We start from the raw sequence: 72,089 nt of genomic DNA, 5'->3' as shown, positions 1-72,089 counted from the left end.
TAATTCATCCTTGATATTGAGATTTCAGCTTGGTGTTGTAGAGTGATATAGAAAAGCAAGCTAAAACCAAAACTAGACTTAAACAAAGGAGATGAAGATAAAACAAACTTACTAGTAGCAAAGTACACACGGATTTAGAAGCTAAAATCACAAAACTTGCATTAAATGTAAAGATAGGTAGTGAGACATAAACCTTTACCAAATATAGTAACAAAGGTGTGTATCAAACACCAAAACCCTCTAAAATACACAGAGGCAAAAGGGACAAAAGGGACTCGAAGCACCCCAAAGTACCAATGTTTCCAAGCCGATTATCAACTCAAGTGAATCCACACTCAAGCTAACCCTAGTTGCAATGACTTTTCCAAGTCGTACAGTACAATGGCTTTTCCAAGCCCTACACTAAAGCACTCTTTCTTAAGAGAAGAAAGTGTTCTTCAAAATCATTCAACAACTAATGAAAAATATAAGCCTAAATGTCTATTGATAGATATTACATAAATACAGAACTACCCTTAATGAAAGGGTTCTCCTTTGGAATGTAAAAGAGAAGCATCAAAATACCACAATGCCCTTAAGTTGATGCGCCTTTGGTGTATTCAAGGCTTCTTTGGATTGTATTCAATGTCCCTCTTTACACTTTAGCATGTACGTTCGTTTTGGTGAGTATACAATACACTCACAAGCCTCCATGATCATAAACATAGCTTGTAAACTTTGTAGCTCTCGGGCTTGACTACTTGTGAATGGCCTTGATCTCTTGATACCCATATCACTTTTTTACACTTCATTTATACACTCCAAGTCTCGGGTCAACACACTCTCTCACGCATCCATTTATATGGTGGTGCCTGTATCATCCTTCCCTTCTTAAAAAGGATTTGACCTCGAATCCTTACCTTGACAAAATCAAGAGAGACAAATAAGAAAACAACCTAATGGCATGAGGGTTAGATTTATCAAAATACATAACATCAATATGCCAAGGTGATTCATACTTGACATATAAACAAGAGTTCTTCGTGTTACACATTATTAGGAAGCCATTGACGAATGCACCAAGGACATGGTTATGACAAACATCAAGAGGGAATGCACCTAAGGCGAGAGTAACTCTTCCCCACACTAAGATGGCCCCAGGATTAAATGGGAAGAGTGGCCATAGACAATAGTCAAGACAACACTCCCCTTTCCCTTAGTCTTCACCCGAACTAAGAGAAATACTCCCTACAATAGCAAATATATCATCAAAAGAACATAGAGAATAAATAAAGGTATCACTCAAGTCCACCTCATCTAAGGTGTCGTCATGTATGTACTCACTACTAGTTTCAGCATCATCATCACGAGTACTCTCAACAATAAGGTTATACACAGTAGAAGAAGAAGTAATTTTTGAACAATGGACACTTTCTCCTTTTATGGATCACGGGTTCACTCCTATCATTTCTACCAACATTTTCAAATTCTTCACTCACCTAAGGTCTATTAATTACAACGCACATAACCTTAAGTGATTGACTAGTTTTGTACATAAGTTGATTAACATAACTCCCAAAAGATGACATTATCATTCAACTCAATAGTTTCAACACTAGGTGGACATAAATTTTTCTTACAAGTAGAGGCTATTTGGTCATCATTAGGATCAACTAGTGTATCCACACTCACAACTTGCACATCATCAACAATAGGCAAAGAATCATTAGACGATGTATTTTCATTCAACATATTGGCTTCAACACTAGGTGGACTTAAATTGATCTTACAAGAAGAGTCAATTTGGACATCAATAGGATCAACTAGTTTATCCATTCTCACAACATGTACATCATCATCAAAAGTCAAGGAAATAATAGACTCATAAATTGATAAGCTACTACTCACACTGAATGCACTACTAGCCACACAATCATCGTTCACATGCACAAAAGTGTAAGAGTTAGATATTTTACCTTGAAGTTCTTGAGTACATTCTTCTTTACCTTGGTTTGGGTTGGGGAAGCCCACTTCTTCCTTCGGGAAGCTCTCATCACAAGGTGTTTAGACAAGAGGAATTGTATTTTGTGGGAAACGTTTAGGTAGAAATTGGCGTATGTTTTCAATGTGTTGTTTTATATCATTACAATTGGCATTGAAGCTATCACAATGGTCATTGAGGAGATCAAAAATGGAATTAAAATTATTGGCAGCCACGGTTCCTAAAAGAAAGAAACAAACCTACAAAATGAACAAACAAGTTAGTTCAAATAACCTCACCACACTCACTCTCAGTTTTTACCTCACACTTGGTTTCACAAGTGTTGACAATCAGCTTATACTTTGTGAGTGACTGAGGGATGAGTCTACTTTTGTTCGGAATAGATTTTCTTTTGAGTTGAATCACAGAAAATTTTCTTTCGGACTTGAACCAACAAAACAAAATGAATCACAAAATGAGAAAAGCACACAAAAAACAATAACACGAAAGAAAAGGGACTCTAAGCTAATTCACAACCTAGTAGATAGTTACTAGTTTACCAACTAATGATAGAATCAACAAAATCTAACTAAGAATAAACAAATTGAAACTAGGAAACAAAAATTTGAACTCAAATTTGGTTGTCCCAAAAGTGGTGATGTGGCATCTTGTGATTGGACGTTAATTTTGCAATTTTTTTGGTATTCAATTTGTAGTTTCGGCCAATTTTTCAACCAAGAGAGTGTATGAACGATCTAGGGGGTAAAATTCAAGGTTTGGAGCCCTTTTCAAGTTTAAATGAGTTTGAATTGAATTGGTTCCCTCTTTGTACTTCTAATTGTACTTGCACTTTTATTTGATTATTCCTTCATTTTTGTTGTTTTCTTTCCTTTAGATGACTAGGAAGGATCTTGGAAATTTCCTTGAACAATTACTACACTATCTTTCCTCCCCTATTAAGATGAAACACTCTCTTTTGAATATTTTCCCTCAACAAGGTATCTTGAAGATGATGAAGAACACCCAAAACATTCAAGTTTTAACCAAGTTTGACCACATGGAAAATGACCTCCAATTTTAAATTTTTTTGAAGATCTAAGGACACTTCACCAAGCTAAACACAAATATCATAAAATTTGCTAAAAACACCACAACCACAATATCCCAAAAATGAGATCAAACTCCACTTTCTTCAAACACAAGCTCGACAATGGTGGAAAGCTCAAAACAACCCAGATTTGGCTTAAATCTTAGATCTAGACTCTATTAGTGCTAGGGAACAAGGATCTACCACTAGAAACTAACAAAACACACAAAAAATTAACTAGATCTAAGTTTCAAAAATGTACCCAAGTACACAAATATGAAGAACAATTTCTTTTTGATTTTTGGATTTTTGACACTAATTTTGTGTTGATTTTCTCAAGTTAACAACAATCCAAGACATAGAATTGTACAGACAATTCTAAAAAGTTGCTCATAATATAAAATTATATAGGAAAAACAAGCTAAAACCGACTGGACTTAAAGAAAGGAGATGAAGATGAAACAAACATACTATAAGCAAAGCACACACGGATTTAGAAGTTAAAAACAAAAAACTTGCATTAAATATAAAGCTAGGTAGTGACACATAAACCATTACCAATTTTAGAAACTAAGGTGTGTATCAAATACCATAACCCTCTACAATCCACAAAGGCAACACCACACTCTTATGTTGAAATAAAATGCATTCGAAGCATCCCTAAGCACAAATGTTTCTAAGGCGATAGTTAGCTCAAGTGAATCCACACTCAAGCTCAGCTCAAGTGAATCCACACTCAAGCTAACCCTAGTTGCAATGACTTTTCAAAGTCCAACACTACAATGGCTTTTCCAAGCCGTACACTAAAGCACTCTCTCTTAAGGGAAGAAAGTGTTCCTCAATATCATTCAACAACTAATGAAAATTATAAGTCTAAATGTCTATTTATAGTTATTACATAAATCCCAAACTACCCTTAGTGAAAGCGTGCTCCTTTTGAGTGTAAACGAGAACCATCAAAAGAACACAATGCCCTTAAGTGGAGGATTCTTTGGAGTTTATTCAAGGATACCTTGGAGTGTATTCAACGTCCCTCTTCACACTTTAGGATGTACATTCCTTTGGGTGAGTGTAAAATACACTCACAAGCCTCTATCTTTAGAAACATAGCTTGTAGACTTTGTAGCTCTCAGGCTTCAATCCTTATGAATGGCCTTGATCTCCTGATACCTGTATCACTTCTTCACGCTTCACTTTTACACTCTAAGTCTCGGATCAACACACTCTCTTACTCATCCATCATCGTGATCGTGCTCGTATCACCCCTCCTTTTTTAAAATAATTCGGCCTCAAATCCTTACCTTGCAAAATTCAAGAGAGCCAAAAAAGCACACATCCTCATCACATGAGGGTTAGAGTTAGAAAAGTACATAACATCAATATGCCAAGGTGGTTCATACTTGACATATACTGAGAGTTCTTCGTGTAACATATTAGGAAGCTATTGTCGAATGCACCAAGGACATAGTTATGACAAATATCAAGAGGGAATTTACCTAAGCCAAGAATAACTCGTCACCACCATAAGATGGAATCGGGATCAATTGGGAAAAGTAGCCATAGACACGGGTCAAGAAAACACTCCACTTTTCCTTAGTCTTCACTCGAACTAAAAGGCATACTCTCTATAATAGCATATACATCATCAAAAGGAAATAGAGAGTAGAGAAAGGTATCACTCAAGTAAACCACATCTAAGGTGTCCTCATGTATGTACTCACTACTAGTTTCAATATCATAATTACTATTACTCACAACAATAAGGCCACACATAGTAGAACAAGTAATTTCCAAGCAATGGACACTTTCTCCTTTTATGGAGGAACCCTCCAGTAGACACATACCACCACCAAAATCAAAGGGATTATTTCTTAAATCTTCACAAGAAGCAAGTAATTCATCCTCATAATTATCAAACGAAGGTGGGGTGTCATATATAGGATCACATTTGCAATCATTTTTAAGGAACAACCGTCTATTGGGTTTCTTAAATATTTAAGTAATTAAAAGCTATCATCAATAAATTGATTATTCCTTTCTAAGACTATACATTCCTCACCGTTAAGAGTACTCTCATATTTTAAGAAGAGATTTCCATATTTAGGAGGAATGTTGTCACACCATAGTGGGTTAGTATAGCTATATCCTTCAAAACAAGCTATTACTTCAACATCATTCTCACTACTAGGTTCATTAGAAGTGATTATACCATCTTCAAACAAGATATTATACCAAAAGAGTGAGTGATTTATCCCATGGGCAGAAATGGAACAAACAAGTTTACTCTCAAAAGGATCATTATAAAGTTTCAAAGTGGTTTCAAGCACATGATTATCCCTATGAGCCAAGAAAACATTAGAATCATTACCAAAGGGAAAGCTCATGGGTTCACTCCTATCATTTTGATCAATATTTTCAAATTCTTCACTCCATTGAGGTCTATTAATTACAATACACATAACCTCAAGTGGTGGACTAGTTTCGTACACAAGTTGATCAACACAGCTCCCACAAGATTACATACTATTATTCAACTTAATAGTTTCAACACTAGGTAGACATAAATTGATCTTACAAGAAAAGTCAATTCAGTCATCAATAGGATGAACTAGTTTATCAACACTCCCAACATGCACATCATCAACAATAAGTAATGCATAAATAGACGATGTGCTTTTATTCAACACATTGGCTTCAACACTAGGTAGACTTAAATTGATCTTATAAGAAGAGTGTATTTGTTCATAAATAATATTAACTAGTGTATCCATGCTCACAGTATGAACATCATCATCAAAAGGCAAAAAAATAATAGACTCACAAAAAGATAAGCTACTACTCACACTCAATGGGCTACTGGCTACACAATCATCATTCACATGCATAAAAGTGTAAGAGTTAGCTATTTTCCCTTGAAGTTCATGAGAACATTCTTCCTTACGTTGGTTTAGGTTTGGGCAGCCCATTTATTCCTTCGGGAAGATCTCATCACAAGGTGTTTGGACAAGAGGAATTAGATTTTGTGGGAAAACTTTGGGTAGCAATTGGCGTATATTTTCAATGTGTCGTTTGAAATCTTTACAATTGGAATTGAAGCTATCACAATGGTCATTAAGACAATCAAATGTGGTACTAAAATTTTTGGTAGCCTTGGTACCTAAAAGAAAGAAATAAACCTGCAAAACTTACAAACAAGTTATTTCAAATAACCTCACCATACTCACTTTGGATTTTTACCTAACACTTGGTTTCACAAGTGTTTAAAATTTGCTTGTACTTCATGAGTGATTGAGGAATGAGTCTACTTTTGCTTGGAATAGATTTTCATTTGAGTTGACACAAAGAAAATTTTCTTTCAGACTTGAACCAACAAAACACAACGAATAAAAAACAAAAAAGAACACAAAGAAAGATAGCACGAAAGAAAAAGGACTCTAAACTAATTCACAACCTAGTAGATAGTTACTAGTTTGCCAACTAGTCATAGAATTAACAAAATGTAACTAAGAATCAACAAATTGAAACTAGGAAACTAAAATTTGGTTATCCCAAAAGTGGTGATGTGGCAGTTTGTGATTGGATGTCAATTTTGTAATTTTTTTTGTCCTCAATTTGTAGTTTCGGCCAATTCTTCAACCAAGAGAGTGTATGAACAATTTTGGGGGTAAAATACAAGGTTTGGAGCCCTTTTTCATGTTTAAATGAGTTTGAATTGAATTGGTTCCCTCCTTGTACTTTCAATTGTACTTGAACTTGTACCTGATTATTCCTTCTTTTTTACTATTTTCTTTCTTTTGGATGACTAGGAAGGTTCTTGGAAATTTCCTTGAACAAGTAATACACTCAATTTTCTCCCTTTTTATGATCAAACACTCTCTTTTAAATATTCTTCCTCAACAAGATATGAAGATGAGAAAGAACACCAAGAATATTTAGGTTTTGACCAAGTTTGACTACAAGGCAAATGACCTCTAAATTGAAATTTCCTGAATATCTAAGGTCACTTTGCCAAGCCAAAAATAAATATCACAAAATTAGCTAAAAACACCACAACAACAATAGCCAAAAAATGAGATCCACCTTCACTTTCTTCAAACACAAGATCAACAATGGTGGAAAGCTCCAAAACAACCTGGACCTGGCTCAAATCTTAGATGTAGACTCTATTATGGCTAGGGAACAAGGATATAGCCCTAGAAACTAACAAAATACACAAAAATTACCTATATCTAAGTTTCAAAAATCTGCCCAAGTACGAAAATGCGAACAATATTTTGTTTTTTGATTTTTGGATTTTTGACACTCTTTTTGTGTTGATTTTCTCAAGGTAACAACAATCCAAGACTTAGAATTGTAGGAACAATTCTAAAATGTGGCTCTTGATATTAAATTATATAGGAAAAACAACCTAAAACCGAAACTAGACTTAAAGAAAGGAGATGAAGATGAAACAAACACACTAGAAGCAAAGTACACACGAATTTAGAAGCTAAAAACACAAAACTTGCATTAATATAAAGATAGGTAGTGTGACATAAACCTTTACAAATTCTAGGAACTAAGGTTTGTATTAAACACCAAAACCCTCTACAATCCACAAAGGCAACACTATACTCTTACATTAACACCAAAGGGACTAGAAGCACCCCAAAGCACCAATGTTTCTAAGATGACTGTCAACTCAAGTGAATCCATAATCATGCTAACCCTAGTTTCAATGACTTTTCCAAGTCTTACAATACAATGGCTTTTCCAAGACCTATACTAAAGCACTCTCTCTTAAGAGAAAAAAGTGTTCTTCAATATCATTCAACAAAGAATGAAAAATATAAGCCTAAATATCTATTTATAGCTATTACATAAAGACCAAGCTACCCTTAATGAAAGGGTGCTCATTTAGAGTGTAAAAGAGAAGTATCAAAAGACCACAATGCCCATAAGTTGAGGTGCCTTTGGAGTGTATTCAATGATGCATTTTCTACTTCTTTTGTAAGAAAATAGGAACTTATCCTTTGTATAATTCTAGATAGGATTAGTTATTTTGTTTATTTTGTTAGTTATTTAGTCATAATTAGGTGTTTTTCTCGATGATGGATGGATGACGACCGTCTTAAGAGAAAAGTAGTCTTTCAATTACATGTAACTGCTCTTGTGGATCACATGACATGATAACATATGTATGTGATGGATCATTATATTTGAAACACCTAGGCTCTAGTTGTGACTCTTGTTGTGATTGTTGGTTTTGATTGAATTCAGGTAATTGTTTGGTCGAGAATCTATAATGCTCCTAAATGAGTTGACCATGTGCCATGAGTGTGTAAGACTATTGTATATTCTTTATTTCAACTGATGCTAGAACTTGCCTGGTGTGTATCCAAAGCGTAATAAAGATTATGAGTTTAGGAGATGATTTAGGCATTGCTTTGATAACTATTGTTCATACCTTTTTTTGAACTACCTTTGTACATTATCTTATCTAGCCCTGTTGAACCTTTAGCTTATTCTTTTGTTAGCCTCATATGTAGCCTAATCTGTTCTTTAATAGACCGTAATTTGATCCAAAAGCTCCTAAGTGCTTTAATATAAAATCAATGTGAGTTAGGAGTTTGATAATAAGAGGGAAAAGGTGAAATTGATACCCCAAAGTCCAGTTATTGGCGTGAGCAATTGATGTGGTTGGGAGTAGCTAAAATTGTTAAAAAAATCAAAATTTTATCTCGGACATGTTATAATGAACCTGTTTTGGCCCTGGTCCTTCTTAGACAGTGAGCACCTCAACTAATACAAATTGCCTAAGTTGAGGGTGGCTATTATAGGGGTGCGTAACGTGAAAAGGGTGAAAAAAAAGAAAAATATTTGAAAGGGTAGCATACTCCTACCATAGTATTATTAATTAAGCTTAACGAGTTGGAGTGAAAAGCAAATTTGTGAAGATAGAAGAAGTGGAAATTGGTTGTTAGAGACTGATCTTAATTACATAATGTAGTGTATTAAAGAGCTTAGGGAAGATAGTTATTATTTCTTTGCAAAATAGTTCCTACCTATCCTTTAGCCTGCATTACAACTCGTAAAAGACCTATTTGATCTTAATCTTAGCATTCTGATATTAGTGGAGTATTACACCAAGGGCAAGCATATGGTCATCAGTTGTAATTTGAGAATTCTTTGTGAGAGTGAGCGCAACTTAATTCTTGTACCCATTTTGTTAGAAATTGTATAATTGGGAGTGATTATGGGAAATATTCTTGTTGTGAGTGCACATAGTTGATGAAGGTTGGGTAATTTATATGATTTCGATGCTTAAATGATATTCATGAAATTTCCAACTTAATGAGTCTATTCTTGAGGGTAGGTTGTCTCTAGTAATGATTCCTGAATCTACTTCTTGTTCAAAATTATTGTGTGAGCCTATTTGAGCATCTTGTCTTCCTTTGTGGGTGCTAAGGCTTGTGTAGTATGTATAAATGGATATGTTGTTCAAGGACAAACAAAGCTTTAAGTGTGGGGTGGTGATCTTGGGTGTATTTATATGCCTAAGCACCATAATTTATCCATATTTTAGCTATGTTTAGAGAACAAAGTGCCTAGTTTCTTATGTTTTTACTCTACTTCTATGTAATTAAGCTAACCGATCTGATTAGCATGATTTCAGTTATTAATGAGGTAGATGAAGACATTATGGGACTATGAAATGTGGATGGCATATGACTCACAAGAGAGAGTAGCAAGCTAGACCAAATGTGGCTCCTAGAAACTACAATCTGGACCAAATGCGTTGCCTAGAAACTATGTCCAAGATCAGTTTGTATTTATAATTAGTTTAAGGACCTAAAAGTCAATTATGAGAGAAAAGATTATCAAAAGGCTTAATCGCCCTCATCCGCTATTCTCCTCTCTCTGAATAATATAGAATAATTGAATTCTCAATAAAAATTCAGTATTAAGACTTTTAATAGTATTTTCTCTCATAATTGCATTCTAGGTCCCTGAACTAATTATAAATGACAAACTAGTCTTGGACATAGTTTCTAGGCGCCATATTTTGTCCAGATTGTAGTTTTTAGGTGCCATATTTGGTCCAGGTTGCTACTCTCTCTTGTGTCATATGCCATCCGCATTCCAAAGTCCCATAATGTCTTCATCTACCTCATTAATGCCTAAAATCATGTTATTCATATCAGTTAGCTCAATTACATGGAAGTAGAGTAGAAACATAAGAAACTAGGAACTTTGTTCTCTAAACATAGCTAAAAAATGGATAAATTGTGGTGCTTAGACATATAAATACACCCAAGATCAACGTTGGAGTATTCAGGTCCCTATTAATACTTTAGAATGCACATTCATTTGGGTGAGTGTACAATACACTCATAAGCCTTCATCTTCATAAACATAGCTTGTATACTTTGTAGCTCTTGGGCTCGACTCCTTGTGAATGGCCTTGATCTCCTTATACCTGTATTACTTCCTCACACTTGTACACTCTGAGTCTCGTGTCAACACACTCTCTCACTAATATATCTTCGTTGTCATGCCCATATCTTAGAGTTTGCATACAACTTTTGCTTTAGACTTGTCTTGGCTCAAGTTTAATTTGTAGGCTGGTTGATCCTACTCTTTGATTTTCTATTCAAAATTTTTTACGCCGGTTGGGTTATAGTTGATAAGTGTTCAAATAATCACCCATAGGCCATATATTGGCTACTATGGTCTTAACTTAGAGCTGTAGTTTTATTTAGGAATGTTGGATAAACCTAATAGTAGTAATATATTGGACTTGCATTCAGGAGACTTTATTCCCAGTGGATTAGACATCCTAGAGTGGAATATTTAGTGGTGAGTAGCTATCCCTGACTTTGAGATTTTTGATAATTGGTCATTCAGAGTAGTTACAACAGTTGCATGGATTACATTTCTTGATTATCTCCATTGGTGTGCATAGATAACACCTTATGAGCTTATTCTCTTATTTTCTGTATGGACTTTCAGTTGATCAGCTTCAGTTATTTGAGTTCTCTGTGATGACACTGCATGGGCGATACTCTAGTGATTTCCCTCTTGGATTAGAGTGGATAGCATATGTTAAACCATAAATAGGAGGTATATTTTCATTTGGATTTGGTGGTATGAATTATGACTTGGTCTTACTTTGTACCGGATGAGCCTTACTTAATTTATGTGGATATAAAGATGGAATAAGTGTGATGTGGTTCAGATGTTTATGTATTGGCCTTCTCAGTTCAATGTGAGAACAATTAGCGGTTAAGTTGAGTTTTGGCTATTTTCGAAGTAGAATAAAAGTGTTGGTGGAAATATGGATACTTGTGGCGAAATCCCTTAGAAGTGTCTTCTCTACATTGAGGTTACTTAAGATGTGATGCTTGGAGCATGCGGGCCCACAACCTCATCCTTTCAAGCTTTTGAGATTCTTTCCATTCGTGCACTTTTGAGGATGAAAGTCCTTTTAGTAGTAGATATTGTAATAACCCTTCAGGTTATTTTCCATATTTATACATATCTTCACCATTTGAACTTTTCCATAGTGCCCCAAGTCAATTATTACATTCTAGTACCGGCAATTTGGTTACCTGGCAGTTCATTTAGTTTTTAGAGAAAATTTTCTATTAAAAGTCTTCGTTGGTTCCAAATTTCCAATGGGAGAAAACTTCAGTAAAAGACTCTCGAACATAAATCCTGAATACACTAGCAGAACTAGAATATCTATTTTAGGCTAGGTAGACCTTTGGTTCGGGTCCTAATGTACCCTAGCTCATTTCGACCTATCGATCAAAAATTTGAAAATTTTAAAGTTTAGGAGTAGGACCTATTTTTGGGTGAAAGGACCTTAGATAGAAAATCCAATTTCCCCAAAACGATCGGAACATCAAATTTAGTATGGTTGTATATTTTATTTGCGAAAAGTAGACTCTAGATGTATCTCGAGGCATTGATTAAAACTTTAGATTTTATTCCAAGGTTCAGTTATAAAATTTAGGTTGAGAATTGGCCATTTCTTCCATTACTTTTAGTCCCCAAACCTAAATAGAGTGTAAAATCCTTAAAGTAAGTCTTTTGGGTTTATTTGAAGATTGAATAGCTTGTATATTCGCGATTAACATCACATCTAATGTAAGATTCCTTCAATTTTTTGTGTTAATTTCATGATTTTGAGACCCAAAACACATAATGACATAAGGTATGATTTTAGCCCCAAATATGGTTGTTTTGCACCAAATTCTTGAGGGTTATAAATTCTACCACTCGTGTGAACATTCGGTTGGTGTCTGAAACTCAATTTTTGTAAATGGAATCCACTTAGGGTTTTGGTGTTGTTTTTGGACCCAAAGTATAATAGTGTAATATGGGTATCACTAGACTTGTAATAATATATAGATTATTATTTTTATAGTGTGATAGCATTATGGGCATTGTAAAGTGAAGATGAGCATATGGTGCATGATATGATATTTTGTAGTTTGACTTCTAGGTAGGCCTCTGGCTACTCCTCTTCAGTGATGATGTGTGATATGTATTGCGTGTGAATATGGATTTTAGGATTGATTATGCATAGAATATCTTTTACTTGATTGTTGAAGCTTAGGGGATTAGATGAGGGTTTTGGACCCGTAAGATGATAAATTTATAAGCCTTTTGAATGATATTTCTTTTTCTCTCTATTTTAGTTTAGTTGCAGTGTGGTTATGATAAAAACCTATGTTTGGGATATGGTTTAGCATTTGTTTCATGATTTGTATATTTGATCTTATTTGGCTAGTATGGTAGTCTTAAACTCGTAAGTTAGGTATTGTTGACTTGAATACCCTTATTTCTAGCCAACGTTTCTATCTTTGGCTTAAATGTGGCTTATTTTACATCTAGATATTGGACTATATACGTTAGCCTAGTGTGGGGCATGGTGTGTCTAATTATGGAATTAAGGATTAAAAGTGGGATCGTTTGGCCCTTAAACTTATGTTAAGCCTTGTGTCTTAGTTGTGGATGTTAGACATAGATGAGGCTAGTAAGCCTTAGAATAAGGTTACTTCATGACTTGGTTACTTGTATTGATGTTCCCGGATTGTGGCCTTTGAGTTATAGTTATTATACATCTTGTGGATGTGATATTGCATATTTAGAGATGGTATTCCTTTTAGATATGTTATGTGGTCTATAGAGATGCTATTTTCTCTTAGACTTGATGTTTGACCTATAAAGATGTTGCTTCCTCTTAGACTTGATGTGTAGCCTATAGAGATGCTACTTCCTCTTATACTTGATGTTTGGCCTGTAGAGATGCTATTTACTCTTAGACTTGATTTTTGGCCTATGGAGATGCTATTTACTCTTAGATTTGATTTTTGGCCTATGGAGATGCTATTTACTCTTTGATATGATGTTTGGCCTATAGAGATTTTATGTGGCCTATAGAGATGCTATTTCATCTTTAACTTGATGTTTGGTCTATAGATATGTTATTTCCCCTTAGATGTTATGTGGCCTGTAGAGATGCTATTTCCTCTTAGACTTGATGTTTGGCCTATAGAGATTATATTACTCTTATATATGATTATTGGCCTATGCCATGATATTTCTTTTGAATATGATTTTTGTTCCTATAGAGATTCTATTTCCCACAGATATGATGGCAGGTCTATAGAGATGCTATCTCATTTTAGTTATGATTATTGGACATATAGAGATGATATTTCTCTTAGATATGACAATTGGCCTAGAGATGTTGGTGTTTTGTGTATTTATGCACTTTAGTGTTCCTATCTTAGCCTTTTTGGCCTTGTTTTGAGGGTAATTCTTGTGCTTTTTGTGTTTATGATGATATAAATAAGCATCTAAGTGTTTAAGCGTGTGTTTACAAGGTGAAATAGTGTTTTAAGAAAAGTTTGGGTTCAAATTGATCATTTAGAGTCTAAACAAGAAAACTAGTTTTACTAGGTTGAGCTAGGTGTTGTGCTAGTTTCTTTCAATTGATTCTAGTGGGTGTATTGGGTTACTAAGGTTATTATTGTGTTATTATATGTGGAACAGTAAGTTCAATATAATGTGGACTATCCAAGTCTTAGCTAGTGTGTTTAGTCTGTCATTGTGGATATTATGTTATTTTGACCTCTAATAATTGGTGTTTGATCATGTAGGATGCATGGTTAGTGTATAGTGATGATATTTGGTGTCCCACCCATATTTTAACCGCATCCAACTGATAGCCTGTATGATGAACAAAGTAAAAGTAGAAATAGAAATGTTGCCACCGAAAACTTGAACAGGAATTCAAACTTAACTTGTAACTCTTTACTTTCATTTTTTTTCTTTCTATGTTTTTGCTTTCTTTCTATGAAGCTTTGGTTTTTCTTTTGCTTTAATTTTTTTTTCCTTTTGTTTCTGTTTTATTGTCCTCCCTAATTGTCTCCTCTCCTTTTTTTTTATGTAATGAAATTTATAATAAATATGTATCTCATCTTACTCCCTTAGAAACATTAATGAAATACTTAGGGCCTTGTCTTTTTATGGCTCAAAATCTATTTTTTTGAACTTCTACTGTTTAAATAATGATCTGATTCAAATCGGGTTAAATCCACCTTCATGTCTGATTCTAATTCATTAAAAGTAAGAAAATAGAAACCACTAAATTTAAAAGATATTATAGCATTTAACACCTAATTATGGCACATGAAGAAAGAAATGAAGAAACAAAGTGTTGAAAATAAAATATTTCGTATTCTTTATAAAAACTACATTGAGTATAACATGCCCAAACTACACTCGTTCTCACCTATACCCAAGCTAATTTGAACTCCACGAGAGAAAAAAATAATCTTTATTTTTTCCAATTACAACATATTCATAGATACTCAACTAAAATAGTTTATTCCCTTGACTTTATGGTCCCAACTAATTATTTTGACATTATATATCACTATAAATATATTTTATTAAAAGGTCATTACTTGCTAAGATATACCAACGACCTAGTGATATTGGCCTAACCCTTGAGGATGTGGTAATATATCTAAGAAATTATTCCACCGAACGTACTTCCTTCTGGATGCAGAAATAGCAACATGAACTAAATACCCTATCCAAGCCAAGAAACTTACGCCAAAAAGTCCTAAAAAATGATGATTCAGACGAGATTCAGCATTTTAGAACCAGGAAACGCTCGGTTTCCATTACTGTTGTAGGTGTAACCAACTTGCTATTAACTTAAGATGCAATTGATTTATGGGAACACATGTAAATGTAGAACTCCCACATATCTTTAGATTTTCAAAATAATGTAGCAACAACCAATAATATACAGCACACAATCACAAAAAATAAGAAAACATATGAGAGAAAAAGAAACAAAAGAAGATTGAAAAACAAAAAGAAAGAGAAAAAAACATTGATAGAAAAAAATAGAGAAAAAACAAAAAGGGAAAAACAAAGAATCAAGAAAAAAAAAAGAGAGTTTTCCAGAGGATTCAGAGTTTGGAGTTCGATTTTGGTTTCTATTTCGAGTTTTTGGTGAAAGCGTCGTTCTTTCTATCATAGCTATTTTACCGTACAGGTTAGTATTCTATTCTTGTTCTATATTCATAAGTTTCGTGTAAATTTGGAGATATGGATATTAATCTTTTATCTCATTTTTATAGAATCTAAAGGCGTTATATGTGACCTTATCATTATCAAAAATACCATGAATTTATTATTACTGTGTGTAGATATGTTCTTATTTGGCCTTAGACTCATGAACTAGGTATGCTATGTCTTCCACCTTATATTTAACAAAAAATCATTCATACCTTATTCTAATGCACAATAGCCCCATTTATAATCCTAAATTCATTTAATTTTTACTAAAATATTATTTATCAATCTGACATAATTCTTGTTAATAATCATTGTGCGAATAAGGATCAAATACGCAAGAACACAAAAATGCAACTTTGAAATTTCAAACAAAAAAATAAAAAAATAAAGTAAATATAATATACAGAAATAATATCTGTAGTACAAAATCAAACAATATAGGACATGCACTTGTATAATCTATTTGCAATGACATTCTACAACATATGATAACAATGCAACTTGTTGTTTATAAATATTAAATAATAGTTTTGAACCTTGAATTTTCTCCCGTTAGCAAATTATTAGAATTTTTCTTTTATTTTGATTTCAAAGAGTCATATTTATTGAAATACAGTTTGTTACTTCTTTAATATTTGACAAGAGTAATGCCATAAAAAATAAAAGAGAGTATTGGTTATTCTAATAGTGATTTACAATTACAGCAATAAACTTTAACAAACACCTTTGAAAATTAACATGTTTTATGTGTTACTAAAACATCAAGTTTGTTTATAGAACTCCTATTTCTGAAGTTTCATTCTAACAGTATGAAAACCTAGTACTCCTTTCAAATGTATAGAGATAACAATAAGTGACCCATTAATTTAATTAAGTAAACACAAAGTAAACAATTTGTATGAATTTCTAAAACAAATAATTGAACGTTAAATATTCATTAGAATTAAATATTTTCTCTTGGCGACTTACAGTTCCTCAAGATCAACTGATAGCCTTTTTGATAAATAAAATAAAAGTAGAAATAGAAATGTTGCCACTGGAAACTTGAACGGGAATTCAAACTCAACTTGTAACTCTTTTCTTTTTCTTTTCTATCTCTGTTTTTGCTTTCTTTCTTTGCAACTTTACTTTTTCTTTTGCTTTCATTTTTTCTCCCTTTTGTTTCTTTTTTATTGTCCTCCCTAATTGTCTTCTCTTTTTTTTTTTTATGCAATGAAATTTGGAATAAATATGTATCTCATCTTACTCCCTTACAAATGTTAATGTAATACTTAGGACCTTGTATTTTTATGGCTCAAAATCTATTTTTTGAAACTTCTACTATTTAAATAATGATCTGATTCAAATAGGGTTAAATCCACCTTCATGTCTGATTCGAATTCATTAAAAGTAAGAAAGTAGAAACAACTAAACTGAAAAGATATTATTGAATTTAACACCAAATAATGGCACATGAAGGAGGAAATGAAGTAACAAAGTTTTGAAAATAAAATATTTCTTATTTTTTATAAAAACTACATTGAGCATAATATGCCCAAAATACACTCATTCTGACATATACCTAAGCTAATCTAAACTCCATGAGAGAAAAAAAATATTGTTTATTTTTTCCAATTACAACATATTCATAGATACACAACTAAATTAGTTTATTCCTTTGACTTTATGATCCCAACTAATTATTTTGACATTATATATCACTGTAAATATATATTATTAAAAGGTCATAATTTGCAAAGATATACCAACGACCTAGTGATATAATAACTTAAGATGCAATTGATTTATAAGAACACATGCAAATGGAGAACTCCCACATATCTTCATATTTTCAAAATAATGCAAGAAAGAACAGAAAACTCAATCAGACAAAACAAAAAAAAAATGTGATAAGAGCATAATAGTGACTTTTCTTTGTGCCCAAAATCCTACCCTTTTCTTAACTTTTCTTTTTATAACTTGCTTAAGCATTTAACAAAGACAAACTAAATATGAAAGACTTGCTAAAAGGAAACTTATTCTAAAAGAGAATGACCACATGCTTCGGGTAACTAGCTTAAAATGAAGAAAATAATAAAACATCCCTTATTATACTTTAAATAAGCTAACAAAATCATTGTCTGATCAAAAACGCATATTATTTGAAGGTGTTCAGAGAAAGATTTCCTTGTTAAAAAAAACTACTAATATCAGGACATAAATCAATCTCGAAATGATTTACACAAATACTTGAAAAACATTACCTAACAAATTGATATAGACGTTAACATGAACTCAAATCTAGTTAAAGTAAACAAAGATAAATACAAAAAAATGATGAATATCAGGCCAGATTAGAACATATCTACACACAGTAATAATAAATGCATGGTATTTTTATAATGATAAGGTCACATATAAGGCCTTTAGATTCCATAAAACTGATATAAAAGATTAACATTTACATCTCCAAATTTATACAAAACTTACGAATATAGAAAAAGAATAGACTAACCTCTACAGTAATATAGCTATGATAGAAAGAAGGACGCTTTAACCAAAAACTAAAAATAGGAGCCAAAATCGAACTCCAAACTCTGAATCCTTTGGAAAACTCTCTTTTTTTTTCTTGATTTTTTTTTTAAAAAGTATGTGCTTTGTAAAGATCAAAAAAATGAGAAGGATGAAAAACAACTCATTCTTGACTTCAATTGATACCAACAATTAGCATTATGCATAGAAGCCACTTCAAATTACTTTCAAATAAGAACCGAAGTTAACAAAAAAGTAATCACTATAGTTTCAAATGGTATCTCTAATCTATTTAAGTTTTATACAAGATATATATGTCTTGCTCTAAATCAAGCATTTAAATTACTCTTATCCTCATGTTTCTAGTGCCCTTACCACAACTAAAGTCCTAATTCACTTAACATAAAAAAGTTTAAATTTTAGGACGCTCAAGAAGCTCTGCCACTCATAAAGATATTCAATACATACAATGATTTACCATAAGCTTCGCGATCATGTAAGTATCCACTAATGTGAGAACACTCAGAATGAAATCAATTAGGACTCATAATTGGCTTGTAGTGTTAGCTTAGGGATGGGTAGGATATTTATTTGGGATGTAATTGACTAATTCCTTGCAAACCTCCCACCACACGATTTTTAATTCCCTGTGAGGCTTAGTCCACAAAAAATTAAAGTATTTATGGAGCTCTTCCGATAAGATAGGCAAGGTGACGCGGAGCAAATCCCACAAACGACCAAGACTTGGTTTACTATAAATAGAACTGTTGCACTTAATCTAGGACACTTTTTGACATCTTTGGTAGCTTGATACTCTCCAACACTTGTTTTTAGGGGTTTATTCTTCTTAACTTTAGCCTTTTAATAGATTTTATCATGTATTCAAGTATTTGGATGATGATTATGTCGATTAGTGGCTAAATGCCCCCTCTCCGGGGTTAAGGACAACAACGCGTTTGTTATTGTTATGAATTGAATTCATTTGTATTGCATATTATATTTGGTAGTTTTTTTCATCCTTGTTTTAACTATTTTAGGGATTTCACACCCTTATAATACATATATTGTCAACCTTTTGATCTCGGGAGGGGGAATAGGAAGATAGAACATTGGGATGAATAAAATAAGGTTCATATTCTTTTATTAAATATGGAATTTGAATTAGCGACTAGGTTAGGGATGTACCTAGAGGCTTTGCTTGGTTCACATATAGATTAATAGCTTTATGCAATTAACTTGATTACTACATTCCTTCTTAATGATGTAGTTGTAATGTCCATGTTAGGTAGACGATTAGAGTATGGGAGACCATGATTATGTGATAAACCCACTAAATCAATAACAAAGATAGGCAATATAATGAATGAAGTTCAATAGCCTAATATGACTTTTCCAAGTGTCTTAACCATGGGCTTTACTCTATTGATTAGCTCAAGTCTTTACTTTCTGCATTGTTTACTTTAAATTTAGTTTACAACTTTCAAACTCTCTTTTGGTTACACTTTTCATCAAGTTAATATCAATAAGTGAACTTGAATTGAATGGTTGTTTGAACTAGTCCCCGTGGGATGGATACTCATCTTTCTTTATGGCTACTAGCTACTTGGTAGACCATGTATATTTGCATGTGCACTTACGTGCTGTTAAGTTTTTGGCGCCATTTCTGGGAACTTGTAATTTGTCAACTATTTTTGTTTTAGTTTTACGTTTTAGATATCTTTTGTGTTTTACGCTTGGTCTTAGTTTTGTATTCCCAAGAAATAGGTTTTCAAGCTGGTATGCTGGTAAAACATAAGTAATTTGTTGAACCAAGACCTAAACTAGAGCAACACTTCCATCAATAAAGGAGAGAAGCAATCCTTCTCCCCCGTATTTTGCAAATAGAATAAGGTCAATACCATCCTTCTCTCATGGATGAAGAACAAGCAACCCATAGGATAATTTGTGAAGTGGCAATCCCACTTCTAACAAATTTAACCTCCTCTCTTCAAAAACCGACCACAGAAAGTAATTTTGATCTCAAACAGAATATGGTGCAGCTTCTGATCAACAGTGGACAATTTTTCCATCTTTCACATGAAGATCCATAAGTACACATATGAAACTTTCTGCAGATCAGTGACAGTTTCATCCCTATGGGTATTTTAACTAAATATGTAAGGCTGGCACTATTCCCTTTCTCACTTTTGGGGGAAGCAAAGAAGTGGTTGAATATTGAGCTAGAAAATTCAATCACAACATGGGATGACTTAACCTTAAAGTTCCTCATCTGGAAAGGCTGTGAGACTTTATAGTGAGATTGTGTGCTTCAAATAGAAGCCAAATGAGAATCTATATCATGCATAGGAGAAGTCCAAAGCTCTTCTTTGGGACTGTCCACACCATTAACAGTCAAATGAGGTATTGGATCATACTTTTATAGATGCACTTGACTATAACACAAAAATTTTGCTAGATTCAGCTGCAGGTGGTCAAGCTTTGGAGTTGATGTATAATGAGTTGTATATTTTACTACACCGCGTTGCTTAGGGGAATACCAAGTAGCATTCAGACTCAATGAATGCTACAAAAAAGATTGTAGGTGCACTGGAGGTGGACCAATTTACTGCTATATTCTCCCAGATTTTTGCACTACAAAATGAGATAAGAAAGATAAAGTTGAGAGTCACACAGCCTGTAACCGTAGTTAATGAAATTCCATAAGCTGTAAGTTATGTGAAGTATATAGTAACAGTGGCTATTCAGAAATGATATGTGTTATAAATCTTGAGTTCATGATGAATGTGTGATATGCTCAAAGGCAAAATTATGGGAATACATACAATCTAAAGTGGCAGATTCAACCACTAAATTAACCATGGAATTCCCAACAATAACAGGTTCAAGGGAATTATGCCACAAATAGCAATATGAAAGAGATGTTGAAACAGGTGTTAGATTTTCCAAAATAATTGGTAGTGGATATAAAGAGTCAGTGGGAATACAAGAAGACTCAGTAGGCGACTATAGAAAACTTAGAGTTTTAATTTGGACAGCTACAACAAGCACTAAATATTAGGCCTCAAAGTTGTGTTCCAAGTGATACTAAATGTCCTAAATAAGACATGGAAAAAACTTTAAGAGAGGTAAAAAACTTAATGAAGAACCTCCAAAGGCAACTGAGGAGGTAGATGTAGAGAAAGCTCCCCTACTGATCGCAAATAAAGTTGCTAAAAATTTAAGAAAGTCTAGGTACTCGAAAAACAAAGTTGTAGAACCAGTAAAGGAGAGTCTACCATTTTCTTTGCCAAAAGTGCTGAGAAAAAATAAGGATGATGCATGCTTTAAGAAGTTCTTTGATGTACCTCTTTTAGATATTTTGCAAGAAATGCCCAACTATGGTAAGTAATTTAAGGACATGGTTGCTAATAAAGTAAAGCTATAGGAGTTGAGACAGTAGCACTCACCGAGGAGTGTAGCTTTGTGGTGACTCAGAAGATGCCCAAAAAGCTTAATAACCATGAGAAGTTCACTTCCCCCATTCTAATTGGCTAGAGCAAGGTGGTTCATGCACTTAGTGATTTAGGGGAAAGTATCAACTTGATTCCCCTATTTTTGTTTAATATATTGGGCTTATGAAAGCCTAGACTGAGCTCGGTGCTATTAAAACTGGAAAATAAGACCATAGCCTGTCCTGAAGTTTTCATAGAGGATGTTCTCATTAATGTTGGTAAGTTTATTGTTCTTGCTGACTTTATTTTTTTTAATTTTTAGGCAAATAAATAGGCGTCGAACATTTTGGTACATCTATTCTTAGCAACGGAAGAAGCTTTAATAGAGGTGAGAGAGGGCGCACTTACAATGAGTTTGGATTATAAAGAGGCTATTTTAAAAGTGTACAAACCACTTAACACACTATCCCATTATAATGACTTATGCATGATTACTGTGATTAAAGAAGATAAGTGTGGGTGGTGGAAATAGCTCCACGAAAGACCTCTTCGAACTTTCTTATTGAGTAGCTGACATGATGAATATTGTGAGACTAAAAAGGATATTGTTGAAATTTTTTTTGACTTTGTGTGTTCACACTAAAGATGTTAGAAACGAATAAGAAGATGGAATTCGAGTGTGAGAAAGAGGATGAAGAAAAAAATTAAGATAGAGATAGAGTCATGTTGTGACACTAAATCAAGCGATGTTTGGGAGGCAACCCAAGTTAAGTATATTTTATTTTTAGTACTTTTATTTTTTACTTCATTAATTTTTTTTTGTTCTGTCAAAGGTTGATGGAAAATCTGAGTACTGCAAAAATTTATGCTTATGGGTGTGAAGAAGGGTAAAATTGAATGATGTGTACATAGTTTAATTTCACCATCATGTATGTAAATGAGATTAATGAGATGGGGCAAAAAAAGATGTGGGTAGACAAAAGTGGTTTAAGTTGGTTGTTAGAGATTGAGCTAATTGTGAAAATATAATGTATTAAAGCACTTAGGGTAGATAGTTACTATTATTTTTCCTAAATAGTTCCTACCTGTCCCTTAGCTTACATTACAACCATTAAAGACCTATTTGATCCTAAGCTTCATCATTCTGATATTAGTAGAGTACTACACTAAGGGAAAGCTTATGGTTCATTATGAGTAACTTTTGAATTCCTTGTGAGAGGTAGCGCAATTTGATTCTTATACACATTGTATTATAAATTTTATTTATATAAGTGATTATGGGTAAATCTCTTATGGTGAGGGTACATGTTTGCTGAATGTGGGTGATTTGTATGATGTCTTTGATTGAACCAAATGCATGGGTTTGCCAATTTTTTGAGTTAATTCTTGAGGCTAGGATGTTTGCAAGTATTATTCTTGAACTATCAATTGTGTACGTAACATGCTTAGTGTAGAAACTTTCATTCTGTATAGTCAGTGTAGTACTAGCTTGAGTATCTTACATGTAGTAGAAGTGTAGATTATCCACTACTTATGATGCATAGAGTAAAGAGTTGTTTGAGGACGAACAAGGATTTAAGTGTTGGGTGGTGATGTTGGGTGTATTTATGCACATTAGTGTTACTATCTTATCTTATTTAGACTTTTTATAATAATTCTCAGGCTTTATGTGTTGATGATGATATAAATAAGCATCTAAGTGTTCAAGTGACAAAGTGAAAACATATTTTCAAACAAGTTTGGGTTCAAATCTATCATTTAGAGTATAGACGAGAAAACTTGTATTACTAGCTTGAGCTAGGTGTTGTGCTAGTTGATTTCGATGGATACTAGTGAGTGGATTGAGACAAAGTTTATTATTGTGTAATTATATGTGGAAGAACTTGTTTGTAATATGAAAAGTTCAATTTGATTAAGTCAAGAGTCGAAACTATAAGTTGAAGATCAATGTGGACTAGCCTAGTCTTAGCTCGTGTTTTTAGTCAATCATTGTGGATATTATGTTGGTTTGAGCTGTATCCTTTGGTTTCTAATCATGTGGGATGCTTGGTTAGTGGATTATTATGATACATTTAGGAAATAAAAGCAGGAAACCAAAGAAAAACAACAACAAAAGGCAAGGGATGGGAGAGGAAAGCGAAAGACTTTGTTGAATTTCGAGAGGCTAATTCCAGTGAGACAATGCAAATTAGCCACCTCGTGAATCTCCATCCATATGATTTGTAATGCCCAGAGAGGCTTAGTCCATGTGAATTACAAGGCTTTGAGGAGATCTTCCCATGACATATGCAAGGCTACATGGAGAAAATCCCACATACAGCTAAGACTTGGTTTACTATAAATAAAAATATTGCACTTAACCTTGGACACTTTTTGACATCTTTGGGAGATTGAGGAGGTTACTTCACAAATTTTAAGGGTATATTATTCTTAAATTTAGCTTTTTAATAGAGTTGATCATGTCTTCAAGTATTTGGATGATTATTATATCTATTAGCAGCTAAAGCCCCTCTATGGGGTTAAGGCCAATAACATGTTTGCTATCATTATGAATTTAATTTATTTTGATTGCTCATTATATTTGGTTGTTTGTTCATCCTGGTTTTAACTATTTTAAGGATTGGGCACCCTTAGAAAACATATATTGTTGGCCTTTGAATCTCGGGAGAGTGCATAGGAAGATAGAACATGGGGACGAAAAAGTACGGTTCATATTCTTTTATAAAATAAGGAATATGAATTAGCAACTAGGATATCGATGTACCTAGAAGCCTTGCTTGGTTCACATGTAGGATGATATCTATATTCATTAAATAGATTATTACATCCCTGCTCAATGATGTAGTTGTAATGTCCAAGTTAGGTAGACAATTAGAGGTCAGGAAATCATGATCATGCGATAAACCCTACGAATCAACAACCAAGATAAGAAATCTAGGGAATGAAGTTTGAAAGTGTAGTATGACTTTGATAAGTGTCTTAACCTTGGGCTTTACTCAATTGATTGCCTAAAGTATTTACTTTACGCACTTTTTACTTTAATTTTAGTTTACAACTTTCAAACCCTCTGTTGGTTACACATTGCATCAAGTTAATCTCAATACATGAACTAAAATTTAATAGTTGTTGGAACTAGTCCATGTGGGATCAATACTCAATTTTCTTTTAGGCCACTATATTACTTGGTAGACCACGTAAAATTGCGTGTGTGCTTGGGTACTATCAGAGGTGATGATCCTCATAGTCATAATGTATGACCTATTAATATAAGATATCCTATATGAGAGATGATTACATGCTTATATACACGCTTATTGTTACTATGCCTCCTAGATATAAGATGCCTCCTATATGGGAGATGATTACATGATTATTTATATTATGTCTCCTAGATGCGAGATGCTTCCTATATGTGAGATGACTAGAGATATTTTAAGAATTATAAATATGTTTATTGATATAATTTCTGGATATATATATGGGCCTAAGGGCGTGAATATGATGTTGTAATTATTTCGGATATATAATTGGGCCAAGGGTTGTGTTATGATAATGATTGGATATCCGAAAAGCATTTATCATTATGAAGGACACGATTATAGTTTATGGATTTATATATGTTGTTTGAATACACATGTCTCTGGTATGGGACGGAGGAAGATGCGGTATATTTTTTATGACTTTATTTATTGGTTATTGGTGATGGCATGCATAGATTTTGTATAATCATGATTATTTTATCGATAACTTAAGTAATTCAAGAAGAAATATGATTTTGTGATTGTTTTTTTTACTTAAGGGTTAAGCTATGTGGTAGTTAATTGTCTATTACATGACTATAGCCCTTGGTTCCTAGGAACCAATGTATTAGTTAATGAATCTTGCTTAGTTGAAATATGGTAGTTAGAGATAGTTGTCATGTGGCTAATGATGATGTCAGGTTTATCATAGTCAAGGATTAGTGATATTGATGCCTATGTTTATAATATCGATGAGTTGTTAAATGAGGAGTTGTGTATTAATTAGGCCAGATAATAAGCGATCTTAGTAATAAAATGTGACTAGTTAATAACGATGGTTAGTTGCTAACTAGTTGATTAATGAATAGTTAACTAGAGTTAGTTAATGAACGACGTGAGTGAATAAATGATGGTAAGATGATAAGTGGTCATGTGTTGTCTATTAAATGTTAATAGATGTAAGATGATTATTTGATAATATATAATAATGGATAATTAGTGAATATGGTCTAGTGGTGAACCTTGGCTAGATGTTTGAGGTCAGTTATGTAATAAACAATGGCTAGTTGTGATCTCTTGAATAAGGTAAATATTTAGACTAATAACTAGAGGCCATGTGATGAGTAGTGAGCTAGTAGTTTAATTATAAATAACATAGCTAAGAAATAGTAGTTAGAAAGTATTGTCGAGTTGGATACTTTATAGTGATATATTATGTTCATGAGGATATTACTATGTATTATTCTATATTGTAAATTGCCATGATACTGATACCAAATATGGTCGGAGGATGCTATTAAGATGACATTGATTCTCGACAAGGTTGGAGGATAATATTATGATTTATTAATACTTGGTAAGGCTGGAGGATACTATTGTGATGATATTGATACCTGGCAAGGCCGAAGGATACAGTTGTTATGATATTGATACCCGACAAGGCCAAAGGATACTATTATGATGATGTTGATACCCAGGAAGGCCATAGGATTCTATTATGATGATGTTGATACCTAGCAAGGCTATAGGATACTGTGATGATATAATGTACCCGGTAAGGACGAAGGTTGATTACTATGATGATTGTCATAATGATGACATTTATGATGATTTGTGATATTGATTGTGTACCTTGAATTCATTCTTGTATGTGCATCACCTATCATCAGTATTTCCCTACATGTATCAATTAGTATAGGATAGTTTCATAAACATGGGAGAAGAATATGCTTTGTGTTGTTGTATGCTTATTCATTCTTTCATGTCTGGGGTGGTAGGGGTATACATAGTCGCTTGTCTAGAGTAGCTGGTTATTTACTCTATTATTGATACTATTATTATCATTGTTATGGTCATTATTATTACTATCTTATGACAAAGTGGTTATTGATTTGGTACCGATATTCAGGATGTGTTTTTGGCCTCTTTTTTCTTATGATTGCCTTGTGATGGAGGCTTATATAATGTTTAGCCATATGGCGTAGAAACCCTGAGTATGATAGTATTAAATCCTGACATTATCGTGATAAGGTCTTAGAATGAGTATATGATAATCTAGACTACTCTTTGAGATAATCTCATATTTATGTGTTTGGTTATATAGGTATCTAGCTATATGAAGCTATGGTATTGCCTTAGTTCCCTTCTTTCTCTTATTCATATTGTATTTCATTTTTTACCTTGTATATTGCTATATAGATTTCTTTTATTCTTTATTCATGTATTAGCCTGGGATATATTATATAGTATTGATGTATATTAAATGCAGATATAAGACAATTGTTCCCCCTAATACTTCCTTAGTCTTGTTATGTTAGATTCTTGGTCTTGAAAAAGATAGTTGTCCCTTATTATTCTCGTTGACTTGTTATATAAGCTCTGGAGTCTTCGGGTAGTTTTCATTATGTTTATATATTATATATATCTTCTTTATCTTTGGAGCTTAGTTGGTAGTTGCCTACTGAGTAAATTCATTTTATACTCATACTACACTTCTGTATCCTGCAGATTATTGTACAGGTTATTGTCGTTGATATGTGCATCGTACAAAGCAGCTATGGTTTGGGGATGTAGAGTGAGCTCCTGATGTTTGGAGTATTACTTATCTCCCTCTTTTGTATTAGACTGATCTCTATGTTGTATTCGAAGATAAGTAGTATCAGATGATTTCTCTTTAACATTTCACTTTTGTACTCTAAATATATTAGAATCTCTTATTCTATTACCACAAGGTTTTGAGATTTTACTATGTATTGATTTTTATATCATATATCCGGCATTCTTTTCCTTAGATTATTGAGTAGTCCATTACAAGCCATTCCATACTATGGGTTGGCATGCCTACTAGTGGGTTATGGTAGGCGGCATCATGAGATGAGAATGTCATGACAATTGCATTTGGTTATTTTATTTGGTTTTTAATAATGGCATTATTTTATCCTTATCCTTGAGTACATGCTAGCATTCACTATACTAACCGTCTATGAGCATTATATCCCTACGCGATGTAGGAAATGGCCATAATATCATTCCTCTTGCTTAGTGACTTGGATTCGGGGATAACTTTTGTGTTAAATTAAATTAGTGAGATTCCATATTCCCGAAGACCCCATTTCATTTTATGGACTTCTATTCATTATTATTATTTCCTTGCTTTTGGATTTAGCTATGGTCGGGGGCATGTCCCGTCCGGATATTCTTTGGTTCTAACTACAGGCTTTGTCGAACTACTATTTTCATAGGTAATGTCGATATTAGTGTTAGCATTAGTATTCGTATTGGCATTAGGAGTGGAAATGGATGGTTTATTAGTTGTGTTTTTTGACTTTGGTTTTAATCTTACTATCATATCTTTAATTTAACATTATGATATCCTGTTATAAGTCGGAGTTCACCCAACATGGGGTGCAGGACGGATAATAGTTAGGTATTGGGGGCAGTCTCCGATCCAGGTTAGACTTTAGATACCCAACATGAGTAGGCACTAGTTTGGGTCATGGTAGATTGGTATCAGAGCCCTAGGTTCTAGTTTAATATGGTGTCCGGCAAAGCCATGTCAAGTAGAGTCACTTTTAAGGGTGTGTAGCACACCATACTCCTTAGGGAGAGACTACTAGGAATTTAGGAATGTTTTCTTTCTTGTGTTCTATTTTTGAGCTATAGAGTCTAAGGTCCTAAAATCTTCTATAATAACCGTTTGTCGCTTTTCAGATCATGCCTCACAAATGATCTAAAGTTTAAGGAAACACCCCTGTTCCACTTGAGAATAATGTTGATGGGACTGTTCCTACTTCTGGGGTCAAGACTTTGTCTAGGGATCTAGTTCCTGATTACCCTCCTGGAGTTCCACCAATCACCTTTAGTCCTTCTCAATCTCCTCAGGCTAATGTGATGAATGCTAAGTTTTGTCTTTCTATTCATATGACGGCAGAGTTGGAAGCTTCTTAGATCGAGCATGGTGCTTCTATTACTCTATATTATGAGGCTAAAAGGTTTGAAAAGATCTTACGCATTTTACATATTACTAACATAGAGGGTGTGGAATTTGTTTCCTACCAATGGTATAAGGAATGTAAATAGTCTAGTGGTGACGATGTTGATTCATCCTTGTGGGATAATTTCTATAGTTCTTTTTTGGATCGCTTCTTTCTCAAGAGTTGAGAGAGGCAAAGGTAGAAGAGTTTGGTAACCTAAAAAAAGAAAAGATGTTTGTCATGGAGTAAGCCTTGAAGTTTTTCAAGTTGTCTTAGCATCCCCATAAGTTGGTTTCTAGCACAACGAGTAGAATAAGCAAGTTTTCTTCTGGGTTGTACGGAGACTTTATTTTGGAAAGTAAGTCTACCTTGTTGAACATGGACATAGATATCTCTAGGTTAGTTGTGTACATATAACAGGTTGAGGAAGAGAAGAAGAAGATAAATATAGGGGAAAGGCAGAGCAAGAAGTATTGATTTTTTGAGCAAGATGGTGGCCAATAGCAAAGTTTTAGGGATGGTGGAAAGTGGTCTAAAAAGAAGTGGGGAAATTATGGGTCTTACTTGATGGGTAGTACTCCCTACTAAAAATCATTGGGTGATAACCATTTTTATGGTGGCGACAATTATAGGGAGCGAGGTGCCTAATCTCTTGCTAGTGGGACCCAATCAACTCCATCATATCCTTCTTGCAAATTTTATGGTTGATAGCACAAGAGTTATTATGATAAAGGAAAGGACAAGTGCTTTAAATGTGTTCAACCAGGGCGTATGCTTGAAAGTTATCCTATTGATAAGGTTGCCTCTGGGACAAATAAGGTTCCTGTTGCCTCTTCATCATTTCCGACCACAAGGGGTACACCATCTGTCTCTAGCATTGGTCGGACTACCTCTATGCTCTCACTACCCGTCAGGAGTTTGAGGCATCACCTGATGTCTTTACTGCTATGCTAAAACTCTTTTCACATGATGTGTATTATTTACATGATCTGGGGTCCACTCTTTCTTATGTGACATCATTTGTGGATTTGCATTTTGGTTTAGTCCTGCATGTAATTTAGATCCTTTTTCTGTTTATACTCCTATGGGTGACTATGGTTTCCAGGAGAGTCTATAGAGGTTGTATGGTAAAGGTTGGTGGTTGGGAGACTTTGGTGGATCTGTTCAAGTTAGACATGGTTGATTTTGATGTCATGTTAAGGATGGATTGGTTACACTCGTTTTATGCTTTTCTAGACTGTTAGACATGTAAGGCCCATTTTAAATTCCCTAAAAAGCTAATTTTTGAGTAGGAGGGTGGTTCCGTATCTCCTAATAGGAGCTTCATATGAAATCTTATTTCCCAAAAATTAATCTCCAAGGGGCGTCTTTATCATCTTGTCTAGGTTAAAGATTCTAACTTGTAGGGTCCTTCTTTAATTTATATCCCAGTGGTGAATGAATTTCTGAAGGTATTCTGTGATGACCTTCCTAGTATTCTTGTCAATAGGGAGATTGATTTTGGGATATATCTTATTTTGGACATTTGTCCTATTTCTATTACCCTTATAAAATGGCTTCAGTTGAGTTGAAGGAGCTTAAGAAGCAACTAAAGGATCTTTTAGACAAGGGTTTCAACTTTTTTATTGTGTCTCTGTGGGGTGCACTACTTTTAATTAAGTGTAAGAAGGATGGTTCCCTTCAGATGTCTATTGATTATAGGAAGTTGAATAAGGTGAAGGGAAAGAATAAATACCCTTTTTCAAGGATAGACAATTTGTTTGATTTGATTCAGGGTGCTAAGTTATTCTCGAAGATTGATCTTCATTCTGGGTATCATCAACTAAAGATTAGGGTGATGGTTATTCCTATGACCGGCTTCCATACCCGATGTAGGCATTTTGAGTTTCAGGTTATGTCGTTTGGTTGGACCAATTCCCCGACGGCATTCATGGATTCGATGAATAGAGTCTTTCATTAGTTTTTAGATTTTTTCGTCATGGTGTTCATTGACAATATTCTAGTGTACTCTAAGAGTGAGGTGGATCATGTCTATTACCTCCACATTGTGTTGCATATATTGAAAGAGAAACAATTGTATGCCAAATTTCCAAAATGTGAAATTTGGTTGAACATTGTAACTTTTCTCATCCATGTCATTTCTAGAGAAGGGATCATTGTGGATTCGCAAGAGCATGCAGTGGTTAAGAAATAGTCTAGACCTATGACTCCAACCGATATTTAAAGCTTCTTGGGTTTAGCTGGTTGCTATAGGAGGTTTGTAAAAATTTTCTCTTTTATAGCTGGCCCATTGACTAAGTTAACTCAAAAGAAGGTAGAGTTCTTAAGGTTTGATTATTGTAATGGTATTTTCGAAAAGTTGAAGGATAAGATGACTCCGGCACCGGTCTTGATCTTGCCGAAAACACTGCTGGGTTTGTGGTCTATTGTGATGCTTCCCGTGTCAGGCTTGGATGTATTCTAATGCAGCATGGCAAGGTCATAGCTTATGCCTCTAGATAGTTGAAGGAGCATGAGAAAAATTATCTGACTCATGACTTGGAATTTTTAGTTGTGGTGTTCGCATTGAAAATCTGGCATCACTATTTGAATGGATTGCATGTGGATATGTTTTCAGATCATAAGATCCTGCAATATGTGTTTACTCAGAAAGATCTTAATCTTTGGAAAAGGAGATGGATTGAGATGCTCAAGGATTATAAATTGACACTTCACTACCATCCAAGTAAAGCTTTCATGGTTGCTGATATTATTAGAAGGTGATCCGTGGGAAGTCTAGCTCATGTAGATTAGGAAAAACGAGAATTGGTAAAAGATGTTCACTATTTGTCTAACTTTGGAGTTCACCTCTAGGACTCTGATAATGGTGGTATGTTTGAATGAAAGGTGGCACAGACGTGTTTAGGTGCTGAGATGAAGGAGAAACAAGTGTTAAATACTATCTTGATGCAAATAAAGGGCGATATAAGTAAGCAGAAGGTGATGGCCTTTAAGATTCGTGATGATGGTACCTTATGATACAAAGAGAGATTATGTGTTCCTTATATATATGGATTATGAGAGAGGATCTTGACTGATGTGCATAAGTCGCGCTATGCTATTCATCCTGTTCAACGAAAATGAATCATGACCCTAAAAAGGTGTATTAGTTGAACAATATGAAGAGGGATATGGATATTTTTGTGGGTAAGTGCATGGTGTCCTAACATGTGAAAGTTGAGCACATGAGGCTCGAAAGATTGTATTAAGAAATTAAGTTGCCTGTGTAGAAGTGAAAAGCGATCAATATGGATTTTATTACAGGTCGCCATCAGTCTTGGAATTAGTTTATTCAGTTTGGGACATAGTTGATAGGATGAGAAAGTCTTCTCATTTCAGTTTAGTGAGGACAAATTTTTCAGTAGAGGATTATGAAAGGTTATATCTGCAAGAGATTGTGAAGTTTCATGGGGTACCTTTTTTAATTATCTTGGATCAAAAGGTTCGTCGGATGATAACCAAAAATGTGGCCTTTTAAAGGTTCTACAGAGTAACCACAAGGTCAAAGAGGCTACTTAGGAAGTTGAAGAGGACATGAAGTCCAAGTATCCATTACTATTCCCCATTTCAGAATATCTTGCTTAAGGTATGTATAGATCTTAACATCTTTGTTTTCTATATTTGTAAGAGGTAGATTGTGAATTCCTTGGTAACATATTTTCTTTCTTAAAGGTAAGAGTAGAGATATGGTTGGGGGTTTAATCGTGCAAGTCACTACCTTATCCCATCATTTGAGGATGAATGATCCAAGTGGGGGAGAGTTGAAAAACCTTAAGTTTTATCCCTTGAAATTTCCTAAGCTTTAAGATCCATGTCCTAGTAACGAGACATCATACAAGTCATATGGTGTGGGTACGAGATAGGTGACCCTAGTCATTAGGTGTCCAGTGGGTGGTGGTTAGGTATTCGATCTTGGTAACGACTTGGTGGTACGAGTCGTTAGGGGTGGTGATGGGTCATTAGGATGATCCTTAACTAAATTAGTAACTTAGTGACTTGACTTTACTCTAAGTACAAATGGCTCACTAAGAGCCATGAGGATAGGTTATGAGTTGTAGAGTGGAGTCGTATGTTGTCCATTGTCTAACCTCATGGGTTTTGTCTTAGATACGACTATACTATATGAGTCGTATGGTCAGGTCATGATTGGGGATCATGGAGTCGTATGTGGACAGTGTATGGGTGTCAACTCACTATCTAGGTGACGACTCAAGGATATGAGTCGTATGATGTGGTGACATGTCGACGGGTCGACTCGTAACTAAGGATAATTTTTTTACAGCTTTAAGCTGGAGGCACATTATCCATTCTACCCAAAACCCTTAAGACCTCACGTCCCTATCATACTTTCTAATCATTTATTCCATGCTTTAAGAGATTAAATAAGCTCTTTACTCTCTCAAAATCCTCTCAAGCAAAATTGATTGGGGTTTCTCAAAATGGGTCATCTAAAGACTTAAGGATCAATTTATCTCTGTGAATCTTTGTAATTAAGTCATATTACTCTTTCATAATTATTATTTTACTCAAAGCATATGTTTTACTGGATGGTTTTCATGGTATTGTTAAGGTTTTTAATAATGGTTGGGGGTTTTTTTTGTTCATGGATGAATATTGTTTCTCATGTTTAAATTATGGTTTTCCTTGTTTTGACTACGGTTTAGCACATATGAGTGCATGGGAAAGTTGATTTAATTGAGGGTCATGGTTTAGCCCTAAATTTCCTGATTTTGGCTTTAATAATGGCTTGCCCTGAATCTGTTTTTATAATTGTCAATGAGAACGATATTGTGAGAAGTTTGAATTTTGTTTTAAACTAAGGCCTGGCATAAAAGTGTTAATAAGTGATGGATTATTTAAAAAGACCTTGGTGTCCATAAATTTAATTGAATTAAAAAAAAACTTTCGTGGTACATAGGATTGCCCTAAGTGATTTTAACAATGCAGTTTGCGGGGTACATGGGAATCTCCTAAGGGTTGGCTAGTAACATTGCTTATAGGCTATAGGCAGTATGGTGATACCACTTTATAATGCCTTAAAAATTTACTCCTGGATGTGGTGGTTTGGTTATGTTCAAAAGGTTTAATTGGGCAATAGTTGCGGGTTGTGATAGCTACCCGTAAAGGTGTGAGTCCTATAATGGATTCTGGAAACTCATGTTTGTCGATGTTATGTTTGGTCAAAGTGACTATGTGCATGATGTTACACTTATTTTTTTGAGGATGTTGTAGTCATCACAGGTTTTCTTTCATCGGTACGTGCGCCTAACATTCACTAATTCCCTTTCAATAGTGGGAGATAAACCCATATAGCCCGTGGGTGCATTTTATAACGAATAAGCTACAAATCCATTGAAAGGTTTTAAATTCTTGTTAAACCTTATTTCCTATCCAGGCACGATATATATATATATATAGAGAGAGAGAGAGAGAGAGAAAGAGAGACCTATACATGTAATTTCATATGGTTATTTGATTTGGTTTTGAATGATGGCATTATTTTATCTTAATCTCTAAGTACATGCTAGAGTTCACTGCTAACCATCTTCGAGAACTTTATCCCTATGCGATGCAGGAACCAGCCATACTATCATTATTTGTGCTAAGTGACTTGGATTGGAGGACAACATTTGAGTTAGATTGAAATGGTGAGCTTCCATAATCCGTAAGACCCCATTTCATGTTATGGACTTCATTTCACTATTGTTATTTCTTTGGTTTTGGTTTTTGATATGGTTAGGGGCATGTCCCGACCGAATACTCTTTGATTCTAGTTAGAGGATTTGTTAAACTACTATGGGCATAGGCAGTGTTGGTATTAGTTTTAGCATTGGTATTGTTAATAGCATTGGAATTGGAAATGGATTGTTCATTAGTTGTGATTTTTGACTTGGGTTTTAAGCTTACTATCATATCTTTAATATAACATTATCATATTGTGTTGTAGGCCGTAGTTCACCCGACATGGGGGTGCAGTGCGGGTAACAGTTGGATATTCAGGGTGTTCTCTAATCCTTGTTGGACTTTAGATGCCCGACACGACTAAGACCTGGTTCGGATCATGTCACGCCAACTCTTGAACAATCAAACCGTAATCCTTGAAATCTATAATACGAACTCTAAGATTAGCCAAACGGTGAATATCCTTCAACAAACCCTGCTTCTTTTTGTCCACATGTGATAAGTTTCCCATGGATAACCTGCTAAGAGCATCAGAAACCATGTTAGCTTTACGTGGATAATAGTGAAGACTCATGTCATAGTCATGAGCAACTCAAGCCGTCTTCTTTGCCTGAGATTTAGCTCCTTCTAAGTGAACACGTATTGCAGGCTCGTATGATCAGATTAAATATTAACATTAACCCCATATAAATAATGTCACTAGATCTTTAATGCAAACACCATAGCAAACAATTCCAAAACATGTGTCAGATAATTATTCTTATGAACTTTCAATTGTCTAGAAGCATAACCAACCACCTTTCCATGATGCATCAACACACAACCCAGTCCCACCTGGGACACATAACAACAAACAACAAAACCATCAACACACTCAGGTAGAGTTAACATCGGAGTAAAAGTCAAATTATCCTTCAGCTTCTCAAAATTACCTCGCAAGCATCAGACCACAAGAATTTTACCTTCTTGTGAATTAACTTGGTAAATGGGGAAGCAACAAAAGAAAAACATTCCACAAACCTTCTATAATAATCAGCTAAACCCAAGAATCTCTGAGTGTCGATAATGGATACTGCTGCAAAATATTGAGTATGCAATATTGTGCATATACATGTATACTGTATCTGATCATTTATAGAAGATAAGTATTAATCTCTGATACTGAGCAATTGATATCTTTGATTACTGATAACCGAATTACTGATACTGAGTGACTATGTCTAATAGTCCTAGTTCTGTAGAACTGAACTGAGTTCTATACTGAGACTAGAACTTAAATTGTGAGAGGTAATCATCTAACTGACATACCCCTTTCTGAATAAATTTGATGTCTAACCTATAACCCCAGCTTGAAGGGTGTCAGTACTATGCCATAGGTAAAGACAAGTTGAAGAGTCACCCTAAATGATAATGGTAGTACCCTTAACTGGCACGTAAAACACCTCATCAACCCTCAACTGGAAGTATGATATCACAACCTATGCTTGCTACGTAGTTCTAGAATGGAAGGTCTGGTTCTAAGGATCACACCTTCTACTGGTAGGTGACTCCCCATCCTTGGGTTCACTCGGTGCTGAATCCTACTCCCAACTGAAGACACTGATTATTATACTGAGCTGAACTGGAGTGATATTGAGTTTCACCGAGTTCTGTAATTGACTGAGTACTACTGTTTGTGACATACTGAGACTATTCTATAACTACAGTAGCTCTAGGTAAACAATTAGATTTTCAGGTATTGAATACCCCCTGGAATCGATCACATGGAAAGTAAATCATAACATGAAAATAAAAGCATAACCATACTTGTTTGCTAACAATGAACTCATTTAGATATTTTGTCAAACAATTGTAAGGAATGAGCTTGTACATGATAAGGACCATACAATGACATGTCATGATTTCAATATCCAATTCACATGAGCATTTTATCAAACATCCGGGGAGAATGGTTGTCCTACATAATAATAGTAAACACATGAACATTATGGGTATAATAATCAACTGTAAATTCGAGGATTTGATACGGAAATTATGTAATTCATCATGCATATTATTTTAAATTCATGAAAATTACAATTAATCAAGGGTTCTTGGACATCTAACATACCTGAGAAGATTAATTCTTGAAGGTTCTTGGTGAAATTCTTCAGAATTGTTGTTGGATTCTTAGAGATAGGGTTTCGCCCTTTTGAGAGAGAATGATTTATTCTTGAGAGAAATTGTGTGAATAATGACTAATTATATTATTTAGGGGTAAATTTTGTGTTTAGTACTGATTAGGACCATGGAAAAAGACTCAACTACCCCTTGGAAGATTAAAAAATTTGTTACTAAAAATCCTGATTTTGACCACTACCTTGTTGCGGTGGCATCGCGGTGAGCTACTGGAATTAGTTGGAACTTTTCATAAAAGGACAAACGTGAAATGGACCTTTGGCGCGATGCGGCACCATCACGGAGCCTCACTAGATTCTAAAAATTGGGAAAATAGTCCTTGGTGCGAAGCGATTAGATAGCGGTCCCTCACTTGATAATGACAATTGTGAACTTGAACATTAGCGCAACTTGCCATTATCATAGAGCTTCACTGGAAAATAACGATTGCCATTATCATGGTGCTACACCAGGTGACACACTGTTTTATAAAAATTGCTCTAACTCCTCACCTGGGTATCGAATTTTGGTGAATTTTATATTGTATGAAAGCTGACAGAAGTTCCTACACAATAGTACGCTCCAAATTGAAAAATTCTAAGTATTTCTAAAATTATATATAGGAATACTTATACACTGAGAGTTAAATTAAACTAGAGAAATTTAGGATATTATAATATCTTTCCCTTCGGAACATTCGTCCTTGAATGAGACTGATTAAGCTAAGGAATACTGATAGACTGAGTTCCACACTGTGTATGTAAAACTAAAGCATGGAACACATGACTAAAACTACTGATAAGCTGAGTTTTCTTACTGAACATGCATATCTGATGCATGAGTACATGGATGACTTATTCATGAATGCATGACTGTCATGAAAATTATATGCAATGTAATGAATACCAAGTTTGTTACTTAATCTTAACATCGAACTGAGTAAATCTAAGTAGGACTGTACCCTCAAACTGAGTCTAAGTTTGTGTAGAATAAGAGAGGATATTTTTTCTACATATCTTCTTCTGCTTCCCAAGTAGCTCCCTCCACAGACTATTTCCGCCAAAGAACTTTGACCAACGGAACTTTGTTGTTCCTCCGTCTATGAATCTGACGATTGAGGATTTGGACTGGAACTTTGTTGATGCCTTAGAGAAGGTTCAGTTGATTAGGGAAACTCTTAAGGATCCTAGAGAGGACAAAAATTGTATGCATATGTGAGTAGAAAGAATCTCGAGTTTAAGGTTGGCGACTTTGTGCACCTAAAGATCTCTCACATTGAGTTTCCCCTTCTTGCCAAACCTCTACACTTCTTTCTGTGGGTTATAAACATGTTTCCATGGTTTTAAATCTTCATATTCATCTCTAGCTAGCGAGAGTAAGTTCAACTTCTCTTTGTCTTCATTTATTCTAGATTTGATATTACCCATTGATACAACCTCTATTTCTTTTTTAGCTGAGATCTCTAGTATGATGGTATATAAGATGGTTTTTGGTGCTAAACCAATGAGTCCAGTTCACTGAGATTTGGTGTTCAATCTTGGTAAGTACCTTCTACCTTTGTGTTTGCTTCTTCTTTCTGATCTCCATGTAACATTATCATGTTTCCATAGTTGGAGAAGGGAGGGAGGTTGTTTGAAGCTCTGACCTACTGTTAACCTGATGGTATCAAACTTCGCAGCTATAATAAATGAAAATCTGACTTTTGGACCCCCAAACCTACTGAGATTCCTTTTTTGTTGGCTGGTGTAGTCAGGCTAAGTGAGATTTTCCTCCTTTTGTCTACCCTCTAAGGTTGTAAATATGATGTATGTACGTATCCTTGTTGTAGCCTTTCCAGTATGTCTGTCATTTTTCTACTGCTTACTTCAAGTATGAACCTTAGTACTTATCACTATTTAGGATCTTTCTTCCCCCACTTGGTAACTACTAAATTATTGAATATGCAAAGGACTCTTCTTTCAATGCTAATTTAGCCAAGAAATTTGATAGTTTATTACCTTCTCTATTTATATGTTCTATCTGAATTTGCTGATTATGTCTTCTAGGTTTCTTGGCATCTCTCATTCCCTTTCTAGCAACTTCTGCATCATAATGCATATGTCTGTAAAATAGCTTTATCTTTCCTTGATGAATTATAGTGTTTTACAATATTTATAATATCCATGACCTCTGATTCCATACATATAGTACCGTACATTAAACCTCCTTCTGCATGAATTAAATCCCCCTACGCATTTCTTAAGAAAAAGGCAAAAGAGTTACACCCTGAATTTTCTTTTGAAGCACAATAAGTATTATACTTGACCCAACCATTGTTAGGTGGTTCCCATGCTACTGGTATTGTTTTAATTTTAGGATTCAATTGTATAAATTAATTTAAAATTAGTGGCCATTCACATGAGAATTCTACAGTTGTTTTTCTTACTTTGAGTAGTATTCTCAAATGTCTGGTTACATTAAAACTCATCTTGTGTAATGATATCCCTTTCCCTTAATGTTTCAAAGTATTTCTTCTTCTCCATAACTCCCGCATAATCATTCCTGGAATGGCTCTAAAATAAGTTCTCTCCGTTGGTTTAACCTATGCATTCCATAAAGCATATATAGTGTTCCTCAAACTAAATCCTTGTATGTTTGTACCTACAAAAGAATAGAAATAGGACCATGTCCTATTAGCATAATCCGATCTTAACAACACAAGAGACATAAGCTCTTCTGCTGAATTCATGCAATACCAATATTTGGAAGGTCCCTCCACGCCCTACCTTCTGATAGTAGCATCTACTTAGACCTTATCTCTCTATATTCTCCATAGAAAAGAGATCATCTAAAAAGGTAAACCTTTTATCCATAGGTATTTGTTGAAATCTTTAGTGTCTTCTTTATGTCTGATGTATTTCCATGCTAATTTGACACTAAAGTTCCCTCAAGTTTCCACTGACCAAACTGGTATGTCTTCTTGTAATGTTTTTTGAGGTTGCGATACCTTCTGCAAGATATGATCCACCAGTTCTACCTCAAATAGTTCATTTAACACTTTAACATTCCATAGGCCATTCTGCTCCAAATCCCTAACTCTTTAGTATATTCCATCCCATTCTATTCTATATTATATAATTATGAAAACAAAACCTACTCCACTACAATTGTCAAAATAATTATGAGAATTTTCTTTTTTCACTTTCCATAAAATAAATGATCAATGAGGTTTCTTACTTGCAACAGTTTCTTCCAGACCTGGGAACCACCCTCTACTCTCTAGATGAGTTCCTTTGTATTGAGCTTTCAACAGTATTTGTTTAACATGAATTCACTCCAAATTGAAGATTTAGTTCTCAGGTTCCACCATAGTATATAGGAAAGAGTTGTGGAGACATCCTGAATCAATCTAAATCCCATTCCACCCTCTTCTTCTATCAAACACATATTAGACAAGTCTACCCAATGTCTACCCTTTTCTCCTATAATATTACTCTAGAAAAATCTTGCAAAGCATTTCTGAATAGAATATAGGACATTCTTAGGGGGATTAATGTATGACAAACTATGAATTGGGACACTCTAAAGTACATGCTTAATTAACACAACCCTTCCTCCAAAGAATAAAAGCTTACCCTTCTATGATTGTAATTTATTATTGATTGTGTTCCTTAGGTGCTGGTAATATAGGTTCTTCTTCCTCTTATAAAACATTGGACATCCTAGCTAAGTGAATGGAAAATCCTGCCTCAATATTCCTATAGCTACTTTTGACATTACCACTGCTCCATTGGATGCACTACTGTGTAAATACAATACACTCTTATCCTTGTTAGTCTTATGATCCGACACCCTTTCATACCTTTCTAAAGTTGTTGTCAGTAATTGTATAGTTCACAATTTAGCTTTACAAAGAATGATCATATCATCTACAAAAGCAAGATAATTGAGTCTTGGACTTCCCCTAGGCATGCCAAACATCTTTAATTCCTTTCTTAATAATAACTCCTTCAATGCTCAAGATAGCACCTCTATTACAATGATTAATAATATATGAGAGAAAGGATCCCCCTTCTTAAGCCCTCTAGATGATTGCAATAATCCATTAGGTTTTCCATTCAATAACAAGGAATACCAACTATTAGACAACGACCTGAATATCATGTCTATGATTTGCTCATAGAATCCAATCTTTCTTAAAACCTTAGTTAAAAAGATCCATTCCACTCTATCATATGCTTTCATCATGTCTAACTTCATGACCATGTTAGGAGATTTTCCCCTCTTTCTAATTTTTCATACTATTTCTTGTACTATAAAAATAATCTCAGCAATAATTCTTCCTTGTACAAATTTGACTTGTTCTTTAGACACAATATCAGGTAACAATCACTTAACACTTTCATGAATAATTCTTTAGAAGATTTTATTAAAAAAATTGCTAAGTGAAATAGGTCTTAAATTAAAAAAATATTTACCACAACCTTCTTAGGTAGCAATACCAAATTGGTGTGTGTAATAAATCATGGTAGTTCATATCCAAAGAAAAAGGCTATTACCATTTCATGAAAATCTTTAGCAATGATATCCTAAGAATCTTGAAAAAATATTCCTGTCAAACCATCTGTTCCTCCAACATTCTTTCTATTCAATCCTATGACTGCCCGTCTTACTTCTTTAATTGTTGGGATTCTCTGTAATTCTACATTTTGTGTTTCAGTTACCACTTCTGGTAGCACATTCAACATTGTAATGTTTTCTTTATCATCTTACATCAAAAATTTATTCTGATAGAATTTAGTAGCAGCTTCAGATATATCCTCCTCATTCTTTAACCACACACCTCCATTATTCTGAATTTTCTCTATTCCTAGCCTTGCTCTTCTTTATTTTACTATTGCATGGAAGAATTTTGTATTCCTTTCCCTATCCTTGAACCACTAAAAGCCTGCTTTCTGCCTTCAAAATTCCTCCTCAATTTTTAATTGCAATGACAATTCAGCATGTGCCTTGAACAAATTATCTCTATTATTGGTTGTTGGTTCCTGTTCAAAATGTTTCTCCCTTACTTTGACCAAATTTTCTAATATAGTAATCTCACGGAATATATTTCCCAAGGTTTTCTTACTCCACTATTTCAAAGCAATTTTAGTCCTCTTAAAGCTTTTAAAGAAAGATAATGAAAGGATTCCCTTATTTATCCACTTTCCAATTCTGCCATATTTCCTCAAAACATGATTTTTCTTTTAGCCAAAAGTTAAGAAACTTAAAAGGTTTAATCAGATGATCATGCTAAGTATTTCATATTAACAACATAGATGCATGATCAGATCCACTTCTCACTAGATTTTCAATCTAAATAATAGGAAAATTTTCTTGTATCTTATCATTAGAAAGAACCCTATCTAACCTTTTAAAAATGCATTCCCCACGAACTCTACCATTCTACCAAGAAAATTTATTACCCTTGAAAGAAATATCCTCTAAATTACAAGTATTAATACAATGATTGAAATCTTAAGTCTCTTCAAAAGTCACTGGTAGGCCCTCTAATTTTACCTCAACATTTTTTATTACATTAAAATCCCTACCTACCAACCAAGCTTTATTAACTGAATCAGTCAAAGAACCCAGAGATTCCCACAACTGTATTTTTTAAATTTGAGGGCATTTTGCATAAACTAATGTAATTACCACCATAATTCCTGCACTTTGGTTTTCCACTCTAAGAGAAAGTAGTTGTTTCTCATCACTAAGGATAGTACACTCTACAAAATATTCCAAAATACCCATATCTTTCCTGATATATTTACTATTGTGTGTTGCATTCCAATTCTTCTCTTATACTTATTCACAAATTGACCTTCCTAAAATGGTTCCATAAGACCTATGAAACAAAAATGGTATCTTCTCTGTATAGTAATCAGCCTAGTAAATGCCTTCTGTGTATTCACAGACCTGATGTTCCATATTAAAACATTCATTTTGAGGTTGATTTTGATGTAAAACTCCTTGTATGCTTTGGATTTATTGCTATGGCTTTTTTTCTCTTAGCTTGTTTTCCATGCTTGGCTTTTAATAACTTAATCATCTTTGGGGATAAATCTCCACCTACTGCTATATCAACAATATTATCTTCCAAATATACTATATCCAAGTCCTCCTTCTTGCTATTTGCAATGTCCATCATATTTCCATATTCAATTGCCAAAGGTACTACATCCTCCATAATTTGTTGAGGATTGTTTGTAGCATCCTTCTCCCTCAATAATAATTGTTTTGATTCATTTTGAGTTACTTTATCTATATTGGACTTTGAATGTGCTTATTCATGTTGTTTGTCCTTGACTTTTTCTTCTCTTCCTCCTTCTCTATCACCTTGATCTTGTTCTTTATTTCCTTTATTAATAGTTTTACTTCCTTCTATGGATATTAACTCTTTTGTTCTAAAGCTTTTACTGACCCAATCTGTAGTGCTTTCCTTGTCCTTTATATTACTGGGTTAATGAACTTCTACATTTTCTTAGATGTTTCAATTTGAGCTTTGTTCTCTAGTACTTCTCTAAGTATGTGACCTTATTGATCTTTCATATACCTAATCCTTCTTTGCATCCATTGATTTTTGTTACTCTCCATTCATACTTTCTGCTTTTTAGTTTCGAGATCATTTTCCCCCTCTTTAATTTTGTCTTTTTATTGCTTTTGGCTTTGAACTTGCTCAAACAATTCTGGGAAAAGAGTCCAACAGAATACCACATCATGGACTTATAAACTGCATTCTTTGTAATAATTTGGTTTGTTGTCCTATTGAATATGAATCCATTTAGATTTAATCTCTCCACTGACTTTATTCTATTCATTAATCTTTACTCTATTTTGAAGTTTAGATACCAAATCCACTTCCACATTTACACGTGCACAACTTGGCCTTGTATAATTTTTAGCAGCCATAGCTACCATTAAAGGTTTGGCCACAACTGAAGCAATAGAAAATATTGCTTCTATTGTACAACAATTCAGTGGAAGATTTGGAAAATGAAATCCATTACTCTTATCATTTTTTCCACCCCCAGTTCAAACCTTGGATCCTATTTAAGGGTCCTCTTTTGCGAAGATAGATCCTTAGCCATAATATAGTAAGCACTGGTTGAAAGCAATATAACATAATACTCAGCTAATGTAGTCAAATCAGTATTTCCCTTGTATCAAGAACACCTATTGAACATTCTCCCATAATCCCACATTGCTTAGGGATTACTTTTCTGAGGTTATTGACATTTAGTTTGCCATAAGACAATTTTCCAATGATTGCATATTGTAAATACTCTTGAAGAATCAAATTTTTAACCTCAGATGATTTCCAAGTAACTGAGGGTTCACTATGCACCATAATAAAAGGTTTAAATAGAACCCTAGTATTTTCATGCATGTAAGGTTTACTTTTCAGCAAATCAGTATATTTTGGAACTTATACCATCCCTTGACTATCTCCACCTTCATTTTATTGCAGCAAATCATCCGGTGGGCTGCTCCCATAAGAATTTGTTTCCATAGTGATTGGAAAACTAGTTCAAAATAGAAGGTTTTGCATGCATCTTTATTAGGTTTTTCTCAAAGAACACATTAATAGGTTGGGGTTTTTGAATGTTATGAATTGAACAATAATTCTCATGGGTATTATATAAGATTTCATGCTTTTAATATGGTTTTAAACTTGTGGGTGATTGGGTATGGTGAATTGTAATACCCCACATGTTTCTAATCCTATTATTCATACATGAGTACATGACTTACAATGAATATCCTAGTGATAGGATAGCTTATGATCTATTAATCATGTTCATATGAGTCACTTAAGGTAATACAAGCTAAGAGTTTTTGAATCCATCAAGTTTTAGTGTTTGATTTTGTAAGGGTCATCTTTGAACGAGTATAACTCAATGCTAATGTGGTATTTTGGCTGATTTAGACCCACCAAATTGTAGAAAATTGACTTAGCTTTACAACGATACTAATTTTGCCTTAATCCAATACTCGAGCGAAAAGTTATGCCCATTTTCGGTAGAGACAGTAAACATAGGCGATTGGTTAGGTCCTGCCAACCCAGGCATAGGTAATCACTTGGGTACCACCTAAGTCAATTCCCGGTGTCAAAAATACTCTGTCTTGAGCTATTTTAAAGGTAATTAAGTCTTTAAATACTCCTTATACGTCCCTAAACTTAACCCTATGAAATATTTACCTTCTAAACATACTGCAACCCTATTTTTATCTCAAAGCTCATCATCCAAGAGCACTAAAGGAGAAAAAAATAACTAGGGTTTCATAATTAAGCTTGAAGATCTGATTTCAAGGAAATTCCTCCATCAATCATCAAGAATCTTCCTTCTAAGGTATGCATAGTGTTCATCTATTGATTTAATTCGTTCATAGAGTTCAAGAATCAATCTTTAAAATACGAAAGCTTGGTTGATTGTGGTGATATGATTATACCCATGTTAATGTTTGTTTTTTCCCTCTTTTTCATTGTAAAAGTATGATTTCTATATTGTTGGGTGTTGATGATCATGTTGTTGATATTGGGTGATTCCCAAGATGGAATCTTTATATGTTTTTGTGAACTCATGATACCATATGAGTTGAAAACATGTAATTTGGTTGTTCATGATGTATAATTTGATGAATTCACCTATGCTTAAGATGTGCGTGTAAGGTGTTTGATAAAATCCCTAAGGAACTAGAAATCATACAATATAGCTAAATTGTGACTAAGTGAAGGATTCATGATATGCCCTTACGTTCCAATGACTTCTATGATGGATAATGTGCCTTGTAAATGTTGTTGGAATACTCATGAACTATTCTTATGAGATTATGCTATGTTTACTTGCAAATCCTACTTATGAACAACATGCATGATAATCATACAATCCACGTGAACTTCCATGCTATTAGTATGTGTTGCTAATATGATTATGCAATGAGCATGATATTAAGATTATGCAAGTACTTCTATGTGATATGAAATCCTTTCCATGCAATACATTGTTGATAACGATGCATAGTATGAGATCCCTACTTATGATATTATAGATTATGGACTCTACTCTTATGATCAAGTCAGTCATGTGCGTTAGTTTCTTTCCATCAAGTCCTGGGGGTACTTGTACCCAAAAACTACAGCTGTGTGCCTAGATCCATGTCATGTTTCATGATATCCGAGCTTAAGCTATGATTCCATAGACTTCATTCAGTCATGTGACTCAGGAAAATTTCATGATCTTAGTCAATTGTTAGATATCAGTAATATTTGGTCAGTTATTGGAATCCAGTAAACTTAGTTTAGCTCTACTAAACAATACCACTTGTATCAGTCTAGTTAATCAGTAACAGTTCAGCTAATCAGTTCAATTCAGTTATTCAGTTCAGCTTACTTATTCAGTTTAGTGTCCTTCAGATGGGAGTAGAGGTTAGCATCAAGTGAACCCATGGATGGGAGCTAACCTTCCAGTTCAGGGTGTGATTCTTAGTAGCCATCCTTACATTCCAGAACTACGTAGCTAGCATAGGTTGAGACATTTTAACCCGTCAGCTTAGGGTTTATGAGGTGCTTAACCCGTCAGTTTAGGGTTCTTACAATTCTCATTGAGTACCTACTAGATAAGGATCACTCACAGTTGTCCTTACCAGTGGCGCAGTATTGACACCCCTTTAGTCGGGGCAGAGATCGGATCCCAGCTTAGCCATAACAGCATACACGGGGCATGTTGGTTGAACACTACTTCCCATAGTTTTAATATCAGTCTCAGTAAAAGAACTCAGAGCGTTCTTCAGATTTCAGTACATATACAAGACTGTCAGATACAGTCATCCATGTTATTAGTTTCAGTAACAGTCTTAGTAAAAGAACTCAGGGCATTCTTCAAATTTTAGTATATATAGGACTGTCAGATACAGTTGTCCATGTAATCAATTTCAGTATTAGTCATGACAGTTATTAGTAAACTATGTATTAGCTTACAAGTCATGCTATCATGTATTCATGGTCCCAGTTTCTATATATGTGTTTGCACTCCTACGTTCATATTAGTCAGTCAGTGTTGTTCATGCATGGAACCCTTTATGTTCAGCCTACCTTCCTCCTATCCTCATTACTCCAGTTGTACTGACGCATTTCCGCTATGGTGATTTCTTTTCATATTACACCATAGGTTCCGAGACACGAGCTCCAGCCCAGCAGTTGCGGTAGCATTCCAGTCGCAGAGACACAGTGAGTCCTCATTGATTTGAGGACAATATGATTTGATTCATTTATTTCTTCAGTTCAGTTTTATGGAGTTAGTTGGAGACATGTTCCTTCAACTCCTTATTCAGACAGTTTAGAGGCTTTTGAATTTACTTTCAGATTTATGTCCAGATTTAGTTGTTTTGGGTATTTTTGCCTACATGATTGTATTCAGTTGAACCTTATGGCCTTACAGTTCTATTTATTCTGTATTATTATATTATGATTTGCAGTATACAGGTACAAATATCAGTCATGGATTAGCTTGTGGTCCCTCGGGGTCATGAGCACCATGTAGCATTCCGGTTCAACAAATCGAGGTGTTATAAACTTGGTATCAAAGACAGTTTCAATAGAGTCCTAGGAAGTCTGAAAGTCGCATCTAGTAGAGTTTTGTACATGGGTGTGTTTTGCGCCATATTTATGTGCGGAAGGCTATAAGATGTTTTAGAAATAGTTCCCTTTCTTCATTATTCATTTCATGCTAGTGAGCATAATGACAAGTTAAACTCTCAGTCTAATCCATTCTTCTCTTATTCCAAACCATGGCCCCAAAGAGAAAAAACTAGCCAGCTCCCAGCCCGAAGATCCTTTGGGCGAACATATTTCCCATGTGGAGTTTAGAGCTGCATTTACCATACTTGATCAGTCCATGGCTACACAGAATGAACAGCTACCTGTCATTCCGGCCAATACAGTGGCCACTCCTGAAGAAGCTAGGGTTCGGGACTTCACCCAGATGAAGCCTCCATCTTTCCATGGGCCTAATTCTGATGAGGACCCTCAGGAGTTCATTGACCAAGTCTAGAAGGTAATTGACATCATCAGTGCTACTTCTATTGAGAGTGCTGAGTTAGCCACCTACCAGTTATTGGATGTTGCTCATGATTGGTACAAATAGTGGAAGTCTGAGAGGTTAGATAATACAGGCCCTATCGAGTGGGAATTTTTCATGGACTTCTTAGATAGATTCTTTCCCCAAGAGCTGAGGGAAGCCCAAGTTCTTGAGTTCATCAACCTCAGGCAGGGGAATATAATGATTAGGGAGTATTTTCTCATATTTACTCAGTTAGCCAGGTATGCTCCTAATGTGGTTGCAGACAATAGAGCTAAGAGGAGTAAGTTCATGTTAGGGGTCAACGATAGCATGGTAAATAAGTATAGGTCTGCGATGCTGATCGTTGATATGACCTTAGCAAGACTCATAACCCATGTCCAGCAAGTAGAAGAGCAGAAGTTTAAGACTAGGGAGAGGCAGAACAAGAGAGCAAGGTCAGGTAATTTCAACTTTACTCACCCCAAGTCAGATGGAGGAAACCGTTCACAGTTTCACTCTAAGTCAGTCGTTCTAGCTCCTTCTTCTGCCAGTGCACAAGTACCGAAGTTTAGAGACGATAATAGAAACAAAGTGCCAAGCTCTAAATCTCAGGGCAGTGTTAGCAGTGTCCGAATGAATCCCCTTTGTCAGACTTGTGGTAAGAACCACAAGGGCATTTGCAAAGCCGGTAGTGATGTCTGTTTTGGTTGTGGCAAGCCAGGCCACAGAATTAGGGAGTGTCTACATTCAAGTCCTCAGGGTCAGCAAAATAATTCTACAGCTCAGTCCAGTCGTTCGAACCAGCAGGGTGCCAATTCCAGTGCTACTAGTAGGCAACGCCCAAATAGACTCTATGCTCTTTAGTCCCGGCAGGATCAAGAAAATTCTCGTGATGTCGTTACTAGTACGTTACAGATTTTCCATGTTCATGTTTATGCTTTGCTAGACCCAGGTGCATCTTTGTCTTTTGTTACTCTATACATAGCAGGCGATTTCGGAATCATTCTTAAAGTCCTAGAAGAGCCCTTCTCAGTCTCTACCCTAATGGGTAAAACTATCATAGCACAGCGGGTATACAGGAACTTCCTGGTTATGATATCTCAGAAATCCACGTCAGCAGATTTAGTGGAGTTAGAGATGACTAATTTTGATGTCATTCTCGGCATGCATTGGCTTCATTCCTGATATGCCACAGTCGACTGCAAAAATAGGATAGTTCAGTTTTAGTTCCCGAATGAGCCCATCCTAGAGTGGAAGGGTTGCATTTCAGCGTTCAGGGGTCAACTTGTTTCCTACCTTCGACAAGGAAAATAATTTCTAAGGGGTGTGTGTATTATCTCGTGCATGTTAAAGATTCTAGTTTTGAATCTCCCAACCTCAAAACAGTCCCTGTTGATAATGAATACTCAGATTTCTTTCCCGAAGATCTTCTAGGCATTTCTCCCAAAAGAGAAATAGATTTCGGCATAGACCTTCTTCAGAATACTCGACCTATTTGTATTTCACCATACAGAATGGCACTAGCAGAACTCAAGGAACTAAAAGATAAATTGAACGATCTCTTAGATAAGGGATTCATCAGACCCAACATTTCCCCATGGGCTGCGCTAGTATTATTCGTGTGCAAGAAAGACGATTCTCTCTGGATGTGTATTGATTATCGTCAACTCTACAAGGTCACGGTGAAGAACAGATATCCTCTTCCCAGGATTAATGATCTATTCGACCAACTTTAGGGTGCCAGTTACTTCTCAAAGATAGACCTCAGACTGGGCTATCATCAGCTCACAATTAGAGAATGTGACATTCCAAAGACAACTTTTCATACTCAGTCTGGTCACTTTAAATTTCTAGTTGTCTCATTTGTTCTTACCAATTCTCCAGTAGATTTTACGGATTTGATGAACCGTGTGTTTAAGTAATACTTGGACATATTTTTCATAGTCTTTATAGATGATATTGTGGTCTATTCTGTCACAAAGCGTGATCATGTAGACCATCTCAAGATTGTTCTTCAAACTCTCAGGGATCACCAGTTATTCCCTAAGTTCAGCAAGTGCAAATTTTGGCTAAGATCAGTAGCATTCCTTGGCCATATTATTTTTGGTGATGGCTTTAGAGTAGATTCTCAAAAAACCGAGGCAGTAAAAAACTAGTCAAGACCCATATCTCCATCAGATATTAGGAATTTCTTAGGTTTGGCTTGCTATTACAGATGATTTGTCGAGGGATTTTATTCTATTGCATCTCTCATATCCAGATTGACTCAGAAGAAGATTAATTTTTAGTGGTCAGATTCATGCAAAAAGGGCTTTCAAGAGTTGAAGACTCGACTCACCTCCGCTCCAGTTCTAGCTATTCTAGATGGTTCAGATGGTTTTGTAGACTATTGTGATGCATCCAGAGTGGTTTTAGGTTGTGTCCTCATGCAGCATGGTAAGGTCATAGCCTTCGTCTCCAGACAGTTAAAGCCATATGAGAAGAATTATCCTACTCATGATCTTGAGTTAGCAGTGGTAGTTTTTTCCTTGAAGATTCGGATGCATTATCTCTATGGATTTCATGCAGATGTCTTCACAGACCATAAAAGCCTCCAGTATGTCTTTCCCAGAAATATCTAAATATTCGCCAGAGAAGATGGTTAGAGCTCTTGAAGGATTACGACATGAGTGTTCTTTATTATCTGGGCAAGGCCAATATTGTGGCCGACGCTCTCAGTCGACTCTCCATGGGTAGTATTTCTCACATTGAGGATAGTAAGAAAAAGATGGCTCAGGAGATCCATCTGCTTGACAGACTAGGTGTTCTCTTAGTTGATTCTTCAGAGGGTGGTGTATGTGTTCATAGTAGTTCAGAGCAATCTCTAGTTTTCGAGGTGAAAGAGAAACAAGACAGGGATCCTAGCCTTGTCAAGCTCAAAAAGTTAGTTCAGAATCAGAAAGTCGAGGTTTTCTCCCAAGAGGAAGATAGTGTTCTTCATTGTCAGGGTCGTCTATGTGTTCCAGGTGCAACTGAATTGAGGCAGCAAATTCTTGCAGAAGCGCATGGTGCGCGAGACTCAATTTATCAAGGGGCCACTAAGATGTACCGCAACATACGAGAGATCTATTGGTGAAGTGGGACAAAGGGAGATATTGCAGAGTTTGTGGCTAAGTGCTTTACATGTCAGCAGGTTAAGATAGAGCATCAGAAACCTAGTGGTTCCATACAAGAGTTCACCATTCCTACACAGAAGTAGGAAGAAGTTAACATGTACTTTGTGATGGGTTTGCCTAGAACTCATCATCAGCATTATTCAGTCTGGGTCATTATATACAGAATGACCAAGTCAGCTCATTTTCTTCCTATTAGTACTTCTTATTCTACCGAGGATTATGCCAAACTCTATATCAGGGAGTTAGTCAGATTAGACGGTGTTCTACTATCTATCATCTCAGACAGAGGTACCCAGTTCACTTCTTACTTTTGAAAAGCATTCCAAAAGGGTCTCGGTACCCAAGTCCATCTTAGCACAGCACTTCATCCTCAGATAGATGGTCAAGTAGAGAGGACCATTCAGACTCTTAAAGATATGCTAAGGGCGTGTGCAATTGACTTCAAGGAAAGTTGGGATGACTACTTGCCTTTGATTGGGTTAGCATACAACAATAGCTATCATTCTAGTATTCAGATAGCTCCATTTGAAACTCTCTATGGTAGGAGATGTAGTTCACTGATTGGTTGGTTCGAAGTTAGTGAGGCCTCAATCATAGGTCCTGACTTAGTAATCAATGCCTTAGAGAAAGTTCAGTTGATCAGAGAGAGACTCTGGGCTGCTCAGAGCCGACAGAAATCCTATCCAGATGTTCGTAGAAAGGATCTCGAGTTCGAGGTCAATGACTATGTCTATCTTAAGATCTCTCCCATGAAGGGAGTGAAAATGTTCGGCAAGAAAGGAAAACTCAGTCCCCGATATGTCGGTCCCTTCATAATTCTTTGTCGCTTAGGTAAGGTAGCTTATTATCTTGAGTTGCCTTCAGATCTAGCCTCAGTCCATCCAGTCTTCCATGTCTCTTTGCTAAAGAAGTGCATGGTAACCCAGCAGTTATTGTCCCTATTCAGAGCATCAACATTCAAAACAGCCTCTCTTATGAAGAGATTCCAGTCGAAATCTTAGATTATCATACTAGTAGATTGAGGAACAAAGAAGTCCCTCTAGTCAAGGTTCTTTGGTGAAATCAGTCTGAGGATGTTGGTGTGTTTGTGAAAAAAGATGGGGAAACTATCCCTTGTTGCTGAGATAAAGGATAAATAGGTATTGGATACAGTCATTAATAAACATTAAAGAAAATGTCGATAAGCAAAAGGTTATTGCTTTTGAGTTCATTGGTGATGGTATCTTGTGGTACCAAGGTAGATTATGAGTTTTCGATCTAAATAGGCTTAGCTTAAAGATCTTTGATGAGTTGGTGATAGGGTCTTCCTATGAATATCGCCCATGAAGGCATGATGAGGTTCGCAAGGAGGTGCAAACTTATCCCCAGGTATATTGGACTCTTTGTGATTTTACAGACAGTTGGAGAGGTATCTTATGTGGTGGAATTTCCTCCTACCTTCTCAACCATCCATAATGTGTTACATATATGTATGTTTGGGTAGTACTCTCCAGATGAGTCGCTCATGATTCGGTGGGACTCGATTTAGTTGGACAATATGTTTACATTTGTATAGAAACCAATGTCCATTTTCCCCATAGATGTCAGATGGTTGTGCTCATGGGATATTGTGGTAGTTAATGTTGAGTAGCTTCACCATCAAATCAAGGAGCCTACCTGGGATACCGACTGTGAGATGCAGTCACAATATCCCCACTTTTTCAAACTTTCTGATAAATCATTATTCTTTACTTTTATGGATAAAAGTTCTTTTAGTAGTGGATGTTGTAATGACCCTCCCGATCATCCCCATCATTTTCTTGTGTTCTCGGTGTATAGAGTTTTCCTACAACTGCCCCAAGTTATTTATTACTCGATGGGATTGATAGTTTAGTTACAGCGCAGTCGTTTCAGAAATCTACTAATACAAAATGTGTTATGGAATAGTTAAATTAAATTAGAATTTGGTTAAAAGATTAGTTAATAACCGTTCTAAAGTGTTTTTTATATTTATAAAATTATTTAATTATATTTAATTACTTTATATTAGTTTTATAACTTATTAATATATTAAGCAAATATAGTAAGTGTAGACATGATAAAATGTTATTACTATATAGCACAGGGTTTATTAGAAATAATTTTCCGTTAGTTATGGTATATTCATAATATTGTACTTATTTTACCACTAACCTACACAATATCCTAGTAATAGTACATATTATATTATAACTCTGAGGGTAATGTGATCTACCACGTGGAGGAAAAGGATTAAAGGTATGGCATTTGTTAAATGGGTGGAAAAATACATTAATATTGTATGCCACCTAATTTTTTAAAGTACTTTTAATATTATTTTCTTAGCATATATTTACATGGTCATATTTAGTTGGCTTAAGAATAACATCCATATTCAATATATACTTTTTGTTATTCGCTTCAAAGTTATCTTGTATTTGGAGAAATTTTCCATCACACCCTTAATATCCTTAGCACTATACATTAAAGTAGGTACATCTTACTATGTTGATAATTGGGTAAGAGAAATATTATTTGATATTATTCTTGAACACTGCAGAAAAAAATTAATTAACTACTATTATTTGATATTATTCTTCCAGTTATTCATGATCGGGTTCCAGTGGAGCAATATGGGTAGGCTTCCCAAAGGTGTTTTAGCTTTGGAGTTCAGGTAAGCGAGGCTTAACCTACCTTTAAATTGAACTTTTTTATGACAATTTTGTGCTATTATGCTAAATTTGGACAAGTAGTTGTAGTTTGCATATTATTTGATATTTATATATTGCCTTATTAACCTCGTTACGACCCTGTTCTAGTAAATGTTGGTCCCATTATATTTTTGTATGATTTTTTTTTTTTTATCATGGGATGTGGTATTAAGTTGTGAAACCTAGGTTCATCTTTCTTTATCTAAGTTACATGAAAGGTTATTTAAATATATTTTAATTGCAGTTAAGGTCAACATATACTTTATTTCTAGCATTTGTTGTGAAATCCGGTACCACTATGGCATTAGTTATGATAGTATTTTGATTTAATTTTTATTGTTGGGTATGATTACTATAAGTTTCCTGTTTGAGTTCTACATCAGGTTATGTTGATTTGATAGTTCTGGTATCGTTTACTGTTGTGCTAGGAGTTGTGGTTACTTTGAGTTCCAATTTGAGTCTGATATTTGATTATGAGTTCTGTTGTATGTAATGTATGTGTCTCTTGTTATTATACACAATTTCTGATTTGAATCTAACATATGGCCTCTTGTTAATATCCACCTCTAGCGGTTCGAGCCCAACGTCTAGCCTTTTGTTGCTAGCTATTGATTCCCATTCCAGACAGGTTCACATTTGGATTGCTACTACTGTTTCAGGAGATTAGATAAGTTATGTACACTTTTCTTTAAATTACATTTTATGTGTCCCACGATTTTATGGGGGCACAATTGGATTAATTGTCTTCTTTTATGCTTCTGAAGGGCTTATGGGGGCAAAGTTAATGTTTCGTTTGCCTTCTTAGTACTACATTATTTATCATTCTTTATCTCTTTTACTTATTCCGTTATTTCATTTTCATAACTCAATAGTTTTTAATATCTCTATCCTTATTTACTGTTGACTTAGATTAAAACTGTTACGACCTAAATAAGGCCTTACCGTAATGGGTATCTCAAGTCCACCGAGGACCCAAGACCCACCCTTAGCCTTCTCCATTGTTACCAATATATATATATGAAGATAGGGAAGATAACCCAGAATTCTATATGAGATCAATATCACAATCAACCATAATACCCATATCCACAGTTCCACAAAGCCTCTAATAAAAAATGAGTACTAATAAAGTGTCGGGACATGCCTCCAAAAATAGAAAAAAATAGACCCAAGAATAGTATATGACATAAGGACATCAAATCATAAAATGGGGTATTCTTAAGTATAGAAGCTTACCACTTCAGTATGGCTCAAGATTTGTCCCACGGTCACCTAATCGATATGCAGGAGAAGTAGAAGTATGACTAAATCCTGCATCACGTGGGGATACAACATTTGAAGACGGTTATTGATTGGAGGGCTAAAATGTAAGTGTGGTATAAGGGAACTAATAATGCAAAAGATGATAATTCAAAAGCAGTCAAATCATGAATACCATCAAATGCAAACATTTATATGTATAAAAATATATGCTATATGCCGGGATAAGGAACAATGATTAGCATGAACTTTAAAAAACTTTAACCTAGACTGTGTAAGTCTACTGTCCTATAGGCACCCATGGGCTACATGGGTTCTGCTCCTCCTGCTGAAAGGTCACCTGGTGCATGTTAGCCGCACGACCGGAGAAAACCAGAGATGACAAGTACAATCCTAAAATATAAAGTGTGACATCATGCACACAGTCATCAAGAGAAATATCACATCGGCAAATGTGAGTTTCCAGTGTTGGTCCCCTCGAGGCAAGCACCTTCCACGACTTGACTACATAACACCCTTTGAGCAAAAATTGAAATCATTTACACATTCCAAACAATTTACCAAGGAGTCCTTTAATTAATCATTAACCATTGGTATTGTCATAACATAATTAGATCTTAAAAGTCTATTACCTTACGCCATATAAACTATTAAACAAAATTAGACTCCACAATTTCCAATTAAACCAAAAAAAATTAAAACCAAACTATGTCCATCAAGGCCTTTCTATAACCATATGAAACCAACAAAAACCAATTCATGTTCCTTTAACCATTTATGAAATGAAAAGATTCAAAAATAGTCAAACTATATGAAAAAAATCATATAATGGTAATTTCACAAATAGTTTGAGGGCATACAATTTCCATAACCAAAACAAAGTAATTAGGGAATCCATGGTATCCCAGAATTAAAATTACCATTCCTATGCACTTCCATATTCACAAACATTAGTAAACCATGATTTTTTCATAAAAAATCATGGAAATCAAGTTGAAGACTAATCATGCACAATTCCCTTAACCAAACAAAAACCCTCATCAAAACCATGAATTTATATCAATTTATGCCATTAATGAAATTATAAATTAAAGGAAAAGAGGTACATGTCTTAATTTACAAGAAATTTGTAGAAGAAAACAACCTTATTAACCAAGAGGAGAACCTCCTTGAACCCTAGTCTTGACTTGAAAAAGGGGATTAGAGAAAGAGATTTTTTGAGAGTAAAATAATCAATGTTGCTGTGAAAACTTATGGAAATAGGTTAATGTAGTGTTTAAGGGTTGTTTATAAGTGAAAGTACTTCAATAACCCTCCTCCCATGTTTAAAAAACATAAATTGCTTGAATTTAAAGCATCAACGTGTCACAGAGGGAAATCTCCATGATAAGCTTTGCGCCACGCTACCATCACGAACTCTCAGTGGTTCCTCATAAAAATTCCCATAAATTTTCTCTTGTGTATCTAATTATAGAAAAATTGGATTAGTATGAAAGAGGAAACATTTATCTTTAATTTGTTGGGTCTTGATGATATAAATCAAATGGTCGCTTTAGCTTTCGACGATATTCTTCAAACTCACTACGTGAAGAATCAAGCTTTAGTCAAATGGAAGGCACGAGATCATGCTTGGAGGGGTCTTTATGAGAATTCCATTGGACAAACCCGAGTGTGAAAGATTGCTTGGAACCTTGAAGACTTGAGGACTCTTGGGCCACACCTTGTAGGTTCACGATTTTGGCTCCCCTTATTAAGGGCATTTTGGTCACTTTTCCTTAAGGGCATTTTGGATAATTCATAGTGTTTCCAAATATACCAAGGCCACCCCTTGGTCATTAAGGGTGTCTTGGTCATTTTTCCATGTAATAAGCTAGGCTATATATAGTCTCTTTTAGGTCATTTCTTACCAGTTTTATGAATGATGAAATATTGAAACATTGAAAATTCTCTCTTTAAGAGTAGACCACCTTAGTGTAGCCTTAGTTAAGGCTTGGAAAAGCTATTGTAGTTTAGGGCTTGGAAAAGCCAATACTAACATTTGCTTAGAAATGGTGGTTCTTGATGTGAGTTGATTCCTTTGACGGTCACCATATGAAGATTGGTGTTTGATTATTGCGACTTTGAGGGTCTTTTCATTCAATACACATATTGGTTCTCATTGTTTCTTAAGATCTTATGTCATATTGCCTATCCCTTATCTTATTTCACTTTGTATGTTTGTATCTTGTCTTCTTTATCTCGTGTATTGACATTATTGCCGTGAGTTGTCTCTATCTTGCTCTAGGTTTCTCTTTATTTTATGGACTATTTTAGAACTTCGAAGATCGTTCCGGTATCATTTAAACCCCAAAGTTCTACATATTACATATGTTATAAACATTCAAATTTGACCCTTGTAGTATCAAATTCTAAAATTTGGTCGATAACTAAAGTTAATAACTCCACCTCCCTCTAAGTGTTTAATATGAAAATTCTTCCACTCAAAAGCACTATTTGCACTAGGATAATGATCATGAAACTTATTTTTATACAGAAATAATTGGATTCAAGTTTATACACGTAGAAACAACGATTCAAATTCAATCTCAAAATGAGGTTTGTTACATTATCTCTACCTTGGAATCATTCTCCTTGAATGATGGATAGATATTTTTTGAAGGTTTAAAAGTATGGAAGTGAGTAAGTAACTTCTCATTAAGAACCCCACCCCCCCAAAAGAAAAACATGTATTGGAATCAAAATGAAAGGGTTTAATGGCATCACCAAGTAAATTGTGTAAGCATGAATCACAAGACAACGAGACCAAGGTCCTACAAGAGGTAAAAAAACTAAAAGCTCCTCATCCCAAGTGACAATATTGAAAAATCAAAATTTTTCCTAGGTTCGTGTTGTGGGCCTTATCGCGGAGGCCAAACATCCGTGTTGCAGGGCTATTACGGAGGCTTACTGCTTTTGTGACCTAAAATTACCCTGAATCCCATCCAAAAATTATAAAAATCTTTTGTGTTACCCTTTTTAACATCCCCGAACATAATTTAAGTAAAAAATCGATAGTTCAAGCACGAGAAGGTAAAAAATAAAATGATAGAAACTTTGAGAGTGATATACTAATAACCTTTAAATATAGCAATACTTCTCAACTATCATTTCTTCTACTAGTACAACACTTCACCATTTCAATCTTACAATGAAAACACATTGCTACGAGAGTCGGAGTCTACCTATACATTGCTTCCATATTTAATCCTAAACAGAATTTAAAAGACGCAAACTTAACTACGGGGTCAATGCCTTACACCCATCAAGGAATTCTACTCGGTCCCCTCACTGTAGTCAAACAACATTATGTCTTATTAAGAGTGCAAGCCACTTAACACAATGATTTGAGTATCGATAAATCACAACATTCAAGCTTATCCTTACTGCACCAACATATGGATATCTCAACCAAAAACCCAACAACATTAATCACTTTCATAAGGATATTTTTTCACTACATATTTCCCTCCTAACTATTTTACATAACAAAAGTTTCATCTCACGCTTCTCACTTCATCTATAACCTTAGTTAAAACAGCCACACAAAAAATTTTACAGTAAAAATCAACCACTCTCTAATCTAAAACATGACTATGCTTCTATATCCACTACTATCCTAACACAAGGAGAGTAAATGAGGGAATGGAAGCTTCAAAAATAAGATTAACATTATTCAAATTCATTGTATATTTCTTGCACAACTCAAGGTCGGTTCTATGACATAAGATATGATCGAATATGCATGATGGGCATCAAACATCAAAACACTGTGATCATAATTAGAGGGATGAAACATGGATAAAGATTGTATAGAGAGAAAGAAACTTAGGCATAGCCACCATTTGAATATGTAGGATGATGGTAAAATGTTCTTCTAAACCGCAATTAGAGTCATTTTTCTAGAGCAAGAATAGATTTACCATGATCCATCCCTAAAACTCACCACCTAGAAAAAATCAAGATTAGCGTCATCTTCCCCTTTGCTTAAAGGTCACAATCCGGATCATGAAAGTATATCCCCTTATTAAATCTATACGCACAATATTCCACACAATGGGGAAGGGGTGGTCACCATACACAGGAAGGCAAATTCCCCTCGATAAGTTTAATATGAAGTTTTTACATTCTTCTAAGGCATCCCCTTCAAGGATACTAATCATAACTTCATCTAACCATCTAAGTCATGGCCATACGCTTCTAAACTTTTAGCACTCTAATTTCAACTTCTTAGAATTCAAGCGTTACACCTCTAATATCATAACATCATAGTTAAATAAAATCTTAAAGCTATACAAAGGGTTCACATAATCTATCTACTTCTCCCTCAATTCAGATCAACATAATACCATTTAACAACTCTCTAGACTTTTTTGTTTAAGAAATTGGAAAACATAGACGAGGTGTATATGACACATATCACTCAAAAACCGAGCACACTATATTCTAATAACTTAAGGCTCTTATCCATCTATTGATTTATCCACCATTTTAACTTAAACACTAGACTTCATGCATAAATCAAAATTACACACTCCAATATTTCATAAGTCATCAACCTAAGCCCTTTCACCCTTTACATCAACCTTACAAATTCACTCCTACGAATGTTACATCACTATCCTCGAGATATTATTCTTATCAACATAATTGAAATCTAAAGTTCAACATAGTGTCCAGAAATAATCATGGACCACCAACAAAATATCCCGCATAATAGACTAGTCCTCCAAATAGATAAACCCACCTAAATTAATTATTTAACTAAACTTATCTACGGCCCACAAGCATATTATTTTTAAACACATTACTACTACACCTAACATTCCTTACATGTCTTCTCACATACCAAACCAACTTACAAGTACTAGAATACAATCAAGGGCCCTTAGTGCTTTAAAACAACCTAATAATGATATTCTATTTTAATCCTATAAAATAACCCATCATAGTCTATAGAATATTGACCTCCCTAACATCATATCCACCTCTCCATGCGTACAGCTAACTTTTTTTAAGATTTTATAATCACTAACAAGACCCCCTTTTTTCAATAATCTCCTCAAGATGACATTAAAATCTATTTGTCTAGCTTAATCGAATCCACCAAATTTTCCCAACTACCAACAGATACCACACAACCCCTATAGATACTTCTTTTAATTATAGAGTCACCCACTGAGGTAGAAATGGGAAAGGGGTAAAAAATACACTCAAAACTAAAACTAAATTACAAATCCACAAATGGGGTCCCATAAAAAAGAGTAGACATGGGGTCAAGCAAGCAATACACATCACAAGCGAAGAGTTTCCCATGTACTAGTGATGACATAAGGGAATGCCTTACACTCTTAATAGGTGGTGAGAGCATAGTGATAATTCCAACCATTATTGGTACTAGAGGTAGCACCTTTTTGCTTAAGAGCTAATGAAGAGGCAACAAGGATCATATTTTCCCCAGTGGCAACCCTTGTAAGACACTCCCACTACAAAGTGGCCTAATTGACCACAACTAAAACACTAATTCTTCTTTTTATTGCAATAACCATAGTACAAAAGACCACAAAATATAATAAAATGATAGAGTGAGGCTAACCGAGCTCCACCAGTTCTAAAATGATGTTCACTAGAAATCTAAGAATAAGGAGCATTGACAACCATATGGGACTTTCCCCGAATCCCCTACTTAGACCATTGTTTCCCCTACCGACCATTAATTTGTTGACCCCTCTCCTACTCTGAATATCTTGACTTCTTATCCTACTTTCCTCTTACACTTTACCTATTTTTCTCCTACTAATAGGATCATACTAACGTGATAGGGATTCTACTATCTTGGGTAATGGATGAATAGAATAGGAGAACTCAAGATTCATAATATCTCCCTAAGGTGATTGAGCATGAGTGTCACCCTTTGGAGTATGATTAGTGAAGACCAGTAGGACTCTATAGGGAAAATCAAAAGCAGTGACCCTAGACTACGTTCGTACCTCTGAAGTAGGACGAGCTCTATCGACATTGTCCTCAGGTCGGACCAAAGAGCTTTCCTAAACATAAAATAATCTAGGAGTCATTATTTGAAAGGATAACATACAAGAATTAGAGAGATTCAAGACCTTAGACCCAATAGCCTAAAAATAGGACAACAAGCAAGGGAAACATTCCTAAATACTTCATAGCCTCTATCTTATAAGTGTGGTATGCTACACAACCATAAAGGAAACTATAATTGACACAACTTCTTTGATACCCTATGACACCAAAGACTAGGATCTTATACAACATTGTCATGACCCAAACCCTGTTCTTGCTGTGATAGGTATCTCAAGTCTACCAAGGACCCGATACGACCACCTTAGCCTACTCCAACATTACCAATATATATATATATCAAGATAGGAAATATAACTCAAAATTATATATGAGATAAATATCCAAACAAACCATAGTACCCATGTCCACAGTATCCATAAAGCCTATAACAAAAATCTAGTACTAATAAAGTATCGGGATATGCCCCCAAAAATAGCAAAACATAGACCAAAAAAAGTATATTGAATAAGGACATCAAATAATAAAATAGGGTCTTTAAAAGTATGGAAGCTCACCACTTCAGTCTGGCTCACGAGCTATCCCACGAATATGTATTCACTATTCAAGAGGAGTTGTAGAGTAGCCATATCCTACATTGTATGGGGATATAGCATCTGAAGACAGTTAGTGATTGGAGTGCTAGCATGTAAATCATGGATAAAGGAACAAATGATGTCATAGTTAATAATTCAAAACCACTCAAATATCAATCATACCATCAAAGGCAAATACATATATATATATATATTACGTACTGAGAAAGAGAACAAGGCATAGCATGAACTTTAAAACTTTAACTTAGGTTGTCTAACTTTGTCGTCCGAAAGAAACCCATGGGTTGTATGGGTTCAGCTCTCTCTGCTAATAGTGCCCAGTGTATGTTAGCTGCACAATTGGAGAAAACATAAGATGACTACTACATCCCTAAAATATAAAGAGTGGAATTATGCATAAGGTAACAAATAACACTGTCACATAAGCAAACATTAGTTTCCGGTGTTGTTCTCCCTGGGACCTCCAACTTATACGGCTTTACTACACAACCCCCTTTAATCCCATAATAAAATCATTAACATATTTACTACCGTTTACCAAGGAGTTCTTTAATTAAGTATTTACCATTGGTATCATCATAGAAAAATCATAACTTGCATGTCTATTATCTTATGTCATATAAACCAATAAACCAAATTAGACTCCACCATTTCCCATAAAATTAAAACCATTTAAAATTAAATGGTAGCCACAAAGGACTTTCTAAAATCATATGAAACCAACAAAAAAAATTCATGTTCCTTTTACCATTGATGCAATGTAAAGATTCAAAAATTGTCAAACTATGTGACAAAATCATATTTAACGAAAATTTCACAGACAGTTTGAGGGCATACCTTTTTCTAGGACTAAAACCACGTAATAGGGGAATATTGTACCCTGAAATTTAATTTACCATTAATATGCAACCCACCATATTCACAAATATTAATTCAACATTATTGTTCCATAATAAACCATGGAAATCATGTTAAAGAACAATCAAGTCCAATGCCCTCAACAAAACCAAAACCCATATCAAAACTATGAATTTAATATAAATTTATGCTATTAATGAAATTATAAATTCAAGGAAAAGATGTACATGCCTTAAGTTCCAAGAAATTTTAGGAAGAAAACACCCTTAGGACCCTTCATGACCACCTCCTTGAACCCTAGTCTTGACTTTAAAAATGGAATTTGATAGAGCAGATTTTAAGTGTGAAATAGTCAATATTGTTGTAAAAACTGATGGAAATAGGTTAATATAGTGTTTAGGGGTCATTTATAAGTGAAAAGACTTTAATACCCCTCCTCCAAAGTAAAAAGAACCATAAATTGCTCGATGGAGGGAAATCTCTATGATAAGCTCCACATGATGGTGATATGACCGTCACTAGTTCCTCAAGAAAATGCCGATAACTATTTACTCGGGTATCATATTAAGGCAAAATCAGATGTGTTGGAAAGAAGGCACTTTTATATTTATCTAAGAGGGTAATGAGACTTAAAATTCAACATATTGTAGAAGTTATAAACATTAAAATTTTACCCTGGTAGAATCAAATTACAAAATTTGACCTATAACAAAAGCTCTTAATCCACTTCACTCTAAGTGTTTAATACGAACATTATTTCCTTTAAAAGCAATTTTCACACTAGGATAATAATCATGACATTTATTTTTATATGGACATAATTGGAGTCAAGTTTATACATATAGAAACAACAGATCAAATTGTTGCTCGAAAATGCAGGGTGTCACAACAACCTCATATTTTAATTATAAATTTCCTGTATTAAGTTCAATTGGAAAATAATTCCTACTGAGTACCCATTGCTAATACAAAACTTCTGCATCTTTAACTTGATGCATATCCAAGTACAAGCAAGCGATGATGACATGATTTTTATTTTCCCTTACTGCTCCGGAGCAGGGTGAGGTTACTATCGTTCGAGGCTGATCTTTCTCTATCTGTTCTAGTTTAGTATTTTGTACTGGTGACTGCTTTTATATACTATATATTTTGGATTCTTTCTCGTACTTTGGGTATCTCTTAGTAGTGGCTTTAATACTATTATTACCTGGTCATGGAAGGGATTCTTTTGTATATTTTTATACTTTTCTTTTCTTCATTTGATATAACTTATATGTTTCCTTTGTTTTATTCAATTATAATTACTATTGTTTTCATTATAAGTGGTGTTTTTATGATTTTTACCTGATAGCCTATTACCTATTATTCCAAGGTATAACTTGGCATTCCTACTGGTGGGATAAGGTACGTGCCACCATGACTTGAGAAATTGGGCCATGCCAAGTATGTTGACACTCATGGCCATTTGGATTGTGAAAAGTCAATATTAGAGCTTTAGGTTTATTTATTGTGTTATATAAGGAAGGACATGTCAGGTAGAGTCTTTTAAATTGGTATGGAGATATCCATACATTTCTTTAAAATGGTACATCACATTAGGATATCTCAATTGTTTTATTATTTTATACAAATATTTGAGTACAATTGGTATTTGGTGATTGACATTGGTATCTAACCTCTTTCATTTTTTTCTCTTAATATTTTACTTTATCTTCTTTGAAAAGTATGTTACTCATAATTTACAAGATAAGAGGTGTGAAGATTTTACTAGTATTGAGTAGGGAAGTTCTTTATTTGTAGCATATGAGACATGATTTCACTAACTCTTTAAGTATTCATTATAGTTGTTGCTCATAAAAGAGGAAAGGATTAGTTGGTTTTTCAAAAGGTTGAGTATAAGACTTCAACTATTTGTGCTTTAGAAGATGACTTTTGGAATTCTTTTTTAATAAGTGTTTGAGTATGTTAGTAATGTTGAATGGGTGAAACAGTATTGCAAAGAGAAGTTTGAAGAAAAGAAGGCCTAAAAGGGTGATAGCTAAGATAGCTCTTTCACTAGAGGTCTCATTTTCATGGGATTTGGGTGCCCCATTCCATCAGCCATGGTATCAACTGGTGGTTCATTAAGGCTAACAAACCTTCATTCGATTATAATGGGTATATCACTTCTTTGGCCTAATCTTAAAGGCCCACTAAAGATAGGGCATGTTATCAGCATAGTGAGGTTTAGCATAATTGGAGATTGTTATGAACCAAGTTCTTAGGTCATGATGGAACCTACTCCAACCCACTAGTAGGTAATCCAAGCCATAACTCAGAACAACAAGTAATGGATAACAGGAAGAAGAGGAAAAAAAGAAAAAAAACCACTAAAAAAATAACATATTAGGAAATAACGAATTATACATTTATAATAAATCATACAGGAAAAACAAAGAGGATAAAATACATAAAATAAAACCCTCACATGACCTATTAAGGTTGGTCCTAGATACACTACAACAAAATAAGAGTAATAGATTTCAAAATACAAAAGACTATAACAAAAATAGATGATAGAGGATCAACCTTGAACTCTGAAAGCTCACACTCTCTTCGGATCAACAACAAAGCCCGAGGATAACTTCAATGCCAATGGATCGTACTCAGGTATGCATTAGGTAAAAGATATAGAAGTTCAGTATGAGTTCTAAAGCAATAGGTACTCAGTACTGATCATTTGTCAATTGAGCTCAAATATAGTAAAAGCATTAATATAGTGAAATAATGCAAGCTAAGTAAATATAAATAGGTAAGTAATAAAAGCTAACTATAACCCAACTAGGCCCCTATAAGCCCAGACAATTAAATCTACCAAGGCCGCATAAGCTGGCGAGTTCATAAATGGAGTAACTAAAGAAGAAAACATAAGTATTCATATCCCAACTGAACTCAGGTAACCATTTAATCCCAAATCCATGATAAAACTAAATGATGTGCATTCGTCTTGAATCGAAACAAATGGGTAATAAATAATGGAAATAATAAGAGGAAACATAAACCATGGACATAGAACTCAGTACCACTTCCAATACTTCTAAAAAACCCATAATAAACACCATAACACCCTCATCATATCAAAAAGAAACAATTAATTCCCCAATAATTCTAAGCTTATATTGGTCTCCAATGGTGGATGCACTTATATAAAATTGTTTGAGTACAAAAGGAATAAAAGTATAAATAACACCAACCATAGTCGCTTAAGTGGATAAATGACCACTTAATTAATCACCACTTAAGTTCACATAGGTCGCTAAAGTGGCTCAGCCTTAGTCGGCCAGGTTCTCTAAGCCGCTATTATGAAGCACCAAGAAGCTGATATAGTAGCAAACACTACCCAACTAAATTGGTCCAATGCCACTAAAGTTGTCACCCCTTAAGTTATACCCTGACCTCTTAAGTAGCTACACTAAATACCTTATACCAATGAAGTTTAGCTAGTCCTAGTAAACTCCATATAATGCTCGGGATTAGTTAGGAATCTCATGTGAGAAAATAAACTATGCTACCTCACCAAATTCAATATTTTATACTCAAAGATACCATCCAAATTTACTTTTGAGCTCATCACAGTAAAAAGAAGTGTCATACCCTAAGGAGATATTTTTACCAATTTCCACCCAATAGCCCAAAATAAGTCCAAAAGCCTTGGGACATGGCCTAAGGATCTCCCTAGAATAAAATCATTGTTTTGGATATACTGAGATTGTTAGAAATGTTTTTAAGAAAATTTACCTAAGGTTATGTCGCGGGACCAATTTATTAACTTTATAAGATCCTAAATAGGAAATGGATCTAAAACCTAACAAACTATATGGTAACTGAACTGCCAGTCCTAAAAAGACATAATTGACCTGGGGAAACTGTAGAAAATCTCCAATACAAAAAATGCATGAAAATGAAGGAGATATCCCGGAGGGTCATAAAACAAGATCAAGTACTAAAAGGACTTTCACTTGAAAAAATAAAGGATTAAGAAGTACCTAAAGTCTCAAAAAGGTAGGGATAATGGGTCTACCTATCATGCTCAGTCCCTCAAGTAGTCTTCTTAACTGGATGATGATGCCAATGGACCTTAACTACAAGAATGTCTGTAGAGCATGACCGTCTGACATCTCTGGCCTAAATGGACTTCGACTCATCGATAAATGCCAACCTCTCACATAGTATAATTAAGTCCTATAGAAGCATGTGAGACTTATATGGGATATATTTTTGTATCATATAATCATGAAATACTAGGTGGATGGATAAAAAACTAATAGGTAATGCCAACTTATATAATATCTCCTTAAAAATTTATAAGATCTAAAATGGTCCAATATTCAGGGGGATAAGCTTGCACGTCCTTTCTAACCTCAAAATGTCCTTAATGGGTGATACTTGCTAGAAAAGCCAATCTTTAACTTTAAATCTCAAGTCATGAAGACTATGGTCAATATTACTATTTAGCCTACACTATGCTTTCCACAGCCTATCCTAAATCAGCCAAAACTAGTCAAATAACTCGTGAAGAAAATTTGTACCATAAGGCCTTGACCTTTTAAATTATTTTCTGTGTTTGTACTTATTTTTGCCATTAGAGATTTTCCATTACTAAGCCACATTATTTATCACTTGTGGATGTGACAGTTTAGTTATATGGCAAGTTTTTGTTATTTAGAGCTAATTTCATATTTTGAAGTCTTTGCTGGTTTAAATTGGCTATCGGGCTAAAACTTTAGTCAAATGACCTCATATGCCAATTCTGACTGCTCCAGCAAATCTAAAATATTGATATTAGGATAGGTGGACTTTTATTATATTCTTTGAGTCACCTGTGCTCATTTTGAATTATTGGTCAAAAGGTTAAGAAGATGGAAATTGGCTGCAGGACCCACTTTTATTTGAAACGACCTTGTATAGAAATTTCGAGCATGCCATTGAGTATTGAATATCGAATTTTATAATGTAACATAGTCCTTGTACATGTATGGTATTCCAGAAAAATCTCAAGGGTGTGGTGGCAATATGGACAATTCAAAGTCTCAGCAGTAACTGGTGCGATCACTATTAGAGAGCCAAAGGGGATGGACCACCATAACCTTTATAGGCCACCTAAACGCCATAATTTCAGGGCTCTAGGTCTCGATCGCAACTCATCTTAGCAGCCACAACATAATTGTAATCACCGAGTTGCGTTAGCGACACCCAAATACCATGGATGGGTATAAATAAACTATTTTCAACTTATTTTTTTCTATTATTCATCCATTATGTTGACACTTAAACCCTAAAGGTGAGATAGCTTGGGATTGAAACTTGTGGGTGATTTGAGAAGCTTGGGTGACTATTATTATGCGATTACTTCTTGAATTTTGTGGAATGATTTTTCCAATTTCATAGTATATTTTCCTATTTTTTGTAAAAATCTTTAAAATTTGGTGTCTTGATTTTATCATTAATTTAACTCGAATTTCACCCATTTATGAGGTTAATTTCTACATAAGCATAAGGGAATGTTGGGTTGAATTTGAAAATGTAATTTTTTTTAAATAGGACCCATATGGGATTTTAGTGTATTTTTTGACTCGAAACACGATGGTGCAATATGGGTATTGATGAGTGATTAATTTACCACTCATTGACACCCTAATTCATGCACACTACTATGATTTAAATATGTTAATGAGATGAATTTATCATTTAAATGCACTAATTCCCAGGTGTTATAGGTATATAGTTGATGGGAAAAAAATAAGTGAAATGAGATGAAAAGATATCAAAAAAGGAAGAGTTAGTTCAAATACTAGAAAAAGCATGAGTAGAAAGAGACCCTCAGTTACCACAATCATTGTTTGACGGTTGCAATCACGACAAGTCAAGATTAGTAAAGATGGTGATTGCATTGGGCTCACCGTAATATGGGAGACCGAATCACAATAAAGATTCAGTGATTGTGATTGAGTAGAAAATAGCCAGGGGTAGATTTGTCATTTCCCACAGCTTATTCTAATTCTTAATAGGATAAAAACTATTTAATTTTTTGGATATCTCCAACTTGATTTTGATGTTTTTGCATAGTAAAAACCTACTAGTTTGGGAAAAAATATTTTGGTTAATTTTCTAATTGAGTTTAGTTGTAATTGAAGTCAAATTGAAGAATACTCCTACTTACATATTAAATGGAAGCTTTTAATTACCATTTTTTCCCTTAAATTTCATGAGTAACTAAACATTTATCTTGGAATTATTATGAAATAGGGTGCAATTATGTGTAGGTTTAGTTCCCAAAATCTCACATCACCCTTGAAAGAGGGATATAAGTATGATTAAGGATACTTTACCAATCTTGAAAGAGAGATATGGGGTATTAGTGAAAAAGGATTAGGCATTTATCTTATTCCTTTACATTATCTTAGACATAGTGATGGATTGTGAATTTTAAATGTTTTGGGAATATTCCTAGAAATAGAGATGCCTAATTAATGTTTTGGGTGGATTTGTTTGCCACACCTATGGAGTATTCGAATGGATCCATGGGGTTATATTTTTATGTTTGGTTGAAAAACTAGCATCAAAACCCCTAATTTGGCCTACCTATATAAGCATGAACTAGGTTTTGCATTTGATTATCTTGAACCCATGCATTACTTCCACATAAGAAGACATAATCTCGAGACTATTCTCCTATTGTAATACTATATACATTTTTTTTCATAGTTGGTAATTCAATTATATTATATCAAAACAACCTTCTAACCAACCCCCTCATTTTAATTTATGTCTTTTATTTTGTTTATATTATGGGTATAACATTAGTAGCATTGACACTCATAGGATTTGAAAACTAATTCTACTCCTTAAGGATTCGACCCCAACTTAAATTGGGTTATTATAGTTGGCATCAATAACATTTATTGTAAATCAGGGAGTAAGTTGAGTGTGATCAAAATTGTGCCATTATCGGGGAGTGAAACATAGTTTGTGTTTGTGTTGTGTTTATGGTAGCTCTGGGCTTACCCGGAGTGGGTATTATTTATTTATTTTTGGTGTTCTTATATCTTTTTAGGTGATTTCAATAGTGTCCATGACACAACGAGTTATCATGCAAGTAATGTCTGGACCTTTGATGGGCTTCTTGATGATGATGTGGTCTTCTTGATGATGGTGAGAAACTCCATGATATTGGACGTGAGAGTTCTATCTATATCCCACCTAATCAAGGAAATGGGGTAGTCAACGTAACGAGTGTTATGAAGCATTGAAATGAAAGGTTTCTTTTGGGGTCAAGTTCATGAAAACCCAAATTTCCACTTGAAGAATTTTGTTGAAATATGTGCCCCTTTTGACAATGCTCACATCTCACAAGAATCTATTCGGTTATGCCTCATTCAAGTTTCTCTAATGGGTGAGGTGTTATTGCCTGTATTATATTTTCTCACTGGGTCCATTAAATCATGGAATGAACTTATCAATGTTTTTGTAGATCGATAGTTCCCACCATCAAAGATATTGCAATCGCATCACAAAATCACAAACTTTCATTAATTAAATGGAGAGCCTCTAAATGAGGTGTGAGAGATATTTAATGGAAATATTATACAATTTCCCAACCACAAGGTCTCAAAGAATATGATTGATAATGCGCAAAGTACACCTCCTTAGAAGGATAAAGCGGCCGCCATCAAATTTTAGCATCATTGTTGGGGAAAATGGTCTCAAAATTCTTGATTGAAATTATTGCAGTTATTGGGTTTTATTTTTTTTGTTTTTTTATTTTGTTGACCTACTCTTCTTGAGATGAAAGCCTGGCCAAAGATAGTATAGAGTGATGATGACTACTTATTTATTGGTCCTATTCTCTTTAATATGGTGCACTATTTTAGGAGCGTAATCAATATATTATTTGAACATAATTAGAACATGCCTTACACGTTGGAACTCTTTGAAAAACAAAGACAAGATCACTTTCAAAAGGTTGATAGGTTTGGCTTGGATATCTACCAAGTACAAGTAGAGTTGGATTCAAAATCTACTATGTGTAACACCCAGCAACCTAGTTATATGTGTTGTGAGACTAAAATAATTTTGAAAAGCCAACTTGACGAGATAAAATTAGAGAAGTCATAAATTTCTCATGATCTTATGCATATTGTCTCTCTTAAGGAAAGCATATTAGAGTTGTGTGGGGATTTAAAGAAGACCTCAAATCCTGAGTTGGGGCATGTTGGACCTCTTTCAAAGCATTTTTCCACATTGTGTTTGGATAGTATGATCTTAATAGAGCCATCTAAGATTGTAGAAGAATGCAAGGAGAAGGAAACTTATGTCTATATTATTGAATTTGATGTGCTAGATTCGAAGAACTGTATTTCTCACATAAGAGCAAGAAGTACAATATGCCACAATGATTTCTTGGGTCCTTTATTTTTATACCTTCACCCCATGTGCATAGTATAATATTACAAAAATAATTAGGGATGTAATTTATAAGTTTAAAGTGAAAAGATAAAATTGAAAGCCAACTCTTGGGATACCATGATGAAGTCTGAGAAATCAAGGTATTCATGGGCTTGTTTATGATGTTTGAGAACCCAACATAGCCCCGTCAGACCACGCCATAAAATTAGGTGTTGTTGAGGAGGCAACCTAAGGTATTTTATTATTTGTATTTTAATTCGTAATTGACAACAAATCTCTGCACCTATGGTGCCACAAGTACATTCCTAACATTCTTGTTTCATAGAAATTTGGTGCATTGGGGAAAATGTATGATTTTAAGTTAAGGTTCTATGGGGATACTTGTAGGTCTTGATGTCCTCTTGGTTTTTTTGTTATCGTGCCTCTTTTCTCTAGAGTCCTATTCCTAGTATAGCTGACATGTTTAGGCATATTGTGTTTTTTTTAATATTTTGTTGTTAAGTAGGAGAAAAATAATTATCTGGGGCAGTTGACATATTTTTGTTGATTTTTGAGATAAATGATAAATACCTCTCTAGTTGGATATTTTTAAATATGTGATCCGTGTATATATGACACTATTGTGAGTTTATCTATGGAATTAGTATTAGGGACATATTAAAAATAGCAAACTTGAGCATGCATAAGATAGGAGGTAGCTTACAAAAATGACTCACTGCCATGTGTGTGTGAACTGCTACTTAGTTCCCTTTGTATGTTAAATTCAAAACATGCCTGGTTATAGGATAGTGGTTAGGAAAGGATTATAGTTTTCTTTTGATAGTAGTCAACTTTTAGATTAATTGACCTTCCATGAGTGAATTAGCATCCTTTGATCCTTATCTTTGATACTTAGAACCTATTTTTCTTGCTTAACTATCAAATTCCCAATTGTATAATAGTAAACCTATTTTGGCCCTGGTCCTCCTTGGATATTATTTACTTTAACTAAAGAAAATCTCCTATGTTAAGGGTAGCTATCATAAGGGTACATGATGTAAAATAGGTATAAAAAAAGTTAAAATAAGAGAAAAGAAAGTAAGGGTTGGGTGTGGTAGAAAAAGAAAAGAATAAGAAAATGAAAAGAAAAATTGTGAAAAAGAGAAAAAGAAACACTAAAAGACCACACCCAACCTGAATATGTTTTAAAATAAAAAGGTAGAAATAAAGGAGGAAACAAAGTAAAAAAATC

Source organism: Capsicum annuum, chromosome 3, assembly GCF_002878395.1.
Source record: "Capsicum annuum cultivar UCD-10X-F1 chromosome 3, UCD10Xv1.1, whole genome shotgun sequence".
In the NCBI taxonomy this organism is placed as follows: Eukaryota; Viridiplantae; Streptophyta; class Magnoliopsida; order Solanales; family Solanaceae; genus Capsicum; species Capsicum annuum.
This window is presented reverse-complemented; position numbering follows the sequence as displayed.